The sequence below is a fragment of the Vicugna pacos genome, unplaced genomic scaffold (genome assembly GCF_048564905.1).
Source record: "Vicugna pacos unplaced genomic scaffold, VicPac4 SAC-SAT, whole genome shotgun sequence".
Classification (NCBI taxonomy): Eukaryota; Metazoa; Chordata; class Mammalia; order Artiodactyla; family Camelidae; genus Vicugna; species Vicugna pacos.
The window spans coordinates 17,896,911-17,968,999 of record NW_027328721.1 but is presented as its reverse complement, the minus strand read 5'-3'; the positions used below and the strand labels follow the sequence as shown (position 1 = coordinate 17,968,999).

Here is a 72,089-nt window from a genome sequence, read left to right as displayed (position 1 = left end):
GAAATAAATCATATCTGAATTTTGTTCCAAACCTGAGGAATAAAGCAGACATCCAGGTCCAGAAACCCCAAAGGACATCAAGTAAGAGAATTCAAAGTGAATCACATCAAGACACACTATAATCAAATTGTCAGAATTTCAAGACAAATAGAGACTGTTGAAAGCAGCAAGAGAAAATCAACTTGTTATATAAATACAGGGTAATTCCCATAAAACTACCACTTGATATTTTCAGGAGAAATTTTGGAAGCCAGAAAAGACTGGGATAACATAAGCCAAAATATTGCAAGGTAAAGAAAAACTGCCAACTAAGATTGCTACACCTGTCCACAAAAGAAAAAAAAAAAGAAAAAGAGAGAGACAGAGAAAGAATTTCTCAGACAACCATACCTAAAGGAATTTAGCAAGAACTTTCTTAAAAGCAATGTTAGAGGGAGGTCTTCAAGTTGGAAGAAAAGGATACTAAACAGCAACTCAAGAGCAGAAGACAAACTGAATCTTAATGGTAAAGTTAAATATATACAGAATAACAGAATACTCTATTACTATAATGGTGGCAACAAATTGCTACCAATACTACTATAAAAGTTAAAAGATGAAAGATTTAAAATAACTATAACTAAATTAGATTGCCAGATACATAATAGAAGTAGATGTATGTAAACTGTGATATCAGTAGCATATAATATGAATGGAGAGATAGAGGCGTCTTATGTGCAAGTGAAATTAAGTTGCTGTCAACTTAAAATAGGCTGTTATAACTAACAGGTATTGCAAACAAGCCCCTCGGTAACCAGAAAGAATATACCTGTGGTAGAGAACTAAAAAAGAGAAAAGAAATAAAAACTTATTAATACCAAAAACAATGGAACACAAAAGACATGAAAAGAAAATGAGAGAAAAACCGCAAGACAAACAGAAAACAGTTCAAAAATGACAACAGTAAGTCATTCTTGATCAAACATTATTTTAGCTGTAAATGGGCTAAACTCCCTAATAAAAAGATACATAGTGGCTGAATGGATTAAAAAGCCAAGATCCACCTATATGCTGTCTACAAGAATTCATCTTAGATTTAAGGACACACATAGGCTGAAAGTAAAGTGATGGTAAAAGATATTCCATGAAAAGCTGACCGAAACAAAGCAGGAGTGGCTATTATACTTGTCCCAGACAAATGTGATGTTTAGCCAAAAATGGGACAAAAAATGTATTATGTAATTATAAACATGTCAATTCACTAGGAAGTTATAACAATTGCAATTATTTATACACATCTAATATCAGATCATCTTAATATGTAAAGCAAACATTGACAGATCTGAAAGGAGAAATTTAATGCAATACAATAGTAAGCATTTCTATATCTGATTATCAACAGTGGATAGAACATTGAGACAGAAATCAATAAACAACCAGTGGACCTAAACAACACTTTAGACAAATGGACCTAACAGACATACACAGAACTTTTCATCCAGTTGCAGAATAATTCACACTCTTTTCAAGTGAAAACAAAACATTCTCCAGGATAGATCACATGTTATGTCACAAAAGGGACCTTACAAATTGAGGAAGATTGACATCATACCAAGAATCTTTGTTGCACCATGAAATGAAACTAGAAATCAATTACAGCACAAAATTAAAAAACTCCACAAATACGAGGAAACTAAATAACACAATCTCAAATACCACTGGGTCAAAGGCAAAATCAAGAGAACTGCTGATTATAAAATTTGAATTTGAGAAGTCATAACTCACCTCTTCTCTCTAAGACTTTTAGATAAAACTAGACTCATCACAAGGCAGATGTCTGTTATTTATGACTTATTAACTGTGACTAATGGCAAATTATACCTCTACATGGAACAGAACACCTCTCATGTGAAACATTTTCCTAAGTGCTTAGGAGTATTGATTTTCAAACTGAGGTCATGTTTAAAGTGTTCTGTATAGAAATCAGTGAATTAATTGTCAATGTCTATTACTCACTTCAATCACAGAGAATTCAGATGCCCAGCCCTGCACATGACTGAACAGGATTCATGCAGATCTTGGGGTTAGCAGGTGCAGATTCTCTAATAACTACACACATCAGATGTCCATTACCAGACGTGTGGACAAAGTCAGCATCACAAGCCTGTCGCTCCAGGGATTTCTACACTGAAAGATGGCCCTAATCTGGCCCTCCAGTGACCTGAGTTCTCCCATTTCTTTCTGTCTTCTTTCTACCTCTCAGCTTTGATGGTCATACAGCATTGCTTCTTCAGGGTCGCACTCACTCTCACTGGTCTGACAGTAACAGAATCTTCCAATAAGGTTCAGGTATTTCAGTCCTTCAAAGATTTCCACAAGATCCTATGTGCTGCTCTATCTACTGCAGTTTCTCTCATCAACATACAGCCATATTTAAGGAAAAAATAAAATTTATACATTGTTTTCCAGTGTTTAAATGTGAACGAAGTTTCCTTACAAAATGAAAACTGGGTGGATTTGTACAAGAGGGAAGATAATTATGTTATTTAAAATTGGCAGCCATTTTCAGAGGATGCAGTTACTAATCAAAACTATGACACTGAATTCAGGTCAGATCGCTGACCCCTCACTATCCTCCATGCTCCACACTCACAGGAGCCCTGCTGTTGTCCCCTGTGCCTCCTGCACCTGTGCTGTGTTCAGCTGACCTCATTCTGACACATACGCCAGCACAACTAGAGAGTGAGCCTCTGCTTCTTCAGTCTCCCTCCACTGTGTCCACTATATGACTAATGAACATCAGAAGCCAATCAGCCATGAGTGAGGCATCTTTCCCCTGTGCCGAAGGGACTGAGACAAAGACAGCCGCTCTCATATTGGTGTAATGTGAAGACTTTCAACAGCACAAATACTGGGAAGGAGAATATTCAACTTCTGGGCCACAAAACATCTCAGGGACCTAGGGAAACATAACCAGAGCCCCTTAAATCTTTTATTACTTCTTGGTTTTATAGAGAAGATTCAGGCCTGTGGAGAAGCCTGCTTACCTACTGGCAACAGAGAAAGAGGAAGGACCTGCTTCTCTGTGATTGAACTGTCAGGATCACAGCTAACCTCCATCAGTCTCTGGATTTTCATTTACAAAAAGTTCAAGCACTAAGACACAACTGAAAAAGGAGAAAGAAGCCAAGACATTTTATAGTTTTCCACAATACCCAGGCTCACCTGCCACAAATCCCCTAACCATCACCTGGCACTGTGCTCTAGGAGAAACAGAGACCATTTCTCCTCTCCCAGATTCAGAACTAATATGGCTTTACATGCGGCTGCTCATATAGAAAATATGAATTCTCTTAATTTACATACAAGTAAATAAATTCATTGAATTTTATATGTTAATGAGTCCATGCTACTTAGAGTCTTACTCAATTCCCCCAATCCTGAAACCCAGGAGGCCCTGATTAACACATGTGTATTTCACTCTCCACCTCTGTGGAAGCCTCTCTGAAATTACTCAGATTTACTACTCTTTGTTTATTCACTGATTCTCCAGTATCCAACTCAACCCTCTGGAAACCTCATTCCCTCCCTACCTACCCTGCCCCTACCCCTCAGGATACACTTATCCTCACACATCCTGCCTCTACTATGTAGGGTTTTAAGTAATGTCACTTCCTCAACAATGGCTTCTGTCCCATGTAATTGGTTACTTACCAAGGAACTTATGAATTTACTCCATAAGAGTAGTTAAATTAGTAATTAGTACTCCATGCTGAAGAGTTCAGTGACATCCAAAGCTCAAGTTTCTCAACATGTGTATCATAAATGGAACATCCCATATGTAGGTTTCACTGAATATGTCACTACTTCATGAGTCCTGTAATACAAATGGTAAATCACGATTAATAGGAAGAAAATCAAAATAAGTCTGGTTGATGTATGTCTTCTTTTTAACAAAATATTTTCCATTTAATGAGGTAAATCAAGTAAACACAGTTATGGAACATATATTATGTCTATAGATTATTTCTTTTTTTTTTTTTAACAGTCTCAAAAGTAACTTTCTCAACTTTGCACAGAAGTGTCATTGTGGATTCTGTTTTTTCTCAGTACTGTAGAAAATCTGAAACAAAAAGTTCTGCGCTTGTCTTTATTTAAAATAACTTGTAATGTATCTGCATTCTCTCAGATTATGGGTCCAAGTGTGTCCATCTATGTCTTTCTACTATGGTCTGTCTTTGTCTACATGGTGCACATGGATGCTTCAGCCTCACCCCATGTTCTAGTGTATTCTCAGTGCTGTCCTGCCTGTGAACAGTTGTAAGCTGTTCTTCTGAGGGGGAGCAAAGTCTGTAATAACCTACATTGCCATCCTGGTGACATCACCCCACAATATTTTTTATTTCATTTCTGATATCTTCTTTAACCCAATAGTTTATAAGGAGTATGCACATTAATTTTCACACATTTGTGAATTTTCTTATTTTCCTCTGTCATTAATTTTTGGTTTATACCATTATTATCAGAAATGATACTTGATATGATTTCAGTCTTCTTACATTTGCTGAGCCTTGTTTTGTGACTTTATAAAGGACCTACCTAGAGAATGTTTCTTGTGTGCTTGAGAAGAACGTCGTTCTGTTGCTACTGGGCAGAATATTGTGCATATATCTGTTAGGTCTATTTCTTTAAAGATGTAGCTCAAGTAAATATTTATTTATTTATTTTCTGTCTTTAAAAACACATAGACTGAGAGTGAAGGGACAGAAAAAGATACTTCAAACAAATAGGAAAAAAAGGGGTGAGTTACACCTAAAACAGTCAAAAATACATTAATCTAACAAAGGTCAAAAAAGGCAAAGAAGGTCATTATATAATGATAGAGGAGTCAATCCATCCAAATAAATGTAACAATTATTAATATTTATGCATCCAAAATCAGAGCAACTAAATATATGTATAGCAAAAACAAGCTAAAAGGCAGAATAAACTACACTATGATAATTGTTGAGAACTTTAACACCCCACTCTCCACAAGTGATAGATCATCCAGACAATAGTTCAATACAGGATCTGTTGATGTGAACAACACTGAAGATCAAATGGTCCTAACAGTCATATATAAAATATTCTGTCTAACAAAAGTTGAATATACATTCTTCTCAAGTGTACAAAATTTTTTTTCTAGATGAGACCACATATTATGTCATATATCAAATCTCAACAAATTCAAGACTGAAATTATACCAAATGTCTTCTCTGATCATAGTATAAAACTAGAAATCAGTAGGAGGAAGAAAACTGGAAAGCTAATGAACACATAGAAATTGATCAACACTCTCCTGACCAACTAATGTATCAAAGAATAAATTTAAGAGGAAATAACAAAGTGTCTTGAGACAGACTAAAATGGAAACAAAGCATACCAAAGCCCATGAGATATAGCAAAACCAATTCCGACAGGGTGGTCTATTACAATAAATGCCTAACTTAAGAAATAAGAAAGAGCTCAAATAAACAATCTTACTTTTCTCCTCAAGGACCTGGAAAAAGACCAAACTGAGCCAAAGTTAGCAGAAGGAAAGACATAATAAAGATTACAGCAGAAATCAATGTGATAGACAAAACAACAGTAAAATTTAGCAATATTAAGAGCTAGTTCATTAAATAAATAAACAAAATTTTGAACTTTTTGCTACACTACACAAGGAAAAGGAGAGAGGAACAAAATCAACAAATTATAAATGATAGAGAAGACATTGCATCTCTACCACAGAAATAAGAAGGATAATAAGTTACTATGAACAACTACATGCAGATAAACTAGACAACCTAGATAAATGGAAAAAAAAATTCTTAGAAACATATCTAGCAAGAGGGAATCAAGAAGAAATAGAAAATCTAAATGAACCATTTACCACTGTGGAGAATAAATCTGTAATCAAAACTCTTCAAATGAAGGAAAGCTCAAGATCAGATGGTTTCACTGGTAAATTTTACCAAATATGTAATGATTTAATGCCAATCCTCAAGTCTTTTAAAAAATAGACAAGGAAGGAAAATTCCCAAATTCATTTTACAAGGCTAGCATTGCTTTCAAACTGCCAGAGAAGAAAATTTAGGCCAATAACCCAGATGAATGTAGATTTTAAAAAATACTAGCAAATCAAATAAATGTGATGCCATCTCATTAATAGAACAAAAGAAAAAATATAATGATCAATAGACACAGGAAAACACCAAACAGCCTAGGTATAAAATGAATGTAACTCAAGGCCACGGTTCAAAACATACTCAGTAGTGGAAGTCCGAAACTTTCCCCTAATGTCAGGAACAAGGCAAAGGAGCCCACCCCCACCGCTCACTCAGAAGAGTAATGAAAGTCCTAGCTGGAGCAGTCAGGTAAGGAGGAGACAGGAAAGTCATCAAAACTGGAAAATAAGAAGTGCAAATATCTCTAGTTTAAGATAACATGATTTTATCTATAGAAAGTCCTAAAAACTTCACCAAAATCCTGTTAGAACTAATCAGCATAATCAGTAAAGTTGCAGAATAAAAATTTTAAATGCAAAAATCAGTCATATCTCTATACACTGAAAATTACCTGAGGACTAAATTCATCCAAGGAGATAAAATATCACTCTATGAAATAAACTAAAAAATACAGACAAGTGTAAAGTTATCCCTTGCCCATGAATTGGAAGAATTATATTGTTAAAATGCCCATCCTACACAAAGCCATATGTTGATTTAATTCCTATCAAAATCCAGTGGCATTTTTTAAAGTAGGAAAAAAAAATACAAAAATGTATAAGGAAACACAAAAGACCTTGTACATACAATGTTGGAGATATTGCACTCTATATCAAACTATAATATAAAGCTATAATAATCAAAATAGCATGGTACTGCCATAAAAACAATGGAATAGAAATGAGAGTCTAAATACAATCCCATGCATGTAAAGTCAACCAGTATTTGACAAGGTGGTCAGGAAGACTCAGTGGAGCAAAGACAGTCTTGTCAATAACTGGGCTTGGAGAATTTTATATTCACATGCCAAAGAATAAAATTAGACCTCTATCTAACACCACTCTGAAAATTAAATATAAAGGAAAGAAAGTCAAATATAAGACTGGAAGTCATAAAATTCCTAGAAGAAAACAGTAAAAATCTTTTTAACACAGGTCTTAAAAATTATTTTTGATGATACTTTAAGCATAAACAACAATTAAAAAAATAACAAATGAAACTACATCAAACTAAAAATCTCCTACATGAGACAATCAACAAAATGAAAAGACAGCCTATATAATGGGAAAAAAAATCTAAAAACCTTATAACTAATAAGGTGTTGATATCCAAAATACATATCACACAACTAAAAAGCATCAAAACAAATAACCCACTTAAAAGCTGTGCAAAACACCTAAAAATACATTTTTTCAAAGAAAATACATGAATTTCCAACAAATACATGAAAATGTGCTCAACATCACAAAACATTAGGGAAACTAAAATCAAACACCCAAGGAGATATCGACTCAGGATTATTAGGATGAATTTATCAAAAAGACAAGAGGCTTACTATTAAATGCTAGCAAAGGTATGGAGAAAAGGGACTGTTTGTGTACTTTTGGTTGGCTTATGAGTTGGTTTGGCCTCTATGAAAAACACTAGAGAGGTTCCTCAACATTTAACAGGACTACCATATGACCCAAAATTTCTACATATGGGAAATGTATCTAAAATAATTGAAAACATTTTGTTGAAGAGATATCTGCACCCATGTTCACAGCAACATTATTTATAATAGGCAAGAGATGATAATGACCTGCCTATCAACAAATGCTTGCATATAAAAGTTGTGCTATATTTAGACAATGGAGTATTATTCAGCAATATAAAGAAGGAAATTCTGCCATTGGTGACAATATGGATGGACGTTGAGGGCATCATGCTAAGTAAGAGAAGTCAGGCAGAGCAAGACAAATACTGTATGTCCTGATTTATATGTGAAAAAAATAAACAAAAAGTAAAATATCACATTTTTGGTTACCAAAGGTGGGCAGTGGGAAGAGGGAGAATTTGATGTAGGAAGTCCAAACATACCAACGTCCAGTTATGGGATAAACAAGTATTGAAATGTTATGTACAACATGATGAATACAGTTAACATTGCTCTGTGGTATATTTGAAAGCTGTTAAGCAAGTAGACCTTAAGTGTTCTCATTACAGGAAAATATATTTTGTTTCCTTTGTTTTCTGCATCTATATTAAAATGATGTATGTTAACTAATCTTATGTGATAATCATTTCACAATATATCAAGTCAAATCATTATAATATGCATTTGAATCTTAAACAGCACCATATTATATCTCAATAAAACCGGGGGTGGGTAATTTATAACAGTTTTACAATAATTTTCTTGAAATTAAAAGAAAATCTTGAAACAAAAGATAATGGAAACACAACTTACTAAAACTTACAAGATACCATGAAAATAGTTATGAGTTTATTACAACAAATTAGTATGACAAGAAGAAAGAATTGCAAATAAACAACTTTACTTCTCAAGGGACTAGAGCAAAAAACAAAATCCTACTAAGTTCACAAGTAGCAAAGAAATGAAATAACAAATGTGAGAGAATAAACAAAGACTGTAAATGTTAGAAAACATCAATGCTAGAGTTTGTTTTTGAAATTGTAAAATTGACAAACTGAGCTATACTAACAAAGGGTAAAACAATATGCAAATGAATCAGAAATGAGAGGCGATATTATAACTGATGCAGCAGAAATACAACAGCTTATACGAGGTGACTATCAACAAATACACACAAACAACTCGGATATGCTGGAAAAAATACACTCCTAGAAATATAAAAACTACCAAAACTGACTAATAAAAAAAACAGAAAATCTGAACAAACCAATGATGAATGAAAAGATTGTATCAGTAAAAAAATAAAAAATAAAATAAACATAAAAAGAGGCTAAGACCAGACAGTTTCTTTGGGATATTCAACCAAACATTTAAATAGAATTAATACAATCATCTCAAACTTTTTAAAAACATGAAGAGGAGGCATATTTGCAAACTCATTTGATGAGTCCAACATTACCCTGATACCAAAGGCAGAAAAGAACACTACAAGGAAGAAAAATAAAAAAACTAGCAAGTATTACTGATAAATATAGATGCAAGATTTCTCAATGACATATAAGCAAATCAAATTCAACGGTATATTGAAAAGATCATATACCATGTCAAGTGGAATTTATCCCTGAATCCAAGGACAATTCAACCTATGTAAATCAAACATGTGATGCATCACATTAATGAATGAAATACAAAAATCATATGGTAATCTCAATAGATGCAGAAAAACATGTGAAAAATTTAAACAGCCTTCCATAAACAAACAAACAATCAAACAAACAAAACCTCAACAAATTGCTATACAAAGTAAGTAATTAAACATAATAAATGTCATACTGGACAAGTTCACAGTAAACATCATACTCAATGGTGAAGTGTTTTCTGACAAAAATATAAACAAAATAATTTTGTGCAATCACCACTCATTTACCACATAATACTGGAAGTCCTGGCCAGAGCAATTAGTCAAGATAAATATATAAAAGTAATCAAAATTGAAAAGGATTAAGCAAAACTATTTGTTTGCATTTAATATGATCTTATATATAGAAAATCCTAATGATTCCATCAAAAACCTATTACAAACAATAGACAAATTCAGTCAAGTTGCAAGATACAATTTTCAACATGTGAACAGCAATGTGTTTCTATATACCAACAACAAACAATTTGAAAAATAAATTTAAAAAGCATTCATATTTAAAATGACATAAAAAATTAGGAATAAATTAAACCAAGTATGTAAAATATCCTTACACTGAAAATGACAAAACACTGATTAAAAAAAAAAAACAACTGAAAAAAAGATAAATGGAAACAATTTTCATGGTTATGAATTAGAAGTATTAAAACTGTAAGAATGTCTGTGTCACCCAAAGCTGTCTATAGATTCAATGCAATCCCTATCCAAATTCAAATGACATTTACACAGAAATACAGAAAACAAGCCTAAAACTTGTATGGAACCACAAGACACCCCTAATAACCAAATCAACCTGGTCAAAGAATTAATCTATAGATATCACAATTCCTAATTTCAAACTTTATTACAAAACTATAGTAATCAAAAATGGTAGGTAACAGTAAAAAATAGAGACCAAGTCCAATGAAGCAATCAAGTGCTCAGAAACAAACCCACTTATATAGTGCCAACAAGTACTTCACATGGAAACCAAGAAGATGTAAAGGGAAAACTATAGACTCTTCAATAAATTGTGCAGGAAAAAACTGGATAATGACCTACAGATGAATACAATTGGACCCCTTTCTTGCAGCACTCACAGAAATTAACTCAAAATGGACTGAAGGCTTAAATTTAAGACCAAAAACTGTAAAACTACTTGAAGAAAATGTAAACATAAAGCTCCTTGCTATGGTTTTGGCAAATATTTTTTGGATATGACACCAAAGTTTCAAGTAACAAAAGCAAAAACAAACAAGTGGAACTACAGAAATTTAAAAAACAAAAACAAAACAAAACAAACAAAACAAAACAAAACAAAAAAACAAAAAAAACCTCCACAGCAAAACAAATAATCAGCAAACTAAAAAGCAACTACAGAATAAAATAACATACAGGCAATTTTTTTCCATTTGTTAATCAAAAAACATTTTTTTATAAAATATATAAGTAAATCATAAAATAATAGCAATCAAATAAAACATTAAAAATAGGTTAAAGGACTTGAGTAGATTTTTTTTCAAAAAGACATATAGATGGCCAATAGGTACATGAATAAATGCTCAACATCACTAATCATCAGGGAAATGCAAATCAAAATCACAATGACACATCACATCACACCTGTTAGAATAGCCATTATAAAAAAGAAAAAAAATGTTTGCAAGAATATGAAAGAAAAGGTAAAACTTCTTTAATTTTTTGGTCAAAATGTAAACTGGTACAGTCGAATGAATATAAAAGAATTAAATTGGACCCCATCTTACACTACTCACAAAAAATATCTCACAATAAAATAGTCAAATTGTGACTTGAAATCATAAAACACCTTAAAAAAAAATCATAGAGTAAAATCCCCTCGACCTTGATCTTGTAAATAATGATTATTTGGATATGACTCCAAAGTACAGGCAAACAAAGCAAAAGCAAAAAGAAACAAGCGGGACTAAGTCAATGTAAAAACTTCTGCATAGAAAAGAATTTGAAAAAATTAAAAGGCATCATATGGAATGGGAGAATCTATTAGCAAACCATCTTTTGATAAATGGTATTTACTGAAGTATATAAATACATCATACAACTTAGCAGCCAAAAAAATAAATCTAATTAAAAATGAATAAAAGATCTGAATAGACATTTTTCCTAAGAAAACATACAAATGTGCAACACGAAAAGGTTGTCATTAATCATCAGGGAAATGCAAATCAAGACCACGAAACCATATCACAACTGTTACAATGGCGAAAGTGAAAAAAGACAAGTGAGTACAATGATTGGAAGGGATGTGAAGAAAATCCTTGTGTGTTGTTGGTAAAAATGTAAATAACCACAGACACTAGGAAAAGCAGTATGGAGTTTCTATCAAAAATTTAAAGTAGTATCCACGAGTCCCAGCACCATATTTCAAAGAGACTATCCTTTGCCCACTGAACGTGTTTTACTTCCGTCTCAAATAGTAGTTGACCTAATATACAGGGGTTTACTACTGGGTCCTCTATACTGTTAATTTAAACCATGTGTGTATTTTAATACCAATATCATGGTGTCTCATACTGTAACACTGTGATTTAGTTCTAAATCAGGAAGTGTGATGACTCCCAATTTGTTCTTTCCCAGGATTGCTCTGGTGTCTGGATCTCTGGTAGTCACATAAAACATTTTTAAGATTGATTTCCCTCCATGTGTAAAAAATGCTGTTGGAATATTGATAGAAATTGCACTGAAACTGTAAATGGCTTTGGGTATTATGGACATTTTAACATTAATTCTTCTGTTCCATTAGCCATACTTCTGGCCCAGTGTATCTTTCCACTTGTTTTGTCTTCTTCAATTTTTTCCATAGAAATCTTATAGTTTTCAAAGTACAAATTTTTCACTTCCATAGTTAAGTTTATTCTTAAGTATTTTATTGGTTTTAATGCTATTTTGAATGAGGAAACTCCAGCATCTTCAACAAATGTTGCTGGGAAGATTGGAAATCCACAAGCAGAAAAATGAAATTGGACACCTACTTTCCACCACTCACAAATATAATTTAAAATGGACTAATGACTGAAATGTAAGACCTCATACTTTAAAACTCCTACAGGAAAACTTAGAGAAGAAGATACTTAACTCTGGTTTGGGTAATAATATTGGGATATAACCCCAAACACAAGCCAGAAAAGCAAATATCAACAGATGGGACTACATCAAACTAAAAAGATCCTGCACAGCAAAAGACATAATCAGCAAAATATAAAGCCTAATACAGAGTAGGAGAGAATTTCTGCAAATCATGTATTGGATGGAGGGTTAGTATCAAAATATACGTGGACCTCATATAACACAACAGCAAAAAAAAAAAAAAAAAAAAAAAGAGTAGACAATCCAATATAAAAAATGGGCAGTGAATCTAAATTTATATTTTAACAAAGAAGACATCCAAATACACAAAAGGTACATGAAAAGATATTCAACATGACTAACAATTAGGGAAATGAAAATTGAAAGTGGAATGAAATATCCTCTCCCTCCTGTCAGAAAGGCCATCACCAAGAAGACAAGAGACAGTGCTGACCAGGATGAGGACAAAAGAAAACCCCTGTACACTGTCAGTGGGGATGTAACCTGGTTCAACCACTATGGAAAAGCTATAGAGGTTACCCAAAAGTTAAAAATAGAGCTACCATATGCTCCAGCAGTCCTCCTTCTTGGTGTGCATCTGAAAGAAGTGAAAACAGGGTATTGAAAAGATAGCTGCATTCACATGTTTATTACAACATTATTCACAATAGCCAAGATATGGAAATGACCTGAGTGTCCAAAAATGAATGAATGGATAAAGAAGAAATGGCATTTATATACAATGGAATATTATTCTGTATTATGAAAGAAGGAATTTCTGCCATTTGGGATATTACAGATTGACCTTGAGGGTATTATGCTTGGTGAGATGAAATAAACAGAGAAAAGACAAATGTAAGATATCAGATATACAAAAACAAACAAACAAACAAAAAACAAGCAAGCAAACACTTAGAAACAAATTGTAAAATGGTGGTACCTAGGTGTCAGGGTGGAGGAAATGGGGAGATGTTAAAGGGTACAAATGTGCAAGCAGAAGATAAATAAGTCATGCAGATCAAATGCACAGCACAGTGATTACAGACAACAGTGCTGTACCAGTCTCCAAAGCTCGTAAGGTACTATCTTGTGAATGTTCTTGCCACCAAAAATAAAGAAAATTATACTTGTGAGTCATGTGAGAGGTGTTAGTTAAAGCTGTGTTTGTGATCACATTGCTGTATGTAAGTGGATCAAATCAACACACTGCAGACTCTGAAAAAAGAAAAAGTAGAACTGCATGATTTCACTTACACGTGTAATCTAAAAAAGCCAAACTCACACAGAGAACAGAGTGGTGATTGTCAGGGCCTGGGAGTGGGGAAATGAGAAGATGCCCAAAGAGTACAAATGTCCATGTTTAAGATGAGTGAGTTCTGGGAAATCTCACGAACAGCATGGTGACTACAGCTAACAATGCTGTATTATTTATCTGAAAGTTACTGAGAGCAGATCTCAAAAATTCTCACCACAAATGGGAATTTTATGAGTTTATGGAAGTATCCTTATTGTGATAATAATTTCACAATACATATGTGTATCAAATCACCACATTACTTACTGGTAGGGCTGTGTCCTGGGTCACTGTCTCTCAGGACTCAGAGTTCAGTGAGTCTGTTTCACTTCATGGCTGAACATATTCAAATGGCCTGTTTATAAAATAAAAATAAAATGACTAATAATTCATTGTGACTGGCTTCAAGAATTTTTTGTTTTTTTAAATTTTGTTCCCATGCTTACATTTCACACTACTGGAACAAAATCAAATATATGCCAAAACAAATAGCACATTACAATAATGATACCAGAGTCGTGAACACAAATATTCAATGTTTCTTCCTGATGTTTTCTAATCAGAAGTGCTTTTTAAAATATTCAAACTCACTGGGTCCTAGCTGATAGCTATGTGACAAAAGTCAAATAAGCCAAAATGACAGACAATCCTGCCAGTGGTTTTAGATAATGCCATATTTTGTGCCAGAAATTAATTACCTCTTAGAAAATCACATAAAAATACTTGAAGCTCAAACTCTGGAACATTCCTCAAATTCATCAAACTCACATGTTTTTATAATGTATGTGTCCATTCAGGTGATGAGGTAGGTAAATATAAAAAGTGATCTGTTCTTCTGTGTTTAGTACAATTAAAATAACTAAAAATGATTATAAAAAGCTTCTAAGAAATTAGAAAGATCTAGAATACAGATGGAGATATGAAAATGCTTTTTATTGCTCTGTACAAGAGTAATAGACCATCAGGTACAAATGTGTCAGATGACAAGGTATCTTCATGTTAAAAACAATGCCATCACTGCAAAGGAAAGCTTTACTGATTGTACTGAAATAAAAGAAAAAAAGAATTGGAAAAGGATCATGTTGACATAAAAATGCTCATGGCCACAAATACTATAGAGGAGCAACTGTGGCAGATGTACAAAGATGTAGAAGCCATCATTCCTCCACTGAATATGATTACACCAAATTGTTACTTAATCATTTCATAAACGTAATGGGTAACATTTCTGCTTCTATAATTTAAAATATAATAACCTTTAAAATACTCTATGAGAGGTGTGGTAGTCAAATATGTGTTCTAAGAAGTACTTTAGACACACCTAAGAATAACTAATGGTCAGAAAAATCAAATGCAATCAGCTACCACCCCATGCAAATTAATGGCATTCAGCAGATATTCATATATAAAATATGTATTAGTGTACAATATATAAATAAAATCAAATATTGTATTAATATCTAATGTAAAATATCAGGAAATGTGCTGTGCCAAAATTGGAAGCGTCCTGGTGTAAACAGATTACAATTTTGTATTCAGTTTTCATAATGGGATAATACTGTGACCTGAGCAGAAATTGTAAAGAAAGTTCTCCAAGAAAAATTCCTGACCACATCAAAAGTTGCATACTTACTATAAGGTCTCTCCCCTTGTTTACTCTCAGTATCAGAAAGTGACTTGGATCTAGAATAGGAGAATAAAAAAAAACTTTAACAAGAAACAGGAAAGCACTCTGTTAAAGAAAATAAATTGAAAAAAAAAATGAAAGGGAAATTAAGATTCTACAGATACAAATACCAATTTTTATGAGAAAGAAGGTTAAAATTAAAAAAAAAGATTATAGATATTCTTATTTCACCTTTTGAACAAAGGTATAGAAAACTAAGCTAAATAACTTCATATTTTGCATTTATTAGGAGAAAATGTATTTGCAATGAAAAGCAGTCATTGTCCTGCCTTTTAAATATTCTGACGATTTAGTTTTGAATATATTTCATCTCAAATGTTCTTATGCAGTATGTACAATGGTTGGTATTTTAAAAATCGCCACTGTATTTGGAACTTATAAAAGTAATTCAAAAATTTAAAAATTATACTCTTGTAAGAAATTGGTAGTGGCCTAGGTATTATTTTTAACAAAACTGGTCACCCTGGAATGCTGCAAAATATTTTTCAATAAGCTTATATTTACATATATTTAAGACTGTCACTGTATTAATATTATGGAAACAACAGGCCAGCCAAGAAACAAGCACCACTCGGAGGGTTGTAATACTCAGATTTATTACACTGGCGGGCTCAGAGGGGCTTCTGCTCTGAAGCTCTGAGCACCTCCAAAACTTGTGCATTAGGTTTTATAGAGTTAATTGCAAGCATGGGGCTATAGCCAGTAAGGTCTGAACAGCAAAAGCAGGGAATCAGTACACTGGAGTTTATCTATTAGGAACAGATCATGTTACTTTTGGGAGCCCATGATTGGGTTAAAAAATTGTAACAAACCCCAGCCACTCGTCTCCTTAAAGAAGAGCAAATGTGCTTAGTTAACTGCCTTGCAAGCAGGCACCTGTGCATCCGCACGCCAGTCTCCTGGCCATAAAAAGCAGAGACAATGCCTTGCTTGCATAGTTGAGGATTTAGATAGCGCTCTGTTCATGGCAAAGCAACAACCCAGGCCCTCAGCTATAAACACTGGGTGTCTCTGCTGTTAGTCTTCTATGCCCAGAACAAGGAGCTGGCTGGGCTGGTCGTCTTTTCTAACATATCTATAAGGATATATCTTGTTCCCCTCTTCCCATGACTTCCCCAAAGATAAACAAAGCCTTTGTACTCACTGTGATTTCTACAATCTCAATCCCACCCTGTCTTTCCTTAAATTCCTGCATTCCGTCACACAACTGTTAGTGATTTTTCCTTTGATTGTACACAATAAATGTGGGAGCATTTGAGAGGCTCGTGGAGTTGGCTCCCGACTCCCTCTCCCTCTCTTGACTTTTTCCACAGAGTCTTGAGTAATTCATTCAGTCTCAGTGGGACTTCTGCTGGCCAGAACCCAGTTACTGGCACTTGTTGAGCTAGGACTTATGAGTTAAGTTATTAGCCCAGTAAACCAACACTTATTAAACTTCAGATTTATGAGTTAGCCCAGCAGTACTTAGATCAGTAAACTGACACTTATTACACTTAGTTTTAAGAGTTATCTTGCTAGTCCAGCCAGGCTTTTCCTTCTCATTATGAGAAAATAACAATCGTGGCAATATTTGGACTTGAAAATGAGATAAGCTAAGAAGCACATTTTAAATATAAAATATTTTAAGTACAAAATAAATAATTGTATTCCTTTAAAGACAGGAGATTAAAAGCATAATAAACTCTGACTTTGACACACTTAAAATATAAAAGTTAATATAATGTGTTTTCATACACCTCTTTCCCTGTTTCAGTAATTTCTCAGCCCCTTTCACGTTACTCCCGAGTCCCCGCCCGTGACCTGCGGTGTAAACACCTCCAACCACGCGGCGAAGGGGGGGACCCAGGCAGTGAGAATGAGGGGCGCGAACAGCCCCGTGGCCCCGATGGACGCGGACCCTCACCCCGTCCCAGCAGCTGAGGACAACAGCCGAAGCGGGTCCGCCAGCGCACCCGTCCCCTCCCTCCTGGACTGGGAACCCAACTCGGCCAGGTCCACACACACCCCCGTATGAAGCTGGCTTAGCATGCGGGGAAACCGGCATTACCTCAGACAGCGAGCGAGGAGCGTCCTCCTCCTTGCAGGAACGAGGGCCACGCGGTCCCGAAGCCGCCATGGCGCCGCCCGCTCCGCCCTGAGGAAAAGGAGCGTCGCCCCCAGGGAAGACGCCGACCACGTCTGTCGCGGAATGCGCATGCGCCCCACCACCTAAGAACTGTTGGCTTCGCGCGCCCCCTGCAGATCCTTGGGAGCAGTGTTGGATGTTCAGAACTCACTGGAGAACACATGACCCGTCCCAGCCATGATGCTAAATCACTGGGAATCTCAGTGCCCTGGTCTCTTTGTTAATGTCACTGGTGATGCTCTGATTCAGCCATGTCTGCTCTCTTGCCTGGATCATGCCTCACTCCTTGAAACCACACCTCGATCAGATGCAGAAGAGTCTCAAATCCCATATTTAGAAATGATCAGGGTTGGTCTGGAATCCAAACCCAAATCTCTCAACTCCCTGGGGTCCTCTGAGGAGTGCGGTTTTCTCAGGACTGTCTGTTCCATGTCAGGAGCAGACCAAGCCTCAGGTAGCTTAGACGGAATGTCATGCAGCCCATGCTTTGGACAGTTCTCAGTTCTGACCTGCATAATCTTGAGACCCTTTTGTAATTCCTAACACCCTGTTTTGTCATACCTGTATGATGGTTATTGATGACAAACTGAAATATTGTTCTTATAATTCAGAGGTGCTATTGTTCTTCAGATAACAGGATATTTTGAAGGGATCAATTATTTATCACTCCCCCTAATTAAATATACTTTTAAAGCTAGAAATTTTTCGGGCGGACAATCAGGTCCTCTTCTTAAACCAGTTGCTGAGGATTATCTGGTCTGAGCTCCAGATCCTGATCCTGCTGGTGACTTATGGTGATACCAGTGTGAACATGTTTCTCCTTGTGCACCGATGTGGAAAGGGGACAGCCCTGTTCCCAAATGGGACAGTATCATGCTGACGCTAAAAGCAAGCACAAAAAAGAATCACACAGAGTCCCCAGTACCAGCTCTCCCAGGTAGAAACGCCACCTCCATCACAGTGTTCCTGTGCTCCCATCAGGCCTTCCCTGCTCCCAGCAGGTCCTACATGAGCAGTGTGACAGGTGACTGCCTGTCCCAGCACAGCATGGTGGTGACGATCCCACCTTAATCTGTTTATCTTTGGAAGTTCTCACACCTCTCTGAGCTTCACTTTGCTCTTCTCACAGACAGGGTTGTATAGGCATGGACCTCACAGGGTTATGGGAGGAAGTCATGGTACATGCTCACCTGGTGTCTGGCTCTGCAGAAAGGGCTACTGGGCGTGCTGTGTGTCCTCACATTTATCCTTCTCTCTCCCCAGTGAAAATACTCTCAGCCTCATCCTTCCCTGGCCTGTGGCCTTTCTGCATTTGCAAAAGAACATGCCACAGCACTTTAACCATGATGCCCTCACAGCCTCTTCTAGACGTGGTGCACCTCCCATATTCACCCACACAGATGAATCACAGGACAAACTGAAGCTGTAGGTGGTCTTTGGGCCCACAAGAGGGGCTGCTGTCTCCTCAGAACTAAGTAGGTTCGGGGGCTGTACTGGGGAAAGACGGACAGAACCTGGAGCTCACACATCTATTAATTCCCCTGAAGAAGAAAATGAGTCACAAAGCGCTGTGGGTGGGGTCCCAGCCTCCCTGGGAATCAGAGGATTGTTGGACTGAGCTGATCCCTGTGAGGCCCATCCCCCCAACAGCCCCATCTCCCTCACCTGCTCTCTCTACATGCACTTCCATGACCTCCATAACTGGGGACCAGAGCAGGAGGAGTGGGGAGCAACCCACTCACAAAAGTGTCTTCAGCCCAGTCCTGAAGCTCCTGTGCATGGAGGATGGGGTAGGCTGTGCCCATGGCCTTGGAGAGAAGGGTGTCGGTAAGACCACACTCACAGCGGGTCCCTGTCAGGCCTACTGCATGACCAGCCCTTCCGCTACAAGGACGGCTGTCACAGGGGTGGAAGTGGGCTGAGGCCACCACCTGGGTCCAAGAGCCAAAGAAGGGACTGTGAGAGCTCAGCATGGATGAAAGGCCAGGCCTCTGACTCTAGTTCATGCAGAAACCTCCCATGCCCTTTCCAGTACCTTGGGACCCTAGCGGCATCAGTACCTGCAGCTCACCTGGCAGCCCTGCACAGTTGGCCTACACTCCACAAGCCACATGCTGCAAGCTACAGTTCCCTCCAACATGATGCACCTTCCCCACCTCTTCCAGGTCACTACGAACCTTCTAGCACCCACTGAGGCAGGGCCAGAGGGTAGGAGGTCTGCAGGCAGGGAGAGCTGTCTGAGTTGAGGTTCAGAGGCTGTGTGTCCCTTTTTAAGGCAGCAGAGCTTTCTTTTGGGGGAAGACAAAGGGAAAGTTAGTTCTGTGGGTGAACCTTTCTCTTTACCCTCCTCTTGTGCCAACCCCACAGCTGAAAATTTGCTGAAGAGCCAGAGGAAGGGTCAACTTAGGGCCTGGAGACAACCCCTCTATGTTTTTACCAACACCACTGGTGCCGCAGCCAGCGTCACTGCCACCAGCTTCTCCAGTAGTGGCACAAGCAGCATCTACCCCAGTGGGGGCGCACTCTAAGGCGGAGCAACGGGGCCCGTCCACTCGGTCTTCCATCTCCAGCCTCAAAACTGGAGACAGAGCCAGCTCCAGCCCCAGGGCCCCTCTGTCTCTGATACATGACCAGGAGGAATGGGACAAGTAAGAAGCAGTCTGAACTCACAGCCTCTCCACAAGGCTGGCGGCAGAACTGCTGACTCTCCTGGATGTGCTGGTGGGTGGGCTCTCATGGGGGTACTGGGGCAGGGCTTCCCTTTGAAATAAGCTGTCCCACCTCATCCTTTCCAGGATCCAGACTTCTGGGACCAGAATCCAAGACCGCAGCTCCACCGCTTATCAACCATGTGACCTGGGCAACTTTCTCAAACCCAAGCCTTCTCTGTCCACCTGCAGAGATGGAGGATAACAGGATGTTCCGCACAGAGTGTATGTGTATATTAAATAGGTAGAACAGAAAGAATAGTGGGTGGGGTCTGGCCCATTGGTTGCGGGAGGGGAGGTCACCCTGTGCAACCAGGTCCAAGGGTCACCTAGAAATATGCTCAGAATTTCAGCTGCTCCAGCATTTATCACATATCTGATGTGCACTTAAACACAGGGAGAGAAACAAACAGTCTGAGTGTAGCTGCCACTGGGGAACATGAATCTGGGGAGTCAGACCAGAATGTGATCAGGATGGTAGAAGATGCCCCTGGGGTTGAATAGAGTGGAGCTGCCCTCTGGAGCCTGGAGTTAGTGAGGATGGGCTTGTAGAAATTCCCCTCTCCTTTACCCATCAATGCTGGGTCCTGTGGGTACTGAGTCCCACAATCGGTGTGGTGCTAGTGCTCTCAACACAGAGAAAAGCCCAGGCTTCAGCCATGTCCTCTACTTCCTGGACTCCCACTCTGGTGACCCCAACCTGGGATGCAGAGATGAGGTATCGCTGATCATGTGATGTTCCCTCTGCTCCAGGAGGTGTTGAAGAAAGTGGTTCCCTCTCAATGTCTGGGATTCACCTAGTCCCAGAAAAACAGCCCTGGCAATGAGCACATGGCACCACCATCCATGCCACTATCACTCAGCTTAACAGTGTGGCCAACTGCATCATCACCCCTACCAGAAGGACTGAGTGTGGTGGCCCAGGAGCAAGCCTGGGTGGTGGGGCACTGGGTCAAGGCGGCCAGGGTATGGCATGGACCATCCAGTGGAGCCCGTCTCTGGAATCTTGGGAATGGCCTCTTCTCCTTTGCCTGCTTTCTGGATGGAAGTCTGCGATCCAGGCCCCTGCACAGTCCCAGGTCCATCCTGCAGGGCCGTGCTGAACTTGACTCCCAGCTCTCAGTGGGTGGATGCTTCCTACCTATCTCCTTCCTTGGGCTGAGCTAACTTCATTCCTGTGGATTTTCAACATCCTGCTGTCTTATGTATTGTGTGCCTTCTAGGTCCTCCCTGGGCTCTCTGGGTGTGTGTCTCATCCAGGGCAAATTGAGACAGTGAGGGGACTAAAGCTAGAGCAAGCAGGGCAGCAACTTCCCACCTCCAAGCCTGCTATGTTCCCTTCCCCAAGGGTTCCAGTCCTCAGGAAATTTTACTCCCTGAATGCAGTCCTCTCTGCTCTGCCTCAAATCACTCTCCGAAGGAGACATGGGGCTGTTTCTACGTGGGTGGGTGTCTCTCCACAGGAAGTTCAAAGTCAATGTGGGGTCACTTATTTGCCTGCCATCCCCACCCCCAGGCAGCTGGCACCTCCTGGGGGAAACAAATTTGACAGACAATACCTGGGTTGGGGGCCAAGTCTCTAAGCCCCCTTGGGAAATAGGCCATCATTCCTAATGCTTTAGGAATTTATTTTCTTAAACGTCCCAGGGGCTGGAGTCAAATTGGAGAATTTATAGTGTTCTCTTTATACCAACAGAGCCCTGCCCAGCTGAAACTCAAACTGATGGAATCAGATCTTCTCAGTAGAAATGGAAATGGAGGCCCCAGGTGACCAACCCCAGGGCTCCATCCCCAGCCCCACAGCACCTTCCTGCCCAAAGAATCCCAGTGAGACCCTCATCCATGCAGTCTGAACACTCCATGTTCTCAAGTAAAAGGGATTTTCCCTTTAACTCCTCATGCACACATTTTCTCTGAACTTCTCCTTCCTTCTTACCCTTCCCCTTAGGAGGGGCTTCTGGAAATGTAAAGATCCGTGTAGCAAAGCCGATTCCTGGAGCAGGGGTCTGCTCATCGAGGTAGCGTGGAGGCCTGAGGTCTGGAGGGAGGAGGGTCAAGGAGGGAAGGGGACGGGGTGGGATGTAGTTTTCAGTTTCTCACTAAAGCGTCTGAAAAATCCCCATCTTCTCTGGATCAGCAGGACGAGGGATGTGTTCTGTCCACAGAAAAGTGGAGGGGCAGGAGACCCTGGGAATGTGTTGTGTCCGTGCTGCTCCAGGAGGGGGCACTCGATGGCAGCGCTAGCAGGTCTCTGGCTCCCATTCTAGTCTCTGCGGCTGGCACGTGGCTTCTTTCAGGCTCCTGGGTGGACGGGGTGGGTAGGGGTAACTTTCTTCCCTGACCAGCCCCATCTATCCTCAGGAGCCCAGGTCCTTGCTGCCCATTCTGTCTTCACTGCACCTCCGAGGGGAGGGCGCCCTTCTCATCCCAAGGATGAGCACTGCAGGGGTCCTATGGTCTAGGTGTGCATATTGCCGCCCAGTCCTGGGTCCTAGTGGCTGGACCAGAGACAGATATGTGTTCATTCTGTGACTCCACAATGTGCCCAACTCACCATCAATGCTGGTCAGTCACGGTCAGGATTCTCACCCTGGTCCCCAGTCAGCAATGACACAGGCCCCGGGGGGCTCATGAGAAATGTCTGGGAACTAATGGGAGCTTAGTTGATCCTTCCTGAATGACTTCAGAAGCTTCATGTGAAAGAGGAAGCAAAGTGTCCTGTCCCCTTCGACCTTGTGAGTCAGAGGTGGTGCCTCAGGGGTCACGTTCCTGAGTGCATGAAGAAAGCCTGCTGTGCAGGGGATGTTCTGAGCTGTTCCCGGAGAGGGCAAGGCTTCAGCATGGCCTTGTTTTCAGCCTGGATGGCTGAGACTCCAGGGATCCTGGGGCAGGCAGGGACCTCAACCTGGCCTCCAAGGCCCATGTCCCCTCTATCCACAGCTCCACCCAGATGGGAGCCTTCACCGCTTGGGAGCCCGAAGGACACAACTCCCACCAATGGCGGAGCTGGGCTGGGGGAGGGACGCTGCCCCAGGGCCTCTGGCTGAGAAGGGGTTATGGCCTCTCCTCTGTGGGCCCCTGAGCACCGCACTGCCCCTCGGCGGGGCTCTGCCTCCTCAGCCGGGAAATGGAGAGGATGACCCCGTGGTGCCAGCCTCACAGAGCGGTGATGAGGAGAAAGGAAGGAGGGTGTGGGGCTTTCTGTTCTGCTTCAGCAGGAGGTGAGGATAAAAGTGACATGGCCCTGAGACCTCAGGAGAACCTGGCGGGTAAGTGGGCGTCCAATACTTGCCAGGTGAAGAAACAGGCTCCGGGGACTAGGCCACAGCCCCAAGTGACAAACCCAGTGCGTGCCAGCGCTGGGATTGTTCTGGAATCAAAGCATGCTGGAGGGCACATAGCACTGCTACCAGTGCCCTGGTCAGCTGTCAGGGTCTGAGGTCGGGGGGCTTGGGGAACCGGGTGAGGGGGCAGGCTCAATGGCTCTGTCCTCCACTCCGGCAAGAGCAGCCTCCAAGCCCAGCGCCCTGGGGCGGGGCCTCCAGAGCCCGGGAGAGGCTGCGGGAGGGGGTGAGTGCCCTGCATGGGAGGGGCTGCAGGGTCAGAGGAGGGCGCTACCCCCAGCTGGAAGCCCTCAAATCAAGGGAGGTGGGGCCTTCCTCCTCCAGCCCCGCCTCCCACTGCCACGTTAGCTAAGATCCTCATTCCAAGTGACTGCCAGGAGGGCCTGGAAAAGCTGATGCACGTAGACTTGGTGATGGGAGTAGCCAAGGTTCAAACACCCTGTGATTTGCTGACAGAAGTCTTGGGGGTTGATTAGGAGCCAGAGTTCTTGTAGGTCAAGGGGTGTGGAGATCGAGGAGGCTAGTAAGGGTTCCAGACTGCTCCACCTGCAAACAGTGGGGTGGACCCAGAGCTGAGGGTGAGTGGTTTTCACGGAAGGGTCTGTGGGGCCCTGAGATCAGAATCCAGGTTAATCCCCTCCCTCAGCATAAACATCACCGACCTGGTGATGCTGGACCCAGTGTGGAGGGTGATCTGGATGTAAGTCTGGGGGCTGAGCAGGGGAACCAGGGTCAAGGCCTGGGAAGAGAGAGGCCACACACCAAGGCCTGGGCTGTCAGCATTCAGCAGACCTTTTGTGAGACCCTCATGGCCAGTCCTGTGAGCTGGGGTGTCAGGCACATTTTAGGGGTGAGGAAAAGGAGGCTCCACATACAAAAGTGGTCCAAGTTCCCTGGGCTGGTGGAGCCACAGAACTGGCAAACCACAGAGCTGCAGGGTGTTTTGTTGGAGCTGGACTCAGCCTCTCCCACAGGGGCTTCCATAGGGTGAGAGTGAAATGGAGCCTCGCAAAGTCCAACATCACATAAGTGGCGGAACAGTCCCCTCCTGCCCCAGGCCTCAGCTTCCCTGTGTGTCAGCAGAGAGGGTTCTGCTACAAGCTCCCCAAGACTCAGCCCCAATGTCTTCCCTTCTTTGGTGCCAAGACATTGGTTTGGATCTAAGTCCTGATTTCTGCGCATGCCCGGCCCCCTCCTGGGGCCTGGTCACAGGGCAGCAGGAGAAGGAATGGGCATGGGGGCTGGCAATGACGGCAGGGCTCTTCCTGCTGGGCTTCGGCTGCCTGCCTTCCAGGGGTGTGAGTCTCTCCCATGTGTACATGTTAAACTTTTGTTTGATTTTCCCCTGTTAATCTCTTTCATGTCAATGTAATTCTTAGACTGGCCAGAAGAACCTAGAAGAATAGAGCAAAACTTCTTCCTCCCCAACAGTCCACAGTGAGGACGAGCTGCAACTTCTCCGGCTAATCACACCTCACTCACAGCTGCTGCAGGTGGAGATCCTGGGGCGACTGACAAAAGCCAGCAGAACGTGAGATTCTTACCAGGTCAATCTCCTGGGTCTCTGCCTGCAGAGTATTTTGTAAATGAGAAAGGTAAGAATTTTCCTCTTCTAGAATTCTATTAGCAGGAGAAAATATTTGTAGGGTTAGCTCCTTGGACTCAACAATTCTTGGTTTGAAATTCAGTGAATTACTCTTGGTTTGTGGATCTTTTCCCAACCAGACATTGTCACTATTTTTCTTTATCTCTGTCTTTTGTGTCATTTGTCATAAGGAGAACAACCACAGGTCAAATTAGACTTTCTTTTTGTCTGTTCAGTGTCTTGAGATCTTGGCCTGTTGGCCAGTGAGGAAACTCCCTGGTCTGTCCCACTCAGGAGGGGCATGCACAGTGTGAATTTGGAGACCAGCTGAACAGACTGGAACTCCAAGCCTTCTCCTGGTCAGTCTGCACCAGTTCTCAAGGGAGCTTGCCATAAGGTGTCCCAGTCCACGAGGGGTCACTGTTGTCTCAACCTTTGCTGCTTTATTACTGATAAAAGAATGTTTTTTACTTTCTCAGACTTTCTAGGTAATGAACTTTTGGATCATGGGGGCTACATCATGTTTGCCGTCAACAAGGATACCTCTTGCACCCATGGTAGGCTGGAAAGTCCCCGCTGGGTCTTTCTACAAATAGGCTATTAAGATATTATTCTTCAATGGCCAATGATGGATCCTTTGAGTTGGAAAAACTTCTAAATTGCTAATATTTTTAGAAACCTCTCATCACTGACAGCTATTTTATTAGCACTAATGGAAAGACCAAATTTAAAAGTGGATACAACGAAATATAACAGCTAACCTGTAGAACAGCTTTAGTTAAAAAAAAAAGAGTAGAAAAATAAAGTTTCGAGAGGCCTTTCTGAATTTGCAGTCTCAGCTTCCCCAAGTGGGTTTTTCAGATGATATTTAAAAACTTAGACTAATGTCAGGCACAAATTATTATTTTTTGTCATTGATATGTCTTGATTTATGCAATAACGCACTAATTATTTCACTGCTCAGGTTAAGTTTTTCTGAACCTTGACTTTCCTTTGATAAAAATGACTTTCCCTCTTCCCTGAAAAATGAGAACATATCCTGTACCCCTCAGAACCAAGGGTCCTTCCGAGTTGATACGACCCCCACAGAGAGAAAGTGAAAAGCACGCTCAGTGCCTGAGGACCACGGCTCTTTAGTTGCGCCATCGCCCACGGGCACTTTCAGGAGCTACAGTGACTGAAGGCCTCGGGACATCTAGCCTGGGAGGAGTTTCTCTAGACGCAGGAATAAGGAAAAGTCTCTTCTTCCTAAACGTGATGCTTAAATACTGTCTCTGCCTGTCAATACAGGCAAGGGCTTCCAGTGCCAAAGTGCTTTAGAAGTGATGCCTGAACTTGGCCTCCTCACCGCAAAGACTGAACTGAGGCTTGAGGGCAGAGTTTTGGATGAAGCAGAAAAGACTGCTTTATTTCTTTGCCAGGCAAAGGAGCTCACAGTGGGCTAATGCCTCCAAGACTATGGGCCTGCCAGGGAGAGAAGGAAGGGTGCTTGAATTCAAGGAGTGGCACTGGTTTCCTTAGAGATCACATTCTGGGTGACAAATTGTTGCAAAATTGTCCTTGCTTTTGCTGAAGCAGCTGTTCCTTCCACTGGGCATGTCATTATGGGCACATTGTTGACCTCTGGCTTTGGGAATCTTCTAATATTCTTGTGCTTAGAACAAAGGGTGTGCAGGAAGGGAGGCTGTGGAAAAGCGCTAGAAAAAAAGTGTGCAGTTTAAAGTCAGGCTGGTATATGTCTCTAATATCTATGCAGACTGAGACCCAGGGCCTCCTTCTACAGCACCGGCACAGGACAGGACCTACATCTCAAACAGCAAAACACAAAGAAAACACAAGAGACTACAAACAAGTGCCTGTGTGTGCAGTTGCAATGAGTTATGAACAATAAGAGACAGAAAACAGAAACCCAATTGCCATTTCTGAGGTGTCGGGGGCAAAAGCACACAGCCCACCAGGGGGCTGGGCAGACCACCCAGCCACCCCTCCTCTCCAGCCTCACCCTGGTGGGCCAGAGCAGGAAAAACACCATCTGAACCTTTGAACACTTAAGCAGTTACAAATACCAGATGGTCGCCAATGACAATACTCCCCACTGGGAATTCCTTCCATATCTATGGAAAGTGGGAAGTGGACGCCATTCTCCCCTAACTGCTTCCTAATTAACTGGGGTTTCATCTGGGTTTTTTTCTGATGGAAAAATGCACGTGTTCATGCCATTTAGTAAGGGGTCATGTTAGAGATTTTACCATAGTTTGACAAAGGTAGGATACAAAGCACATCAAAAGCTAAAAAACATATAAAACCCTGGAATAACATTGATGAGCACAAGCAATAGCTGAAATATTCCTGAAAACACAGAGCACAGCTTTTAGGAATTGAAAAGAAACTTGGAAACCAATGAGGGACGTCAGAGAGAACTTCAGGGGCATTTGTGTCAGCGCCGTCAACATTCTGAATCCAGGTTTTCACGTCATCAAGAAGGGAAGGGGCATTTCCAGATTCATCAGGGATGTGAACACAGTGCGTGGCAGGAGTAATCACACTGGTTTCTCCCTGAGAAGCCGGCAGTATGTCTAATGCCACCTGGCTCTGAAAAGCTGTCTTCCACACTAGGGGGAACTCCGTGTTCAACAGTGTAAAACTCTGCTGGCTATCACTCGGGGCTTTTGTGTGAAGTTAGCCAAGGCCTCTACATGCAGGGTCACCTTCTCCAATCCTATATTAGGGACAAAGAAGTTGAGTAGACAATCAAACCAGAACAGCGTGAGGACAAGCCCCAGCAGCAGCCCTTCTGAGAAGAGGCTGCTGGGTCATCCTTCTCCTTGGAGTAACCAGGCACAGCCCAGATCAGAGCTCAGGCCAGGTGAGCTTAAGCCACTGAGCAAGGAAGACTTGGGGCTGCACACCTACGTGTGTGAGGACTGCGGCAAGTGTAAATGTGAGGAGTGCACCCACCCAAGGCCTGCCATCAGGTTGGATCTGCAACAAGCAGTCCCTGCACTTGGCCCAGAATGTGACTGACTGGGACCTGTGTCTGCATGTGAAAGGTCTCATCTCTCATTTTTCCAATGATGATGAGGACGACTTGTGTCCCTGCTGCCAGTCTCACCACTGTACACACTGGTCGGCCACAGGTGTCATCTCCCTCTTCTTGTCCTGACCATGGTGTTACCTTTCAGCCTAGGGTTGCCCCAGATTGTGCCAGGGGTGTTACGATCTGGTGAACAATTCTTAATGACACTGTAAACATTCACATAGGTTGCTGCAAAACTCCCACTGTTTTTTCCAGACACAATGTGCTGTATCTCTGTTTACACAACACCACCTGTATCTGAGAAAACCAACTTATGCCCCACTACATGACACAGTCACAAAACACCACACCACTATGTTGCACATTGGGAAGCGTGTGAACCGATCAGCACATTTTCAGACTGTGTCTTGCCCCACAGAAGCCTTCGCTGCAAGACCCTCACTTCCCTTGGACCCCATGCACACCACACAGTCACAGTAAAACTTAACTTTTACTTTCCAGGCTTCCTGACAAACCGTTCAGTGCAAAGAATATCTATGTGAAGATCCACCACTCTGTAAAAAAGAATATTTTAAGAGGCTATTTTAAATTTGATCTTGCTGGAACTTTTTATAAGGGACCTCAAGTTAAACTTTAAAAGGCCTCCCAAGGTCAGGAAAGCCACGCCACCAGCCCTCACCTGCAGTACCTGCGGGCCCAGGTGGATTTTTCTCTTCCTGAGTTCCAAAATATCTTGAGGTTCCTGCAGCTGCCATGAAGTGGCCTTCCTCATTCACTTGGAAAGGTTGCTAGGAACCTAAGAGTTTCCTGGAGGTCTCAGGTAGAAGGAAAAGATAAATGCTTCAATTCTGTTCACAAAGGTGTAATTTAACAAATTTCTGTAAGCCATAATTAGCTTCAGGGGAAGATTATCTCATATCTGGAAAATAAAGATTAAAAGCCAGAAATATTTCAGATAAAACCAAAAATTGGAACTATATTCATCAGTTTACTCCATTTCATGTAACTAATATTTCATTAACAGTTTTATGAAATAAAAAATTTCATTAGATTTCTTTAATTTCTTACCCAGCTCAGTGGTATGATCTGAAAATCAGAAACCTGTACTTATCAAAAAGTGCTTTCCATAAACCTTTTGAAAAGGAGGCGTTTTGCAAGGGCATCAGAGTAAAAGCCTAACTGTCTATGAGTGACAGAAGGCTCAGGAAGGCATGGTTACAAACCTGATTACAATTCAGCTGACAAAGAAACTTGGTTAATGCTGTGACATACATTTTAAGACAATAACTGGAATTATGATTGATAATATTTTATCAGGACATACCAAATTTTAGGTATTCCATATAACTTCTAGAATCTTTATGCTAATAACATTCACAGGTACAATATAATGTAAGATATTTTGTCATCACTCATTCAATAATGCTTCCTATGTAATTTAACATATCAAATGAATGCAATCAGTTTGGGATCTCTTTTGGGGATGCTCCATGGGCTCTTTGAAGCATTCCAAAGTTAAATGGATGTCAAAGTAACTTAATTAATATTTGATAATTGGGAATTTTGTCAGAGTTTTAAAATACTTGGTCAGATAAGATCATAGATCATTGCAAAACAATTCTTATTTGTTTAACCAGAATGACAATAAAATATTTAAAGAGCAGCTAGGGAACAGATTGCCTAAAGACAAAGAAATTCACATACTCTGTTATCAGAAGCCACTCAACAGTTTAAGAAATCTTTCTTTCACTAACAGAGAGTAAAAACAAATGCAACCTTGCATCTGTCTACTCTTAACAAAATCCGTTTACCTAATTACATTTAATCAAGCCTTAGATTTTCTTAGAAAATCCCAACCATGTACAAAATTCTTTTCTCAGTGTGTCTTTTCCACAAACCTCCTTCAACTATCTGTATCCATATTGTTTTGTCCCTTATTTTTTTCTGTTCAGAAACAAAAAGCTCAAGGAGAAAATCATCTTTTTTCTTTTTCCTTTTAACAAAAATCATTTCCATTCCTCACACCTTTATTTATTGAAAACATACTTCCAATTTTTTCTTACACACTGAAGGGCATACATACGGCATGCGGTATTACAGTAAAATACCACCTTTCCCCTAGTCATGGGTCTGTACCTAGTGTTGAACCAAGCAATCAAAATTCTTCCCAAAGGACTGTGATGAAACAGAAATGATGTCACCCATTTTGATCTCTAAGCAAAAGACACGAAGCAGATCTCAGTCAGCAGATGGAAGCCTCAGAAACCAGAAAGACCAGAAACTGAAACTGAACTACAGAAATCCAGAATGGGTTCCAAGTCCCACTAAGCCCGTGATCACTACCCAGGTGGCAACTTCCAGATCAGGAATTCCAGTTAAGGGGTTCCACCAGATTGAGAATCCCTTTTCCAGAGTCTTACCCAGACATGGGCCCGGAGTCCTGCTGTGCACCCCTAGGGACTTACGCTAATTCTGGCTGAGGGGTCGTGACTTCTCTGATGTTGCTTTTCTTTTTCTCCACATAACTTCAGTGCAGCAGGAAGTCTAAGCTGGTGCAGGTGAGGGAAAAGGGTGTTTCCCCAAATCAATAGTGGCTTCAGCAGATGCCTGGGTGGTCCCTCCTCCATTCTGCACTCCGTTCCCATAGTCCCAACCACCAGAGACAGAAAAGTATGACCCTGATGAAAGCAATTGGAGTATATGCAAATAAATTGAAAGGCATCTCAGGTTCATTGGTTGGAAGAACTATTATTGTTAAGAAATATTTCTACTACTCAGAGTGATATGTATATTCAATGTAATGCCTGTCAAAATTACAAGGGCATTGTTCCCTAAAACAGAAACACAATTATGCAATTGAAACTTGGGTTTGAACAAATTAATAGAGCATAAAAGTGTTCAAAAATGCAATAATTGAACTTTCAACTTTGTAAGTTAAAAGAAAATAAAGATAAACACAAGTGAAATAGGTTTGACTCATTTAAAATAAAGTAAATTTTAATAAAAATTTAAACATAATTAGGAATAAAGAATTAAATGAAGAATGATTATTTTATTAATAACAATTTTAAAAAGCAAAACTTTCAGGGAAATAAAATAAAAAAGGACAATTCAGACTTCATTCTCATTCAGGATGTAAAAATTTAGAAGTTTTAACTCTATCTAACAACAAATGAAAAACTAACTAAACAAACAAAATCAATGACTCCTGTTAGAAGCCTCAGAGTACTGAGGTTACAGGGCACATTGCCACCCCCAAACTGGGGAGACAGACAGATGGACACAAAGACATTCACTGACCAGAGTAGAAATGCACAAGCAGAAACCTCCATGGACCCCAGGGAGGAAATCCGAACCGTAGCTGACAAACTGCTGGAGGCTCAGTGCTCCAGTCTGAGAGTTAAAAACTGCAGGGGCCGCAGTTCTAGGAGGGCCCCCACTTTTGTTCAGGATCCCTACCAGGTTCTCACATTGACAATTGGAGACAATGTGCCTCACTTCCAGCAGGGGAAAAAGAAAGCAACTATTTTGAAATAGGCCCACAACATTTCATTCTTCTTAATGAGGGCTGCCCTCAAGAGAAAATAAACAGACCATAAACAACTGGGGACTGAGCAGAACATAACTGCCCTGAAATACACAAGTCCAGCCCTCCCTGGAGAAACCATATAAATGTAACAAATGTAAGAAAAGCAGTAGCCAGAGAGCTAATCTTTATTCATACCAAAGAACTCACATGATAGAGAAACTTAATGTTCACAACCAATGTAAAAAAGCTCTCATTGATCATAAGAACATATTCTCATTGCTGAGCAGACAGGTCTATAATGACTCTGGGTGAGCCTTCATCCAAGCTCCAGCCCTGGGTGCACACAAGAAAATGATATATAGGAATAATCTCTAAAACACAAAAGAAGGAAAAGCATTATTTTATTTGGAGAAGAAAGCTCTTAGATTGCACAAAATAATTCTTAGTGGAGAATCAATTCAGTCAATTACACGTTGGGTTTCTATTCCTCACACAGTGACACTTGCAGGACATTGGAGGATTCTCACTGCAGGAAACACTGTCAGTGTCATAAGTGGAAGAGGGTCTTTAGTGATCACTCATTCCTCAGTCAACTTTTGTGATCTCACACTGCAGAGATGGCAATGTTTCAGTCAATGTGACAAGGCCATCAGCTGGAATCCGTGTCAGAAAACATACTGAAAAGACAGGCTACGAAGAATCCTTTAGCATACTGCTGAGCGTTGGACTTTTGCTAATGATCTATTATTTTAAATTATAAGGTAAAGACAGGATTCCAAAATGTTCTTGGAAATGCTGAAGGAAATTTTGGAAACAAGTAATAACAAGATAAATCAACTGCAATTAATTCATTCTTGCTTATATGCCTACAGTAATAGTTGTTGCTGAATTTGTCTTGACAAAACCATGGAACATTATGATGAATGAAAATGGAATATTTTTTCCTTCAATAATATATAACTAGTAATCCTTTAGTCAATCCCTATAGTTAATGAAATAAACACTATTACAAAGATATACATCAATCAGAAGATAACTTTGAATGATTCTGGAAATTGTGATGCCAAAAATAATGTCTTTAATATTAATTATATATGTATGTATGTATATAAATATATATTTAATATTTATGTGCATATACAAAAATAACAAGAATGAGAGATAATTCTGATAAAAGAAAATTGAAGTGTATTTTAAATTTTTGAGGGGGCTTCCACACCAGCCCTCACAGGCTCCCTCTTCCGCCAGCTCCCCCTGCCCCCTCCACACCCACCCATATACGGGAGCTCAGCCACCGGCCTGGGCATCTGCCTCGGGTTGCCTTGCTGCTGAACAGCACACATGTGAAATTAAAAAAAAAAAAATCACCCCAAGAAAATTCCCTCTGTGCAAGTTAAAAATGAATGAATTAATTAATATGTATGTATGTATGTATGTATATAAATCTCTCTCTCTCTCCCATGTGCTCCTTACACCCCGGGACCCGCGAGGGGGCACGGGCTCCGGCCGAGGGGCCTCTCCGGCCGGCGCGGCTCCCCCGGCCTCCCCGGGCGCACAGAGCTCAGCGCCGCAGCCACTCACAGCAGCTTCTTCCCCGAAAGCCACGGCGCGGGGGCCGCTGACCGACCGTGTGAGAGGGGACGCGGCCCACCGCCGAGGGGTGTGCGGGCTCAAGATCCAAGCCGCAGCGCCACCGCCGCCACCGCGCCCGGGGAGGCGGGTGTGGAGAACGAGCCCGAGACGGCGAAGCGCAGCGACCGCGGACGGCGCAGCCCCGTCCCCGCCGCCGCCTCCGCGCGGCGCCGCCCGCCCGCCCGGCGCGCGCCTTCAGAGCCCCGTCCGCACCGCCCTCCCCCGGGTCCCCGGGCCCCCGCCCGGATTTACGCCTTCTCCGGGGTTGCTCAGCCTAATCCATTCCCTCCCACCGAGCAGGGCTGCACAAAAATAAAAGAAAAACAGAATGGGAGGAAGGCTTTGCTTTTCTTGTTCCCTTTGGCTGGGTGGCTGTGCTGAAATTGTCAGTTCTTTTTGTCCCCACCCCAAGTTCACAGTCACCTGGGGAGCTCCCGAGGGGCTGGAGTCTGTGAGAGCGGGTTGAAAACTAGCAGAGCTCCACAAAGCCCGACCAGGGCGTCTGCACCGCCGCCCGATCCCGCGGAGGGATCATCCTCCTCCAGCCGCCTCCCTCGCTCTGCGTTTCTCTTCCAACCCCCGACCTCCTCCGCTCTCCGGCCGAGCCTGCTGCCCAGCGCCAGCTCCATCCTCCACCTGCCCCCTGGCTCCTCGGTCCCCGGCCAAACCAGCGATGAGATGTGAGGCAGGAGGGGGATTTGCGAGGGGACCTGCCTGCTTCCCACTCCCATGGCTCCCTGCCTGCTGCCTCCTCCTGCCTCCTGCTTCCCTCCTGCGTCTTTCTGACGCTCCCTAGTCGCCTCTGGTGTGCATCTGAGTGTGCTTTTTAGAAATTGCTCCTTGCTTTTGCAACCCTGAAGCCAAAGTGGGGTGATGGGGGCACCTAAAGGAGAAGCGGGATGTTAAAAAGGCAAGAGACTGTAGATTTGCAACACTGGACAACCAGCGGAGTACCCTGGCTCTTCTGATCTCTGTGCCAGGTGGAGGAACTTCCCGGTTTTAGAGCAAGACACTCATTGTTCTCAGTGCCCCCTATTTCCTCCGGGTTTAGGATCCAAGGAGTCCCAGCAAAATGTTCTCCCCCTGGGCAGTGGCAAGGTGGTATCAGGGTGGTAGTTGGGAGGATTTCTCAAGAAGAAGCAACCATTGCTCCCACCTCAGTTTTGGTAGCTGGGTGGAGTTCTGGGTTGAAAGTAAAAGTTCCCCAAATCCTGGTGGGTTTAGGTGAAGGGGATTCCAGGGTAAAGTCAGAGCTGGGAGATCCTTCTAAGTGTGCATCCCCTTCAGTATCTGCCTCCCATCCCTTGCCAGCTCCAAAAGTTTAAGTTTTAAACAGTAACAAGAATTCAGTCCTAGAGGGTGGAGACTGGCAGTAAAATTTCACAGAACTCTGAGACCGACAATGAGTCATTCCCTGACTTAACTTGTCATTGTTGTTGCTGAGAGATGAGTGGGAAAGTGGGACATAGAAGAATGTTGCAGAAGTGGGAAGGGTTCCTTTTTCAGGACCCCATAGTACAGCAAGGTGTACATACACTTGATCTTGTAACCACAAAGAATTTCCCCAAGGAGATGCATTTCATAGCTCTTCCCTGAACATGCTCACTCCTTGCTTATGATGAAATAGTCCTAAGAACAAGCTGGGAGAAAGGTGTGTTTGGCAGGGGATCAGAGGTCCCAGCACTACGGTTTCAGAGACGGAAAAGGTGAGATTGTGACCCTCAGCAAGGCCTGCCTCCCCTACCTGGGGATCCCCAGAATTCCACATGCTGCTCACATCTGTACCCCTGTGGTGTCTACCATCCCAGGAGGGCAGGACCCCGTGCTGTCAGCATCACTGCTCTACCCTGGGAACCTGGCACACAGTAGGTATTCAGTAAATCATCATTGAATGAACAGTAATACTGGGTCCAATTTCTGTGGGTGTCTGTCCCCCCAGTTCAGGGACCCCTCAGGGCCCACCTCACAACTGACATGAAAATAATAGTATCACCAGGAGCAACAACAGTTCCTCAGAATAAGTGGGCTTTTCCAAGCACTCTCCACCTGTTGCATCAGCCTCCCAGCCGGGAGGTGGGCTGTGAGGGGCAGCAGGCAGCACTGCACTCTCCACTGTAACAAGGAGAAAGCCAAGGGCCACAGAGAGGAGTGCCTTTCCAGTGTCAATGCTCACTTTCCCAACTTTTGGGAGACTGGAGGCTTTTCTGCTATATTCTGGACCTGAAGCTGCAAACCTGAGTGGACATGCCGCCCTCTCTGGAGCAAAGAACCACTAAGTGACCTGTCACTTGTCACCAAGCAGAGGGATTCATCCCAGCTCATCATGCTAACTGCAGATTGGGCTAATAGCAGGATCCTCTGGGAGACATCACACTCTTCCCCTGTGGAAATGGGTGAACAACCCACGGGTTTCCTGGAGAGGATGGTGACATGGCCTCGATCTGGCCAATCAGCATTTTCCATCCTCCCTGGCCACTGTGATTGGCTCAGGGCTGGGCACCAGCCCAATCAGGCTCCACAGAGTTCAGGCCTTGGTGCTGGAAACCTAGGGGAAGAGAAGTTCTATTTCAGTTGGGAGTTGAGGGGTGGTGATGTCATCCTGTGGCAGTTGGTGGCTGTCTTGCTCTCATAAAGGCAGAGCCATGTGAAGATGGCACCAATGCCAGAACCCAGAGGTGGGGAAGGATGACTTCTGCTGATGTCACTGAGCACCAGATAAAGCCCTGCCTGAAGCTGTCTCCCTGTGAATGTCTCAGTTAAGTAAGTCATTCTCTCCTGCCCTGTTTGCTTCTTTAAGCCACTTTGGTTTTCTGTCACTGGTTTAAAACAAACAAAAACAAAACTATTCTTTCAAGTTGGCTAAATGGAGACCCTGGAACTGCAACAGTGTGGTGACAGGCAATGATGTGGCTAATAGATTCCAGAGCCCTCTGTTCAAATAGAGGATTGTAACTGACAAGGGAGAGTAAATATGGCCTCAGTGAATGGATTTGCCTAGTGGCAACTCCCAGTTCCTGGATATTAGTGTGCACACACTCAGCCGGGTCTCAGCTCTGCTGTCACACCTGCTAACCCACACCTCTCCTCTCCCACGTGCCTAGCCTTGGGGCTGGACACCCCAGGGCACTTGGAACAGCCCAGAGTTTTGTGTTGTAATTTACACAGGCTGCCCCCACGTCTGAGGGTGAGGGTGACTGGGTTCCAGTTTACAGAGGAGAAAACAGACTAGAGGGGCTTGCTGGTGAGCTGTGGGGGTGGGACTCCAATCTACCATCTGACCTATGACTTCAGAGTGGGCAGCCTCCCCACCCTTAGCCAGGATGCTTGCTAAGCCTAGGGGCTCAGGAGTCCTGCTCCGTCCATCACTCCACCTGGAGGTGAGGGTGGGGAGCGGAGGGGTGGGCTCTTCTCTATACAACACTCACCCCTACAGGGACTCATGTGTGACACCACAGACTGTAATTCCTTTCTTATGACCTGGGCCTCCTTGGCCAGGTGTGAGAGGCGCTTTGACATGTGGGCACTGCAATTCATGGGTGCACATGTGAGCAGGTACACCTATGACTGAGGGAACAGCACCCCAAATTAAAGCCCCCCATGCTCAGATGATTACATTCTGGAAGTGAGGGGTGCCCAGGGGTCAGGGGGCCAATTCTCAACTTGGGGGCAAATTGTTGTCATCCAGGGGGATGATATTTTAAATTAAATTACACATTTGCAATCCAATAGTCAAGCCCCTTTCTCAGCAGCTTTGTAGCCTCTCAGCTTTTACTCCTCTCTGTGACCACGTTCTTAGCTTCAAATTGAGTCCCATTATGGACATAAATATATCCCTTTCATGTGTCACCTTCAGAGTAAGAGACCACCGCAAACTCCCTTCCCTTCCCCTTGTCAACACCTCCACACAGGAAGTGAGGCTCTTTTGAAGCATTTGTGCTGATGTGTGAGCTAAAGATTTAGAATGACCAGGCTAGGAGGGGCCTGCCCCACATGTCAAGGGGGGTGGGCGGGTAGCTGGTGATGATTCACCTATAAAACCTCAGCTGGTATCAGGCAGTGACAACAGAGTGGCAGCCAAGGGCTGAGCAGGTGCAGAATAAGCAGATTAAATGTGTTTACGCAGCCACCTCTGGGATGGCGGCCCCGGAGCATGACTACAAGTGTGGAAGGTAGAGGGTCCCCAGAGCCTGTACCCCTAACTTCTAAAAATCAGGGTTAAGGTGTAGCTTCGAAATCAGAAAACTGGGGTTCAAAGCTTCCACCATCACTTGCTCAATTATTCAAAGCAAATGAGCTTCAGTTTTCTCATATGTAAAATTGGAACATTGAAGCCTCTCCCTCTGTATATATCACATTTTCTTTATCCATTCATCTGTCGATGGACACAGGTTGTTTCCATATCTTGGTTATTGAAAATAATGCTGCAGCGAACATGAGGGCACTATTCTCTCTTTAAAATAGTGATTACATTTCCTTTGGCTATATTCCCAGTAGTGGAATTGCTGGACCATATGGGAGTTCTATTTTTGAATTTTTGAGGAAACTCCATACTGTCTTCCACAGTGATGGCACAGTTTACATTCCCACCAACAGCGCATGAGTTTCCCTTTTCTCCACAACCCAGCCAGCACTTGTCATCTCTTGTATTTTGATGACAGCCATCCTGACAGGTGGGAGGGGATATCGCACTGTGGTTTTGATTTGCATTCCCTTGATGATGAGTGATGTTGAGCACCTTTTCATGTACCTGTTGGACATCTGTGTGTTTTCTTTACAAAAATGTATTCAGTTCCTCTGCCCACTTTTTAAATCAGATTGCTTGTTTTTGCTGTTGAACTGTTAGAATTCCTTATATGTTTTGGGTGTTAACCCCTTATCAGATATATGGTCTGAAAGTACTTTCTCCTAGTCTGTCTGTTACCCTGACCTCAGCTTTCTGGAGTCAGACCCGCTACCTTTGCGCCACGAGGTCAGCCGCGACCTCTGCTTTCTGGATGACCGGGGTCCAGGCACTCGGGAATCATCACTTCTCACACGTGTTTCCAATAGTGGGTGGGTGGGGGCTGTGTTCTGATAAAACTGCAGAGCTGTGGGTCACCATCCCCTCTTCTAGGAGTTGGGCTCTCAGGAGTGCAGTGTGGGCAGGGATGTTTCCCTGAAGTCATGCGTCTGATAGTCACGTGGTCTGGAGCTTACATCTTCTAGCCCGGTTGTGATGGGGCAATTTGCAAAGGGAGGACCTTGCAGCTAAAACACTGAGCAGGTGCTTGTGTGCCTTGTTGGAAGGACCTGGAAACCAAGTTGTGTGGAACAGGGACTTCCCCAGGTCACAAGGCTCAGTTCAGACTTCTGGGTTGCAGAGGTCTGCTCTGAGCCACTGTCACTGAGGAGGGAAGGGCCTCAGGCAGGAGGGAGGAGCTTCAGGATTGCACTTGCCCTGATTGTCAAGGGTCAGCTCTGGTGACATGTAGCACATAGCTTAGCTTTGGACCTGTAAGAGGAGAGATTCTTGGGGGAGGGCTGGCTTTTTCCTCTGATTGAGGGCCTACTGTGTGCCAAGCACAGCAGTCCTCTGAGTCAGTGCTGGAAAGCCAGGCACAGAGAGGTAGTGGAAAGCCTCCAGGCCACACGGTGGTAAGGGCAGCACTGGGGTCTAATGCAGACCTGACGCCCAGCCCACACTCTCTCCTTTCCCAGGACCGTGGTGATCCCACTTGTTGGGATCCCCTGATAGGGTATGGGCCCTGGGACATTCCCTGCTAACATGTCAAGAGCCTTAAGAGGGAGGTCGGGGTAATTCCTGAGTCCATGATGCCCAGAGGCTGCTCTCAGCGAGGGGCCCAGCACACACTGGGCCGAATCCTAGCTCTGTCCTGAGTCACTATCCTCCCTGCCTCAGTTCTGCCCACACAGGGCTGGAACAAGCAGACACTTTACAAGTTTTTAAGGAACCTCCAGGATACTGGAAGCAGCACCCGCCCACAGGGAGGGCCGTGGGGTCAGCTGCACTTGTCTCCTTGTCTTTTTCTCGCCTCTTTGCTGGATGAGGAGAAGTCCTAGCAGGGCCCTGGCTTGTCCCAATTCTCATCCCCTCTCATGGCCCAGCAGGGGGTGGTGTCCAGGCTGGACTCTGTCCTCTGCTCCTTCTGGGCACCCTCAGGCCCTGCACCTTGGCTGCCTGGACACTGTCTTCCAGGGGCCTCTGTGTGCTTCACCACGCACCTGGCATTCCTCAATTCTGGGCTAATCCAGTGCCTTCTGGCCCTGGGCCTCACACCGACTCCGTGCTGAGTGGAAGTGCACTGATGGACATGCTGGGCCTCCTGGACTGTCTGGGGGAGCCCGATAACCCCGTCTTGCTCATGGCCCAGAGAGACCAAAGTGGTGAGAGGGTGTGTCTCCATTCATGTGGATTTGCTCAGAGATTCTTAACAATATGAGGGACAAAAGGATGACATGAACACAGAAGAGCTGGGTGGAGGGGATGTCAGCAGAGCATGAGGTGGAGGCGAGCCCGGGCTGGTCTCATAACCCCCTCAGCCTTGACTTTCTCATCTTTAAAGTGGGACAGACTATTGTGAGGTGAGCGGGATCCTGACCCATGGCCACTGTCCTACACGCCTAAGAAAGAGAAGCTCACTGACTCCTCATGGAAATTTGTGGGGCAGGGACAGCCGTTGTCACCCATTCCTGCAGAAGAAGTAACTGAGGCACAGAGAGGACAGGTGAGGTGACCACCCCAGGTTACAGAGCCCAGGCCATCTGGTTCCAGTGTCCAGGCTCATGATCGGTGCCCACTCTGGGTGTCCCCCCTCCCTTCACCCTCCACTGGGACCCACGGCCGCAGCCTCATCTCAGTGTGATTGTTCATGGGGAGCAGGGAGGGGGCACTGAAGGCCCGTTTCTCTGAGCACTGCTTTCCCAGGAGGATCAAGGGGTTGGTTTTATTCACTGCTGGACACCCAGGCCTGGGCCCAGGCCAGCCACCCTGCAAGGCCTGAATCAATGATTATTGAGTAAATACATGAACATCTGCATGTAGCTGCATAGTGCCCCATTTCCTCATGTTCACAGCACACCTGGCTGCACGGCTGACACTTCTTGTCATCAGGCCTCTGCCAGGGACAGTCAAGGGGATCAGAGCTGCTCAGCTGGGGACAGGGAGCCTCAGGGGCCCTGTGGCTGTCCCAAGCCTCTCCTGGGCTGTCCCATGACAATCCACAGGGAGGCCCAGCCAGCTTCCAGGAGCAGCAATGAGGGCCTCACCCCAGGGGTGTGGAGTAGGTGTTGAGTGACTCTGCATCTGACGGGGCCCTGGGGGTCAGGCTGCTTTCAACATCCATTCCAGGCCTACACCCCTGCTGGCAGCATGGAGCTGGTCATAAAGGACACAGGCCATGGGGCCAAGGTTATAGCAGGTCCCTGTTCCCTCTCTGTGCCTCAGTGTCTTCATCTGTAATGGAGAACTAGTAACAGGGCCATGGAAGGGCTCACTGAGATCCTGCTCTGTGGCCTTGGGTAGACACTGCCCTCCTTGTACCTCAGTGTCCTTGTCTGTAACACAGAACTAGTAGCATTTTTCTTAGCCCCTTTGGCACATTTTTCTGAGTCACTTTCCATATTGGGCCCAGGGCTCTCACAGAGCTCACAGATTGGAGAGGTAATCAGAGTGATGCCCCAGCTCTGGTGGTGCCAGGGGAGGCCAGAGGGGCTGCAGGAGGGACTTGGAATCCAGAAGAACTTCATGGAGGAGGTGAGGTCTGAGCTGTGTCTCCAAGGATAAGCTGTCATCTAGCCGGAACCCACGTACATGATAAATGAGAGTGTGAATGAATGAATGAACATCCCTCTAACAGAGAGTGAGGGGGGCAGCCCCCCAGGCCAAGGCAGGAAACGCAGGGCACCCTGGGGGAACAGAGGGACAGGCTGCAGTGTGATGCCAGCCTCATCATTTATGGACAACTTGCCACCACTATAACCTGTGCTCTGGTGAATTTGGAGTCCTTGTCTGTCCTCTGCTCCAGGGTCCTGCTGTTCATTCCCAACTCTGCCCACTTGTCAAAATCTGTGTCCTCAAGTGAACATGGACCCGCCTCATTGAGGATTGTGAACAGGGTGTTTGTGTGCAGCCCGAGGCTGAATCGGGGAGGAGAGGATGATGGGGTTTCCCCAGAGCGGGATCATGGGCCGGGAGGCATCAGAGGGATGAGGAAGGCCGAGCCTCAGGACTAAAGGATCCCACTGGTGGTGGCCTCTTTCATGAGGGGACTTCACAGGGAGGAGGAAGTCATGGGGCAAGGGCAGAGCCCAGTTTGGGGTTCGCTGACCTGGAACAACTCAGCACAGAGTTGTCCAGAGGAGCTGGAGGTAGGGGACAAAGGTGCCACTGAGGTCAGGGTCAGAGCCTGAGACCCAGATGAGTGGGGCAATGGTGCAGGAGAAGGGGCTTGAGGATGTCAAGATGTTCACTCACTGGGACCTCAGGACGTAGATCTTCGTGTTCACTTCACAGCTGCCTGGTGCCTAACAGAGCTGGGCTTAGGGAGGTCACTCAGACACGTGCTGACAACCCAGGTTCTCCTGTTTCCATACTAAGTCCCTGGTGTGGAGACAGCTGGCACTCTCTTGAGGCATACAGACCCACCCCTGGGCTCTCTGTATGCCTGGAGCCTAGTGGCAAATTACCTCCCACTCCCCACTGCACGACCCTTTGCACACCTTCGTTTCTACAAGATATAAAACATCTTGTCTTAATGTGTGTTTACTCTATGAAAACTCATTGCCTCAGGAACACAGGCCTCACATCCTGCCCTTATCAAAGTGGTAAATCCTGTTGTTCAGGGAAGCCCCTGACAGATCTCACAACCAACCAGGTACCTGTGCATGAATTGATCATGCAGCCCCCTCCTCCTTGTGTGCACAGCACCCCCCAATAACAGACCCCACACTCCTACCCTTGGTGCTCATGCAGACACCTCTTGTCTGTGGGGCCCGATGTGGCCTATAGCAGTGTCCCTATTAAACTTTCCTAAACCCTTCTCAGACCCTGGTAGTTCTTTACCAACCCAAGTAACTAGCTCGCCATTGTGCCCAAAACACCTGAGGCAGAATTGGCTAAATTTTACAGATTAATGATGCAGGTTATTTAGCTAGAAAGGTGAGATTAATGCTTACAAATAAAAAACAACATACATACTCAAGGTGGGACAAAGAATCCACAAGGACATCTAAGACCCTCCACGTGCATCCCACTGTGGCCTCAGGGCCTTTGCACTGGCTGCTCTTTCAGCCAGGAACTCTCTCCCTCTGCTTCTAAAACACCTCCAGGTGTCTGCTCAAATGTCTTCCCTGACCTTATTTTTCTCCATGTAACTTATCACCGCCGGACATTGTGTGTATTTTACTTATTTTTCTCTGTGTCCCCCACCAGGCTGTCTGCTGCATGAGAATGGAGACCTGCCTGCTTCACTCCCTGCTGTGCCTGGTATCTGGAACCCGCCCAGCACACAGTAGGACCACAGTGAATGTGTGTCGGGTGTATGAACGCTGTAGGCCACAGACAAGAATCTCCCCAGCAACGATAGTAAGAGTCATTAATTCACTACTTGCTGAGCCCTACTGTGTGCTGGGCACTGACCTGGGTGGGAGGCACACAGTGGGTGAGACACACAGTGAGCACACACAGTGTGTGAGGAGGGACACGTGCTCTGGAGAGCACACAGAGTTCAGATAAGTCAGAAGTTCAGGGTGGAGGAGGAGAGGGCCGGGTTGGGGGGCCAGTGGTGGCAGGGGAGACAGAGAGGTAGGGCCCAGGTCGTGCAGGGCTTGATGGCTCCTGTGAGGGCTTTCCCTCTGGGCAGCGGAACCACGGCTGGGTGCGGAGCAGTGGCCGAGTCCTGAATGCTATGCAGGAAAAGAAGTGGGTGTCTGCTGGGGAGATGTGCGTGGAGGAGGCTGTCCCTGTAGACTGTGCAGGCAGGGAAGGCTCCTCCTCTGAGGTGACATCTGAGGGGAGCCCTTGTATGGACCGTGTTTCTACCTTCTGCAGACTGGATGCCTTCATCTGCCCTGCAGGCCTAGGCGGGACACACCCTGTTCTCAGTCACCTGGACTTGGCCTCCTGCCTCCCTTGTGGGCCCTCTCACCCCAGGAGGAATCCTTCTTCAAGGTCTAACCCCCCACCTTTTCCACTGGACTTGGACTCACACTGAGCCACTGTCCACCTGCCCAGCTCACCCAGAGTCAAGTCCAGACACTTGGGGTCGCCATTCAACCCTAGAACCCATGAAGTTACTCAACTGGCCAGTCCTCAGCCTGCTCACCTGCCTCGCCTTTCCCTCCTGCAGAAACCCTGTGACAGCCCCTGTTCACAGCGCCCTGCCCCTCCGCTCCTGGCCCCGGGATTCCCCCCGTGGTGTGGCCCCACGTTGGGTGCCGGCCCACCGCCAGTCCGGTGAGTAGAAACTGCCTTTTCAATGGCAGTTGTCTCCTGATCTCTTGACCTTCCTGAACCACAGATTTTCTACTAAAATAATCTATTTCAAACCAGCCTGTGAGACTCTTTGCAGACACTTATAGTAAACAAATGAAGAACAAAAGACCTGTATAATTTTTACATCGTCAACAAGTTTAATATTTTAATATAAATTAGAATTCCTTTCCCCCATAATATCATAGGCTCCTTGAGGGTGGAGGAGACATAAACATTATGTGGACAGGACCTGCAAGGTCCTAAATATCTGTCTTCCCAAACTGAGGGCTCAGGCCCAGGCTTAACCATGTCCTGCCTTCACACTGTGAGTGGAGTTTCATTGGTTTTCAAATTAAGCTTTTACACCTAGCTTAGTAGAGAAGTTGTCAGTTTCAAACTAATCTTTCCAGTAATAACCAAGTTACATCACTTGTGAGCCTCCCTGTTCCCTGAGTAAATCAGTTAGATCCACAAATGTCAGCAGGGAAGGAGTCAGTACAGCGTATTTACACACACACTGCGTCTTTGGGAGACAGTGGGGCTGCACTCTGGAAGATGTCAGCTTCTGACTCATTTAGTTGGGAGCATCCATCTTCACATGTTGGATTTCCAGAGAAGTGTCCAGAGGGGAGAGTGGACTGGAGCCGGGCTTGGCTGTCACCCACGGAAGGGAGGACTGGAAACCTCAGGCATCTGTGGTCCTGGGAGCAGCTTGCCCCGGGGGAACCGCTAGCAGTGTCCCTTCCTAGACTGCTGTCCTGCTTAGAGGCAGGCCCAGCTGCTGTAACAGAGAAACAGGGAGACGTGGCCCTGGGTCAGAAGTGCCAGTTCTGTAGGGTAGGTGCATCTGCGAACACAGGTGCAGCAGGACGACCATGGTTAATGACACTGCATCGTGTCAGGGACACTCATCAAGAGAGTAGCCTTGAGATGCCCCCACCACACAAAGTGAGAAATGGGTGAGGAGGTGGGTGTGTTAATTAGCTTGCCAGTAGTAATCTTTTCACTATGTATATACACACCGAAATTTCATCATGTACTCCTTAAATTCATAGTATTCTTGTAAAAAAAAAAAAAAAAAGACGAGGTCTGGGATGTGAGTGGCCAGCATCTGGACCGTCTCTGACTTCCACAAGACAGAAATGACACACCTGCCAGGCTCAGACCCGACCTGCAAAGGGTGGCAGCTTTTGCTTCGTTGTTCTTGGAAACCAGCCGGCAGGCTGGGCGGAAACCCGGCAGCCACACGGAGGCGGAGGCCCGGCCACCGGCCGCGCTGCGCCCGGGATGGCGGCCCCTGTGGGCAAGGCCTCCGCTGAGGTCCCGGCGGCGGAGAGGAGCCGCCCCCGGGCCTGCCCGCCCCGTGTAGCCCGGCGGGGGTAAATGAAGATTGCTTTAAACTGCTGCGTTTAGGGGCGGCTGGTTTCAGGACAGCAGGTTCCTGAATGCCGCCCCGCCCTCGCCCCCGCCTGCTCCGGGTCCTCAGACTCCCCTCACCTTTTCAGACTGGGGTTTGTGCCCCGCAGAGCCACAGGTTGAGATCACCCCATGTGACAGGGTTTGGGGGTACAGAGGTTGAGTGAGGTCCTGAGGGTGGCCACACCCTGTTGGTCTGGTGTCCTTACAGGAGAGAGAGCCCCCAGAGCTGGCTCCCCGCCCCATGTGGACACAGCGAGGAGGCAGCCAGCTGGCGGCCAGGAGGATTGTCATCACCAGAAAGTGACCTCGCTGGACTTTGCTGGGCCTCCCCCCACCGGAACTGTAGGAAGATGAACTTCTGCTGTCCAGCCTCCTGGGTGGTGACCCTGGGTCGTGGCGGCTTTTCCAGCCTTGGCAGCTCTGCACACACTCCCTCCTGCCTGATGCTTTGTGCAGCTCCCGCCCAGCGACTGTGCTTCTAACTTGGGGAGGGATAGGAGGGGCATCGGCCAGGCCCCCCTCCTTATTCCCCCCTCTCGAAGCACCTGCTCTTCCCCACAGCACGGCTCAGGCAGTAGTGTGGCTTAGATGTCCCCGTACAATGCTGCTCCCATCCTCCCAGGTAGGTACGGGGCCTGGCACACCCACCTGCTCAATTTTTAGGAAAGATGCTCTTCTTGGCCAGGAAAGTGAAGGCCCCCTCTGACCCAGAAATCCTGCTTCCAGTGTAAATGCCAGTGGAACGTGGGAGCCGGCCTAGCAGTGAGTCCCGGGCCCTGAGCAAGAACAGGCCCAGCATGCCTCATCAGGAGCACAGACGAGCGTGGCCCATCCACACAGCGGACACTCACCAGCCACGGCCTCAGAGTGCGTCGCCCAGATGGCCAGTCCCCAAAGAGGGAAGTAGAACAGAAAAGCCCAGTGCTGCGGCTGAGAGGTGCCTGTCGGGGAGTCAGAAGAGGAGGCAGAACAGACACAGGACTGTCACTGAAGTCAGGGCACTGGACCCCTGGGAGAGGTTTGTTTTCTTTTACTGACTTGAGCAGTGAGGACAGTGGATCTTCAAACTATTAACAACACACACACACACACCCCTATATAGATGAGTATTTTATGTCTCCTGTGAGTTTATCAATAATTTTTAATGAAAAGAAACCACAATTTTTCAACAAAGTGCCATTATTATTTTTAGAAGGGGGGACAGAGCCCCCGGTTTGCTCCTCAAAAACCCAGGCCTATTGCCACATTTGGATGAGCCTGGATGTCTGGCAGCACCCAGCCACCACCTCAGGCTCACCAGCAGCAAATGAGTGAACAGCCGGTGGTTCCCAGTTGTCTGAGTGCAAACCCCTTGACCAGAAGGACCCGACTCCCTCCCAGCACTTCTAGGTGGGCACCAGTGCTCGCCGACACAGCCATACCACCAGGACACTGGCAGATGTCAGGGACCTGAGTGGCCAATAGAACCCTGTGCTCCTCCTGCCCCAGGGTAGTGACCAGGTCAGCCCAGTCCCATCAGCCAGACTCTCCAAAACAAAAGCCAGCACAGGCCGTTGAGGAAGGGTGGCCTGGAGCAGTCAGAGAGCTCTTCCTCTTTGTTTTCCTTCTCCATTTTATCACAGATATGACAGAAAAAGTAGACAGTGCGTGTGTGTGTATTTCTTAACTCCATCTTGACCTTGCACCCCGGAGGAAGCCAGTGGCCCTGTCCTGTGAGCTGCCCTGTCCTGTGAGCTGCCCTGTCCTGCCTTGTGAGCTGCCCTGTCCTTCCCTGTGAGTTGCCCTGCCCTGCCCTGTCCTGTCCTGTGAGCTGCCCTGCCCTGCCTTGCCCTGTCCTGCCCTATCCTGTCCTGTGAGCTGCCCTGTCCTGCCCTGTCCTGTCCTGTGAGCTGTCCTGTCCTGCCCTGTCCTGTCCTGTGAGCTGTCCTGTCCTGCCGAGTGAGCTGCCCTGTGAGGGGCCCATGTGTGAGAAACGCACACCTCCTTCACCGTCTGTGACTCCCCAGCCCCTTGGATGGTGCGGCCCCAGCTGATGTCTTGACTGCAACCTCATGAGGGACCCTGAGTCAGAACCACCCAGCTCTGTCTGCTTCTGTCCTCCAGGAACCAAGACAATAAATATTTGCTGCCAGGAGCTGTGATGCAGCGAGGGACCAGAAACACACGACGCCTCCTCCCCGCCTCTCCATCCCTCGGGGCTGTGGAGGTGAACTTATCTTCGTCTGTTTACCACCTCTGTCTTCCTCTGTGAGGACACGGGGTCTGTCACGGGCACTGCAGTTCCCTGGAGCTAAGGCTGACAGGGCCTCCGGGCTCAGAGACTGAAGCACAGTAAGGCAGCAATGCCAGAGGCCCCATCACTGTGGAAAGCCCCGTGTGTGAGAGGCCAGGACACACCAGGGAACAAGAATGGACCCTGAGCAGACCTTCCTGGTTCCTGCCCAACCCCACCCCTGACTGCTTGCCAAGCCACCTCAGAATGTCACTCCACCTCTAGGAGCCTCGATTTCCTCCTCAGCGGACTGGGGGTGACAGGAAGATTGAGCCCCAAGAATGTGGAAGGTGTAAAGGTGGACCCCTGGGCTGGAGAGGCTGATCAATAAAGCCGCTTCTCCCAGCACCTGCCTGAAGGTGCACTGTGAGGCTGTGAGCCCCCTCCCTGGGCGGCGCTTACAGGCAGACCTGGGTGCCCGGAGGGAAGGGCGCCTTCCCTAGTGGGTGAGGCAGCTCCGAGTGCAGGGTCTCAGCGCAGGGCCTGGCCCCGAGCGCTCCAGGATTCGTGTGTTGTGTGAGCCCACCTCACATGCTGACAGCACGGTCACATATAAGCCAAGGACGGCACGTTAGGAGGACACCCGTGAAACCCATGGTGCATCCTTGCTGGTCCTAGGACAGAAGGAGCAATGCAGGACACAGAGATGGGGTAGGCAGGACTCAGGCAGAAGATGCCTGTGTGTGCACGTGTCCGTGGCATCACCATGGACTGGGCAGCAGGCAGCGGGAGCAGTTCAGAACCCTCTGGTTTCCTGCTCGGGAGGACAAGAACTAGGAACAGGATGACTTTCCAAACTGGTGTGAATGTGTGTGAGGTCATGGAAGTAGTCTCACACCTGTTAGCTCATGTCCAGGGGTCTGACCACATCAGGAGCCAGGATGAGGCTTCACATGTGCTCACGCTGAGGCCAGAGGTGCCTTAGTCTGAGCTGCCCCAGACCCACATGGAGATGAGGCTTCTGGCACAAGGAGTTTATGTGGGAGATGGAGGCAAGGGTGTAGGGAAGAGGGAAGAGGAAGGAAGGTGCCTCAGTATGGCTGTTAACACACCTGCCACCACTGTGCAGCCCCCCTGCGGGATCCTCCCACTGCAGGATCCCCCGCTGCAGGAACTGCTGCTGTGGGATTCCCCCTACACCCCCACTGTAGGCAGTGGGAAATGGCCCATCAGGAAGTCTGGGAGCCGCTGCAGAGAGGTGGCTGGTGTCCTGGCTGAGTCAGCTTCCAGGGGAGGGTAAGCCTCTACACTTCCTCTGCCAGTTCATGCACGAGGAGGCCAGAGACTGGGGCTCTGAGAGCCAGCACTCCCTGGAATGAGAGAACCTCCTGCCATCCTTATCATAAGACCATGGATACCTGAGACACCATGTGGACTTCAGAAGGTCAAGGTTACTTGTGGTGGTTTGTCACCTTTGTCTCACTTCTGTGGGGGATTCTGCAGACTGATTCATTCAACATGTGTGCCACTCCCACCTTCTATGCCTTGTGTATGTTAGTCTCTGGGAAGCCTGAAAGCTACATTTCCCAGTCCCCGGGCAGCTAGGGCTCTGCAGGCGGCCTCGGCTCCTCTGGACAGATGGCTGATGGCTGCTCAAGCTGTGAAGGTGGGAGCGAGCAACACAGGGCGGTGTAGGGAAGCAGCTCCTGGCTGGCAGGGAACGAGGGCTCTGGTTCTCCTACAGCAGCAGCCACAGTGGCTGGGCCTGAGCATCACAGACAGTGGGTTTCCATGGCAACAGTCACGGGTAGGGTTACCTGATTGTCCAGGCGGGTTGTCCCTGGCTATGGAGCATCCACTCATGTTCCCTTGTAGTACTGGAATCTCAGTCTTAACACCCAGAAATAAGTCCACCTCTGCTCAGACCACAAAAAGTGGATTCAGCCATCTATAACTAATCACTGTGACTGATACAAATTCAGACTCTGAAATGACCTCCATTGTTTTTCCTGTGTGGAAGACATACAGAAAACTGAATAAAAACAAGTTAAAATCATCTGTAATCCCATCACCTGGAGGTAATCACTGTAATATTTTTGCAAGTTTCCTATTTTTTATATAGTCAAAAGGACAGTTTGTATTATTCTCTGCCAGCTCTGCTCACTTAATGTCACTTACTGTGGATTATAAATGTGTCCCAATGGCTTTGTCCATGAGGTCTTCAGATCCCTAGACTGTAACAGATTTCATTCACTTCTTTCAATCAATGTATCAAGCTATAATTGACACAGAAGAAGCTGGACATGTTTAATGTATATGACATAGTGACACTGGAGATAACTGTACGTGTGTGAAGCCAACACCAGTCTGTGCCATAAGCACATCCATCAAGTCCAAGTCTCCTCCAACTTCTTCACTTGGTATTGTGATGAGAACCCTTAACAGAAGGCCTACCCTCTTAGCCAAGATTTAAGTACACAATATGGCATTATTAACTACAGGTGCCATGCCCTGCAAAACTCTAGAACTGATTCATCCTGCCTAACTGAAACTTTGAACATTTGACCATCACCTTCTTGTTCCTCCTCTCCACAGGCCCTGGCAACCACCCTTCTGCTCTTGTCTATGGGTTTGACTATTTTAGATTCCTCATATAAGTGGTATCATGGAGAATTTGTCCTTCTGTGTCTGGCTTACTTCACTGAGCATAATGTCTTCCAGGTTCATTCATGGTGTTGCAAATGGGAGGATTTCCTTCTATTTTTAAGGCTGAATACTATTCCATTTTGTGTATATACCAGCTTTTCTTTACCCATTGATCAGTCAATGCACGTTCAGGCAGCTTCCATGTTCCGGCTGCTGTGAGCACTGCTGCAGTGAGCAGGGAGTGCAGGCATCTCTCTGGGGGCCTGACTGCAATTCCCTGTGTGCATACACAGAAGTGGGATTGCTGGATCAATTGGAAGCTCTGTTTCTAATTTTTTGGTCTAATTTTGGTGTCAGGGTAATGCTGGCTTCATAAAATGAGTTTAGAAGTGTTCTTTCTTCCATTTTTTTGGAAGAGTTTAAGAAGGATTGATATTAATTTCTTTTTAAATGGTATATTTGCCTGTAAAGGCAACAGATTCTGAGATTTTTTTTGTTGGAAGATGTTTGACTACTGATACAATCTTTTTATTTATTCTTGTTCTGTTCAAACTTTCAGTTTATTCTTGATTCCATCTTGGTAGCTTGTATGCTTCTAGGAACTTATCCACTTCTAAGTTGTCCACTTTATTGGTGTTTTAGTGTTCAAAATAGTTTCTAATACTTAAAAAAAAAAGCAACTTCTGTGGCATCTGCTGTAACATCTTCTCTTTCATTTATTATTTATTTATTTGAGTCTTCTCTGTTTCTCTTAATCTTGCTAAGGGCTTGTCAATTTTGCTTTCTCTTTTCAAAAACAAACTCAGTTTTGTCTATTTTTCTACTGTTTTCCTATTTTCTAATTTTATTTATTTGTGCTATGAATTTTATTATTTCTTCCCTTCTGTTAACTTTGGGCTTAGTTTGTTCTTTTTCTACTTCTTTGAGGTAAAAATTTAAGTTAATTTAGCCTTTCTCTTTTGTGATGTAGGTGTTTATTGGTATTTCTTGGTACTGCTTTTGTTACATCTTATAAATTTTGGTATGTAGTATTTTCATTTCCATTTGTCTCAAAGTATTTTCTAATTACTCCTTGAGTTTCTACTTTGATCCAATGTCACCCAAGAATGTGTTGTTTACTTATGTATTTATTTATTTAAATTTTATTGAGTTACAGTCAGTTTTCAATGTTGTGCCAAATTCTGGTGTATAAATTTTTCAGTCATACATGAATATACATATATTCATTTTTATATTTTTTCACCATGAGCTATTACAAGACCTTGCATATATTTCCGTGTACTATACAGTATAAACTTGTTTAGCTATTCTATATATACCTGTCAGTATCTACAAATTTCAAACTCCCAGACTGTCCCTTCGTACCCCCTTCTCCCATGGCAACCACAAGTTTATATTCTATGTCTATGAGTCTGTTTTATATTTATGTCCATTCTCCTCCTTCTCCTTCTTCTCCTTCTCCTTGTCCTTTTCCTTCTCTTCCTCCTTCTTCTTTTTTAGATTCCACATATGAGTGATATAATATGGTATTTTTCTTTTTCTTGCTTCCTTCACTTAGAATGACATTCTCAGAGACATCCATGTTGCTGCAAATGGTGTTATGTTGTCATTTTTACAGCTGAATAGTCTTCCATTGTATAAATATACCACAACATTTTTATCCAGTCATCTGTTGTTGGACATTTAGGTTGTTTCCATGTCTTGGCTATTGTAAATATTTCTGCTATGAACATTGGGGAGCTGGTGTCTTTTTGAATTAGGGTTTCTTCTGGATATATGTCCAGGAGTGGGCTTACTGGGTCATATGGTAAATCTATTCCTAATCTTTGGAGGAACCTCTATACTGTTTTCCACAATGGCTGCACCAAACTGCATTCCCACCAACAGTGCAGGAGGGCTCCCTTTTCTCCACAGCCTCTCCTGCATTTATTATTTGTGGACTTTTGAGTGATGACCGTTATGACTGGTGTGAGCTGATACCTCTTCCAAGGGTGTGCTGTTTATGGGGAGGGTATAGCTCAGTGGTAGGGCATGTGCTTAGCTACTCGGGGCCCTGGGTTCAATCTCCAGTATCTCCATTTAAAACTTAAATAAATGTATAAACAATTACACCCCCACCCAAGTTTTTTTTAAAGGAATTTTTTAATAAAGATTATGTCCTTTAATTTCCATGTATTTTTAATTTTCCCATTTTCTTCCTTTTATTGATTTGTAGTATCATTCCATTGTGATCAGAAAAGACATTTGGGATGACTTCAGTTTTCTTAGATTTGTTAAGACTTGGTCCATTGGTAACAGTGGTGGTCATCTCTTTTTCCCTTATTGATTTTTTGTCTGGATGTTCCACCCATTACTGAAAGTGGAGTACTGAAGTCTCCTACTATTATTGTGTGGCTATTTCTCCCTTTAGATCTACAGACATCTGCTTTATGTAATTAGGATCTCTGGTGTTGGGTGCATACATATATATTTTTATATTTAAGAACATTTAGCAAAATTTTAAAGGTTATTTTCCATTTTCAGTTACTAACAATTACTGACTATATGCCCCATGTTGTACAGTACCCCCTTGAGTCTAACAACCAGGAGTTTGTACCCCCACTTTCCCATCCCAAAGTTGCCCCTCCCCTGACTGGTAATCATTCATTTATTCTCTATTTCTGTGAGTCTACATTTTCATTATATTCACTAGTTTTTTAGATTCCATATATATGATATCATACAGCATTTGTCTTTGTCTGACTGATTTCACTTAGCCTAATGCCCTCCACGTCCATCTATGTTGCTGCAAACGGCAAAATTTCAGTATATTCTTTATAGATGAGTAGTATTCCTTTACCACATCTTCTTTATCCATTCATCTGTTGATGGACATTTAAGTTTCTTCCATATCTTGGCAATTATAAATCATACTACTGTGAATATTGGGATGTATGTAGCTTTTCAAATTAGCTGTTTTTTTCCCCAGATATGTACCCAAGAATGAAATGGGTGAACATATATCTATAATTGCTATATCTTCCTTTTGAATAAACCCTTCAATCTTTATATAATTATCTTCTTTAACTCATGTAGCATTTTTAAACTTTTAAAGTCTACTTTGTCTCCTGTAAGTATAGGCACACTTGCTCTCTTTTGGTTACCGTTTGCATGGAATATCTTTCTCTATCCCTTTACATTCAACCTTTGGGTGTTCTTAAGGCTAAATTTTACATAGCATGCAGTTGTAGCTTCTTGTTGTATCCATTCAGTCACTCATTTTCTTTTGATTAGTGAGTTTAACCCATTTAAATTTAAATTAATTATTTACTAATTATTGTAGTTATAGTTATTCTTAGTATCTTTTTCTTTTCAGTTATCAATCAGGGTTAGAAGTGATTTGTGCACTATCATTAGAGTATTTCACTGCTCTGTATTTGTCTGTATATTTACCTTTACCAGTAAAATGTATACTTCCTTTTGCTTTTGTGTTGTTGCTTATTGTCCTTTCCTTTCAACTTGACAACCCCCCTGTAGCACTTCTTGTACAGCAGGTCTAGTGTTAACAAACTCTCTCAATTTCTGTTTGTCCAGGAAAGTCTATCTCTCCTTCATTTCACAGAAAACTCTTGCTATGTGTAGCATTTTTTGTTGGCATATTTTTCCCCCAGTATTTTTAATATATTATCCCACTCTCTCCTGGCCTTCAAGGATTCTGCTAAAAATTCTGCTGGTAGTCTTAGTGGAGTTCCACTGTATTTGATAAGACTTTTTCTTTTATTTTTCTGTTCTCAAATTTCTCATTTTAAAGTTTTGACAAGTTTAAGGTGTCTCAGTGTAGAATTCTTTTAGTTTCAACCTATTTGGGATCTTTTGGGCTTTATAAATATAGATGTCCTATTCCTTTCCCAAATTTTGGGGAAATTTAGCCATAATTTCTTTAAATAAGCTTTCTTCTCCTTTCTCTTCTTCTTCTGGAACTCTCATTATCATTTTTCTTGACTGTGTCCTATAAGTCCTGTAGGCTTTGTTCACTCTTTTTCACTCCTTTTCACTTTTGCTACTGTGAATAGAGCATTTCAAACAACCTGTCTTCATGTCTAATGATTCTTCTGCTTGGTCAAGCCTGCTGTTGAAGCTCTCTATTAAACCTTTCAGTGCAGTCACTGTATTCTTTGCTCCAGAAATTATGTTCTGGTTGTTATCATCATCATCATCATCATTATTATTAATTATATGATTTGTTGAACTTCTCATTATGAACATCTATTACTTTTCTGATTTTGTCTACCTGTCTGCATTCTCTTATAGCTCAATGAGCTTCTTTAAGATGATTACTTGGAATTCTTTGTCAGACAATTCATAGATCTACATTTTGGGAAGTCAGTTACTGGGATTTTGTTTTGTTTCTTTGGTGATACCATGTTTCCCTGATTCTGTGTGACCCTTATAACCTGTGTTGATGCCTGCACACTTGAAGAAGTAATCACCCATTCCAGGCTTTATGTGCTGGCTTTGAAGGGAAAGAACTTCACCAGAAAACTCAGCTAGAAATTCTGGTGATCTATCAACTTCTTCTATAGATATGCCCACTCTAATCCTCCAACTCCCTTCTTGGGGAGCTCATCTTAGAACTTTGTGCCTCTCCTGATCCTACAGAACTGTGTAAGGTTCTGAGAGCTGTTTGCTCCTTTTCCCTAGGGCAGTGCCCTGCTAGGCCAGGGCACTATATGCAAGCAGCACTCTCCTCTCTCCCTTCTGAAGGCTATGTCTTAGAATTGTGTGCCATTTCCCTATTCTACAGAGCTAAGTCGAGTCCCAGGGGTCACCTGCCTCTTTCCATATGGCAGTACACTGATAGGCCAAGACAATAGGTTCAATCCCACTTATGGCCCTCCCTTCTGAAGGCACAGTCTCAGGGTTGTTCACCTGCTTCTGATCCTGCAGAGTCAAGCTGGCTGCTGAGAATGGCGCTGGCTGCCGAGGCGTGTGTGTCATCTCTGGGGCACACTATCTGTGGAAAACTGCAGCTCTTGGGGGTGTGTATCTGTTTCTATGAGCTTCCACCCTTTTCTTTTCTTTTTTTTTCTGTTCACAGACAACCCGACCATAATGATTTCTTCAATGTTCTGGGTGCATCAACATAAGCATAGCTTTTAGACATTGTCCCAAAAGACTGGGGAGCCAGATCCTCACTTTCTCTTTATCCTGCAGAAGTCATGGGCTGGAGGATCATTCTTGGCTCTGAATTCTGTCAGCTTAGGGGGGATGTGACACAAGTAAAATGGCACTGCTCTTTCTATCCTTTTAGTGTGGCTGACCTTAAATTTTATGATCTACTGGGAGCTGGAACCTCCCAACTGGACTCCAGAGCTCTCACAAAGGTATTTTTGTCTGTAGAAGTTTGTCAGATTATTGTTTCTATGGGTGAATGAGGGCTGGGGCCTCCTATTCTGCCATCTTACTGATATCATTCACCCTCTCACACTGTAATACTCTGGCCTTAGAATAAAATTTAAATTTCACTCATAACCTACCTACAAGGCCTGAGGGTTCTAGCCATACTCACTTCTCCAGTGCCCTCAGCTTCCAGCTTCTTCCTGGCTTATCCTGCTCCAGCCACACATTTTCCATTATCTCCCTGACACAGCCAAGCTCTTAAACCCCAGCGTCTTGGTAATTCCTGTTCCCTTTGCCTGGAAGATCTTTTCCTGGCTGTTCATTTAGCTGGATCCCTGCATCTTTTGGATTTCTCTTTAAATGCTAGTTCCTGGGACAGTCTCTCCCTGTTTCTCCATCTAAGTAATGGTACCCAAACTCACTTGTGATTCTCTACCACATCAACCTATTCTTCCTTCTGTATACTTGTCACAATCTGACATCTCATTGGTTTCACTTGCTTATTGTCTGTCTTCACCAATAGAATGTCAGCTGCAAGAGGGAAGACACTGTCTGCCTTGTTTCTCACTATATTTCCTGCCTATTGCCTGCAAATGACTTTTAAAACAATTTTGCAAACAGTAACATAACAATCAATATATAAGATGCCACATTTTATCTCACCCTTTCCTGTTTGTGGGTATGCAGTAGTTTCTGTTTATAAATACTGCAATGAACATCTCCATTCATAACATTCTCTGTACCTGCTTCTGGTGCTTTTGCTCAGTTACAGTCTCAGAAATAGAAATATTGGCTCCATTAAAGAGTATGAGTATGTTTAAGGCTCCTTCACACACATGGTCACACTGCACTCCAGAAAGTCTGACTGAAGACCTAAGTCCCACCATCCCTGAATGAGAGCTTAGAGCCAAGAGATGAGTCTTTAGATGAACAACTCTCATGAATCAACTGGAGATCTGAATAAAATTCAGATTCTGCTGTAGGAGATCTGGGGTGGGGATTGAGATGCTGCATTTCTAACAATCTCCCCACAGAATACCCCAGAGGCCCTCATCCTGCCTGATCTTTCCTGGCAGTGTCTGGGCTCCATGCTGACACACCCCTGGGCACCAGTGCCTCTGCCCAGACCTCAGCCTCCCAGGCCTGCAGCCTCAGAAGGAAAGCCTGTGCTTCAACAAACCAGAAAGCAAGGAGCACAAATGACATTTCACTGTTTAACAGACTAGCACCAACCCAATGCTTAGATACCACTGTTCCCAGGGCTGCCAAACCTCACTAATATGAAGAGTGTATTTACAGGAAAACACAGTGCACAGGGAACGGACCCCAAATTTGTAGAGCTTGAAGCAGGATCTTGACAAGCTTTCCAGAAGCCAGTCTAACTCTATGACTTTTAGTAAATGAGAGTTTTTCACTTTTTAAAAATGGCTTTATTGAGATACAATTCACATATTCCCCCATATCAGGCATATAACTCAATGAATTTATGTATATTCACACTTCCTTCTTTGATGCAATAAAGTTATTATTTCAAGTTTCATCCTGCCAACCCTGCTGTGTTTGATCCAAGCAGTCTCCACAAGACTCAAACACTGATGAGGACGCCGGTGGCCAGAACTGCATTAGGTTGGTCAAGAAACCTGCTTTGAGGGCCCTGGTCTTCACAAGTCATGAGCTCCCATCAAGGATCCCATGAAAAAGCAGTTCTTTAACCACAGTGTGAAAGAGCCCAGGAAAAAGGAGGAAACCCCTGATGCCCAATGTTTACTCATGCTGGTGTTTTGGTATCCGGAGACCCCAGCAAGCAGAGCCAGAAGAGCAGCCTCCTCAGCTCCATGTCCTGGTCCCCTAGGGGGCCCTGTGGTCAACAGGCAGGAGGAGGGGTGGGAAAGGAGGGGAGAGCTCAGGAGGGATGGGGAAGGGTTGGAGTTGGAACTGGGGATGGGATTGGGGGAGTGTGACAGGAAGGGGGTTGGGTACTTGGGAGGAGAAGAAGGGGGTCACAGAAAGGATCAGGCTCAACCAAGCCCTTGAGGGAGGAAGGAGGGTTCAGACAGGTCAGTAGGTCAGCAGGTAAGCAGGTCAGGAGAACAAACAACAGGTCAATCAGACTCTCAGGAACAGTGGGAGGGGATGAGACTCTGTCTTCCTCTGAGTCTTCTCTGGTTTGGACGATGCCATAGCAACGCAGAAGCTTTATACCCTCTCTCGACCAATCACCTGCCTTTGCCCCTGGTTCCTCACAGTGGACATTCAGGGTGACCTCACTTTTAGAACACGCCCCACTACCTGATGATCCGCCACACATCATCCAACCCTGGGTCCTCTCTGGAAACTTTCCCAACCTTATGCTTTCTGGTCCTTCTCAACCCAGGTCCCCTGCCCCACCACTTCTGGGTGCTCCCTCCTTCTTTTCCAGATTCCCAGGGTTTCCCATGGGCAGTGGCTGGAAAACATGTAAGGCAAAGAATGACAGAAGTGCAAAAGGAATCAACTACAAAAGTGGAGTGGGAGGCCTTCACTCCCCCTCACTCAGCACTTCACACAAAAGGCAGACAGAATAGCCACGAGATGGAAAAGAACTTAACAAACCATCTTAATCACATCGCCACACCCATATGGCTATCCTTCTCTGTAATACACCTGCAGATGACATTAATTTTAGGTACATATGCTATACGCATAAAAATCAAACCTATTATTTTGGCCCAAATTGTCACACCTCTCTACAGTTCACTTGGGTGTTTCATGTGTACACCCAGGTCTAAAGAGGCAGAAATTACCTTGGTGGAGCCGAAGCAGAGTTATGCTTTGGGGCAGTATTGACTGCGAGGGGGCCTGGGAAGTCCCTCTGGGGCAGTGGGAAGATTTGGTATCTAGATATGGGGGTGGTTGTGTTCATTCAATCAATAAGTGCTGAGCACATGGGGCCTGCCTGTCACAAGGGTCAGAGAGTCCCTCATATCTGTCCCTGTGAAGTGACCAACTACTGATGGTGAGGAATGGATGAGGTGCCAGGAGTGGCCGCGGGAGCCCAGTGAGAGGGCCCTGCACTAATCCAGGCTTTGTGCCCCCACCCTGCCCTATTAGCTGCCCCAGGAGCCCCGATTCCAGGCAAATTCTGAGGGGGACTGAGGGCAGCAGTACCCTCCTAAGTCTCAGGAGCTCCCACAATCTGCCCATAGTGTTCTTAGTGAGAAATTGGCAAGGCAGGGGTCAGTGGTTTGGGACTCCCTGCTGCTCACAAAGAGGAGTTGGGTGGAAATATCTGGCTCCTTTGAGGTCCCTCAATTCAATCCCCAGTAGCCCCTCTAGCCTGCAGGTCTGTGCCTCCTTCCAGGTGGGGGAGGTGGCCAGCCCTGCAGCTGCTCTGGGGTCCGGGTTGGGCCACGAACAGGTCAAGGTGTGACTGTGCTGCCCAGGAAGAGGCGCGAACAGCTGTGCTGCAGTAAATACCGCCGTGAGCAGCCTCTGTAACTGGACTCCATCCACTGTGAGCATGGCCTTGGCCAAAACTTGGCAGTGAGGGTGGGAGGGCTGGGAGAGGTGGGGCCCTGTGGCCCTGGACAGGGCTGGACTGGAGCCCAGGGCCTGAGGGCCTGAGGGAAGAGACAGACAGGGAGACAGGCAGGGACAGAGATAGTGTGTGAGTGATTGAGAGACGTGGGGGTCAAGTCCTAGAAAGTGACAGGAGGTGACAGGGGAACTGAGTAGGGAGAACCAGAGACAAGAGGAGGCTAGAAGGAAAGAGAGCCAGCCCAGAGTCCGTGGTGGGGGACAATGGGCCAGGGTGGTGCGACTCTGGGAAGGGGCCCAGAGTGGAGGGGGCAGAAAAGGCAGGAATCCAGGCCTCACAGTCCCTCCCACTCTAAGGCTCTGACCTCCCTGGAACTGAGCTCCCCAGGGGTCATTGTACTTGGAAGGATTGGTACCTCCCATTTTCCTTGGGATTGCTGGTTCCAGCCTCTGTGTCTGTCCCTGTTGGGGTTGACTTTCAGGAAGATTGGCTGCCCTTTGGGAGGAAACTCCAGAGACTTCCCTGTGGGGAGTTGACCCTGAATCCTCACAGACCCAGTGGGGCTGCACTTCCATCCACACTGCTGGGCCTTCCTGGATCCACAGCTGGGCTTCAGGCACTCTGCTGGCCCCAGGACCCCCATCCTGGAGGGACTGAGTCCCATCCAGAGTAAGCAGGCTTCAGGGATACTGGAGCTCTTCCCACTATCAACAAAAATTCCTTCCAACACTCAGGAGTCGGGACCCCCTATAAATTACCAATTAACATCAGGTCAAAGGTATTGAAATATCACACTGGGCAATATAATGTGCCAATTGACCAAATTCAGAGTGCAGTGTTGCGATTACACTACACTCTCAATAACCCATTTTGTGGATGAGAAGACAGAGGGGATGTGAATCACCATAGGGTCTCAGGGGTGGTGAGTGCTGTAACTTTACCTCGAACCAAAGTCTAACTTGGAAAGAGATTCCACCTGGAGCCCATTCTGTCACCTGCTCCCTGAGGTTCTGAGGAAGACCATTGCCTTTGTCTTGGGAAACTCCTCTTGCAATAACATTAAGTCATACACCAGTCAGGACAAACAGGGTGAGGATGTGTTCATGAGTGATCCTGACTCCTAAAAGTCAGCTTGGTCTCAGGAAATGGATCTTCTATTATCATTGTTAGGCACCAAGGTAAATAAGAGTAAAAACATAAAATCCATCATATATGTAAGTATTTTTTATTCAAAATATAAATTACTTTGTGAATTATAAATGGATGCATTGCTTTGGTCCATGACAAACAGGACATTACATACATCCATTACAATGAATTATTGTCACGGGTGGGAATGTGGTGAAAAGAGCAGGGTCATTTTTATTAGGGAAGGAGGTCCTACAGCTCTCAGTACAAGGTCGGTAAGATTACAATGCTTCTCCCCACCACCAAACTCTCAACACACACACATAGAGGCAAATACACATAAGTCCTAAAATGACACATAGATCCTAGCTTCTGATCAGAAAAATGATAAAAATATGCGCACACACCACCTAACAACATACTGACCACACACACAGTTCCCATGAAACTTCTTAATATTTCAGTTCTGAGCCTCTGAATTTTCCATCCTTTGTACTCACCATCATCTAATAGGAAGAAATCATTAACAATACTGCAAGTCTGATTCATTACAGTTCCTCTAGGAATTTATTTTATATTATTGCAAGCCTCAGAAGAATATGAAATTTACAATTTCAGGTGGAGTTTTTGGCTTAGTAGCTTTCATAGCTAAAAGCTTTCACTGACTACACAAAATTGTTGGTTCTACTTTTCTCTGTGATTTCTACACCAATTAAAATTTCACTTTACATCTAATCATTTTTGATTTCAATCAGCTTCCTGATATTACATTTTTGTAGATAAAATGATTTTTCCTGTAGGTCACTATCTATTGATGATCATTTTTTTCTTTTAGTATTAAATTTTACAACTGACTTCCAGCCTATTGCTTGTCATATAACTGGAGAAAGATTAATAAAGCTCATAGAGACATCATTTACCAATACACAACTAGACTTACAAGTTGTACTTATCACAGTATGACTTCCTCTGCTGAATGTGTATACAGAAAAATCAAGTTAATAACAATGTGGATTTGATCCTATAGGGTCATCAAACCACCCTTATCTATTTATTTATTCTTAGTAGTCACTACTTTTCTATTATTTGACCTAGAAATTGCCCTCCTCTTACTCCTACTCTGAGCATCTCAAAAGAATAACAAAAGCTAAATTTTTCATGGCACAAACTCTAATCTTATTACTAGTAGCCATAAGGTTTTCCTATGAATGGATTAAAAAGGATTAGAATGAATGTATATGATAACTAGTTTAAACAAAAACATTATTTTGACTCATAAAATTATAATTAACTTCATAATTATCAAATGGTATTAGTCAATATTACTACCATTTTAGCATTTACACTACCCTATATGGATAATAATATATAAGTCACATGTAATACCCTCATTACTGTGCTTAGATGGCATATCAGCATTATTCATTATAGCAACTGCCATCATTCTAAACACCCATTTTTCATTAGCTACCATAATACCTATTCTTAGTACTCATCGCCTGTGAGTCTGCACTAGGATTATCATTAATAGCCATGATATCCAATGCTTATGGTACTGATTATGTACAAAATCTTAACCTTTTTCAGTGCTAAAACTCATTATTCCAAACATTATATTAATACCATTAACGTAATTATCAAAATTATATCCTCTGAATTAATACTACATCTTATGGCCTATTAACCAGACTTATCAGCTCATTCTTCCTCAATCAACTGAATGATAATAGCCTTCACTTTTCACTAACCTTCCTATCTATAAGTCCCTCCACTTGCATCAACAACTTGTCTTCATCTACCAATACACAGGGCCAGCCAATTTCATCTATCCAAAGGATCATTAACACCCCACTATATTATCACAGTGCTAATCTTATTACAAATATCCTTAAATTTTCACCACTTCACAATTGATTACATTCTATAGTTTACTCAAAACAACTGTAGTCAAAACCCTAATTATTTATTACCCACTGAGAAAATCAGACAAAATGTTTCGATTCAGGACTTTATTTCTTATTGTATATAATACTTGGATCACTTGCTCTTGTCATTTCACTAATTTTGATCCAGAATCTTACAGGTTCATTACATTCTCTAATAATTCAATACTAAACTCAAACAGCATCAACTTTTTTAACTTTTTTATTGAGTTATAGTCCTTTTACAATGTTGTCTCAAATTCCATTGTAGAGCACAATTTTTCAGTTATACATGAACATACATACATTCATTGTCACATTCTCTTTTGCTATGAGCCACCACAAGATCCTGTATATATTTCCCTGTGTTACACAGTACAATCTTGTTTATCTATCCTACGTGTTGAAATCCCAGTCTGTCCTTTCCCACCCCTGCCCCCTTGGCAACCACAAGTTTGCATTCTATGTCTATGAGGTATTTTTTGTTTGTTTGTTTTGTATTTATTTTTTATTTTTTAGATTGCACATATGAGCAATCTCATATGGTATTTTCCTTTCTCTTTCTGGCTTACTTCACTTAGAATGACATTCTCCAGGAACATCCATGTTGCTGTAAATGGTGTTATGTTGTCGGTGTTTATGACTGAATAGCATTCCATTGTATAAATATACCACCTCTTCTTTATCCAGTCATCTCTTGATGGACATTTAGGTTGTTTCCATGTCTTGGCTATTGTAAATAGGCAGCTATGAACATTGGCTTGCAGGTGTCATTTTGAAGTAGGGCTCCTTCTGGATATATGCCCAGGAGAGTGATTTCTGGGTCATATGGTAAGTCTATTCCTAGTCTTCTGAGGAATCTCCATACTGTTTTCCACAATGGCTGCACCAAACTGCATTCCCACCAGCAGTGTAGGAGGGTTCCCTTTTCTCCACAACCTCCCAGCATTCGTCATTTGTGGACTTTTGAATGATGGCCATTCTGACTGGTGTGAAGTGATACCTTATTGTATTTTAGATTTGCATTTCTCTGATAATTAGTGATATTGAGCATTTATAAATGTGCCTGATGATCATTAGCATCCATTTCTTAATGTAGAATTTCCCTATGACTGACATGTATAAGAGCATTATGGTAAATGCACCCCTTTAGGACCTACACCTTTGATTACCAAAAGCATAATTCAAATTTTTGTTCCAGGATCCCGAGTACCTGCAGTTATATTACTCACACCAGGCAGCTGGGGTATTATAATATTATAATATTAAATTCCTTAGAAAATTCGATGGCATATCCTGTAATTATACTATCTCTATAAGCAATAATTATAACGAGCTCCATCTGTCCATGCCAAACAGACTTAAACAGACCACATGGTCCTCCATCAGCCACGCAGCGCTCGGAACTGCAGGCACTCTCACCCAGACAGCATGATGCTGTAGCGGTGCTCGAGCCCTACCAGTCCCCCACGCCTGTGCTATGGTCTAAACCATGGATCAGGTGCCCCAGGCATGAGGTTCAGCACTGGGATGATGTGCCCGCTTGGCCTGGTTGAAAACCAGTGGATTTACTGTAGCACTGTAAGAAACTGAGACCCTGCTCTTGAAGAGCCTGTGCAGAGGGTTGCTGATGCCCCATCACAGCAGGGAAACAGCAGGCTGAACACTGCCTGGGGCTCTGGCAGCTTCCACGGATGCCTCAAGTGGGGCCCCCCAGACTATACAGGCTCCTGCTCCAGCCTTCCATGTTCTGCTGCTGCTCCCCACTCAGGTGGTAGCTTCCATTGTCAATAAGAGTGCACAGAGTGTGAGAAAATGGTGCTGGCCTGGATGTGGCCCTACCTCTGAAAAGACTGTAGGCAGTCACTGCTAGCTAGTGTCCCTGCACACACTCTGGAAGGAGCAATACAAGCATCAGGGCAGAGGCTGCCATCATGAGAACTCACTTTCTCATGCACAACTGAGAGGGGTTGAGGCCAGCTCAGTGGTCTGGCCCCAATCTCTCTGGCCCTGACCTACCCTCTAGCCAAGGTGTACACACTGGGGAAAAGGTAAAACCAGTACAGAAGTGCCACTGCAAGCCCTCAGTCCTCAGCCACATTCCAAACCAAAGCAGAGACTGCCCTCACACCCAGGAGAACCCAACTCCCACAGAGATCCTGTTCCAGCCCAACAGGACCCTGTGCCACCCCTGATAGGGCTGTTAACAGTCATGGAGCAGAGGAGAAGCCCCTGCTTGAACCTGGAACTGGCTCCAATCCCTCTAACTCCAGCTGTACCCCCCCATTACTCTGGCAGCCAGCACATCCTGGGGGAAGATGGCAGCCAACTATCAGTTAAGATGCAATTCTTCCCACAGATCCGCTGGGCACAGAAGACTGCATAGGAATGCTCTCACACAAGGACACACCTTGAATTCTGGGACAGGTAACTGTTTCACCTAACTTCACAGAGATATAGAAAGTTAAAGTGAAAAGACAGGAATATGTTTTAAGTGAAATAATAAGAAAATAGCCATAATGAAAAGAGATAAATAATTTATTTGACAAAGAGGTCAAAGCAATAGTAATAAGAATGATAACTGCACTGGGAAAAAGAACAGATGAACACAGGGAGAATTTTTAAAAAGAACTAGAAAATATACAAAAAGAACCAGTCAGAGCAGAAGTGTAGGTAACATGGAAAATTAGTCAGTACAGATGCTACATTAGCAATCTGGATGATAGAATAATAAAAAACACCCAATTAGAAGAGCAAGAAGAAAAAATACATTAAATGAGTTTAAGGGACTTCTGAGACAGCATCAAACATATTAACATTCATATTATAGGGGTCCCTGAAAGAGAAGAGAAAGGGTGAGAAAACATTGGATAAAATTATAGCTGAAAGCTTCCCTAATCCGAAAAAGGAAACAGAGATCCAGGCGCAGGAAACACAGAGTCACAAATGGTATCAGCTCAAACAGACCCACATCAAGACAAATCATTATTCAAAAAGCAAAATTTAAAGATAATGACAGAATTGTAAAAATCAGCAAAAAAGAATGACTTCTTTGTTCTTTTTCCTAACAGATAAAATGTTATAGATTTTGCAAAGAATGACAAAAGTTTTGGTTTGTTTGAATGAATGAATGAATGAATAACAGAATTCTAAATGTAGGAAGAGAAAAGGAAAGCATCACATGAAAGGAAATTCCTCATAAACTATCAGCTGTTTTTCAGCAGAGTCATTGCAGGCCAGAAGGGAAAGCCATGATTACATGCTATTGTAAACATTTAGCAACATTAGTAAGTACTCAAAGAGAAAAGTCTGCCACCTAAGGCTACTCTAGTCAGAAAAGTTATTAATCACAATTGAAAGAGAGTTAAAGAGCTTCTCAAATGAGCAAAAACTAAGAATTCATCAATCCTAAATTAACCTTACAAAGAGTATTAAAAGATCTTTTTATGTGAAAAAGAAAAATCTGTAAAAAGAAATAAGAACTTGTTGAGGGGAAGGTAGTGCTCAGCTGTAGAGAGTGTGCCTAGAATGCATGAGGTAATGGGTTCAATCGCACTAAAATAAGTAAATAAAACTACCCACCTCCCAAGAAAATTACCAAGGAAAAGAAGAACTTCTGGGAAGGGGGAAATCCCAGTTTAAAGGCAAAAATGCAACAATGGCTGTGTCAACAACTTAAATAAGCTACTACAAAGATTAAAAAACAAAAATTATAAAAACAACTATAATTACAATAAACACTTACAAGAGGTATAGGAAGATGTAAAAAATAAAATCAAAAACAAAACAAAAAAGGGGGAGAGGGAATAAAACTTTAAGCGACCTTAAATGACAATCACTTGAAAACAGTCAGATATTGTAACAGAACAACGTATATGAAACTCATGAAAACCATAAATTAAAAACCTACATTAGATATGCAAAAACAGGTGAGAGAAACACAAATATAACAATAACGGAAATCATCTAACCATAAGGTTATTTTCTGAAAGAAGAAGAAAAATACAGAAATGAACCAAAAATAAAAACATTTGGCAAGGTAGCAGGATAGAGATTAAGATACACAAATCGGCTGCGTTTCTTTACATTAACAATAAAACAGTAGGAAAAGAAAGTAAAGAAACAATCTCTTTTAAAATCATATCCAAAACAACAAAATACTTAGGAATAAATCTCACAAAGCAGGTGAAACACTTATACATGGAGAACTACAAAATGTTGATTAAAGATAACTTAAAATGGAAAGATATCCCATACTCTTGGATTGGAAGAATTAATATTGTTAAAATGATCATACTGCCCAAAGCAATCTACAGATTTAATGTGATCCCTGTGAAATTGCCCAGGACAATTTTCACAAAATTAGGGCAAATAATCCTAAAATGTATATGGAATTGCAAAAGACCCAGAATTACCAAAAGATTGCTGAAGAAAAAGAACAAAGCTGGAGAAATAACCTTCCCAGACTTCAGACAGTACTACAGAGCTACAGTAATCAAAACAGCAGGGTACTGGTACAAGAACAGACATATGGATCAATGGAACAGAATATCAAGCCCAGAAGTAAACCCACAATCTTTTGGTCAATTAATCTTTAAAAAGTAGGTAAGAACATTCTATGGAATAAAGACGGTCTCTTCAGCAAACATTGCAGGGAAAATTGGACAGCTGCATGTAAATCAATGAAGTTAGAATACTCCCTGACACCTTACATAAAAATAAATTCAAATGGTCTAAAGAGTTAACCATATGATAAGACACTATAGACCACTTAGAAGAAAATGTAGGCAAAACATTATCTGACATATACCTCAACAATGTTCTCCTAGGGCAGTCTATGCAACGAATAGAAATAAAAGCAAAAATAAACAAATGGGACCTAATTGAATTTATAAGATTTTGCACAGCAAAGGAAAGTATAAGCAAAACAAAGACAATTTATGGAATGGGAGAAAATGTTTGCAAAAAATGAGACTGAAAAGGGCTTAATTTGCAGAACATATAAACAGCTCACACAACTGAATTAAAAAAACAAACAAACAAAACTAGCCAATCCAAAAATGGCAGAACTAAATAAACAATTCTTCAGTGAAGACATACAAATGGCTAATAGGCACATTAAAAAAAATGTTCAATATCGCTAAATATCAGAGAAATGCTAATCAAAACTACAATGAGGTATCATCTCACACCAGACAGAATGGCCATCATTCAAAAGTCCAGAAACGATAAATGCTGGGGAGGCTGTGGAGAAAAGGAACCCTCCTACACCGCTGGTGGGAACGCAGCTTGCTGCAGCCATTGTGGAAAGCAATATGGAGATTCCTCAAAAGACTGAAAATAGACTTGTCAATGGCTTTTGATCTCAGGTCAGGCTGACAAGCTCCCAAAGACCTGGGCCTCGCCCATTATTCCGCCCCAGGTCGCCTGCGCCCTGGAGGGTCCGGAGCGCCACCACTCGCCAGGCAGGCCCACCTGCGCAGGGCGGCTCTGGCCTGAGGCCCAGTCGGAGGTGCTCCGGGCCCGGCCGGCGCCCTCCCACCTCCCGGGGCTGCACCCGCTTTCCCAGACCCGCGTACCAGCGGCAGTGAAGGTGCGGGGTTCAGTGACTACTAATGTTGGGGGGACTACGCACCACGCAGTAGGGCGGCGGCCCGGACCCGCCTCTGGGTCCTAACAAGCAGCGCGGCCCCGGCCTCACCACCGCACCCCAACCTGCGCGCCCCCACCAGCGCCCCCTTACCTGCCCGGCAGCGGCAGCAGCGGAGGCGACGGCAGGCGGCGGCCCAGACCCCAGGCCGTCCCCCTCCTCTGGGGCCTGGCCCAGGGGCGCCCGGCTCCAGCCCAGCCCCCACGCGCTCTGGGCGGGCTCCGGCGTCCGCGCGCGCCCCTCCTCCACCCGCCCGCAGCGTGGACGCTCGGGCTGCAGCTCCTGCAGTACAGGTTGTGGTGTGGGAGGCCAGGCAGGGCCCCATTCCCAATGCTTCCTCTCCCATCACTGACAGGGTCCCGGCATCCATCCAGAACAACCACAGGCCCAGGGCCAGGCTACACCCCCAGCCCCACTTCTCCTTCTCACCGCCCCCCATCATTGACACCTACTCCCAGCCAAACTAGGTCCCCAAAAAGACCCCCAAGGTGAAGCTTCTCCTCACACTGAGATCCCCGCTCCCACTTTCTGCCCCACCACGTCCAATCTATGGATCCTGAACTCCAAACTGACCCTTCATACCTTACCCCAGGTCCCCCATCCCAAGATGGTTCCCTCACCCCAAAATTGAAGCCTCAACCCTCAGCTGGGTCACTTCCATTCTGAGCGGCCCCTCACCACTCAGCCTGTCCCCGCACTGTATGATTCTCCTCACTCTGAGTGCACCCCTAACCCGAGATGACACCCTCATTCTTCACCCAATGGGGTGGGGCATTACAGGCTCCAATCATCATGGCGACAGACACCAGTCAGAGCTCTGGCGTAGTGTGTGGGCAAACAGCCCTGTATCTGAGGCTTTGGGGTTTGGTGGGTGAGAATGGAGGTGGTTCCAATTCCCACCCAGGAACCCTGCCCCCCATGCCCTGTGCTTTCTCTAAGCCAGAGGCTCAGGGAGATCCTAGGCTGCATGCCAGGGTGTTCCTGGGCTGTTCACCACCCACCAGTAGTCCTTGGTTGGGTGATGGCACAGATGGTGATCCAGACCCCTATGGCAGAGGTGCTGGGCACATGAACATGCTAGAGGGAGGATGCAGCCAAGCCTGGCAATGGACAGCATGTGGTTGTCTGCATGATCTGGGCTCAGCCCAGGTGGGTTCAGAGATGTGTTCATTCATGCGGCAGAAAAGGGAAGAGGAACCAGAGCTTTGAAAGTGTACTTGTTAGGAGACAAGGTTCAAGAGAAAAATGTGAAGCTGTTTTGGCTAGGCCATCTTGGAACCCGGTGCAATGCTGGTCGCTTGTATCTGGGGAGCCTGATTATTGATGGGCAAGTGAGAAGTTCCCCGCACCCTACATGGTATAGTTTACAGGCAATTGAAGATACTTTGACAAGTAATTTTAATCACCAATAATTGTTATTTTCTCTGCTGGAGAGCAGTTCCATCCACAGTCATGGTGAGTCTGGCAGGGTTCTTGCCGAATCCCTGCCAGGGGCAGAGGAGGACCCGCCCAGAAACATCCTCTTATCTCTCAGCAAAGGCACTGTAATAGAAAAGAAGAAATCTGACTCTATGCTAGATCTGTTCCTTTGGCTTTAATCCTGTGCCCTGTTTTCTAGGCTTAGCCTTGCTAGCTCGGCACCTTTTGTAAAAGAATGTTGCCTTTAGCCTGAAATATACAAGGCAGCCTATTCCCAAGACTCTGACCTTTAAGGATATTCACACTTTTGCACTCATATAAAGATGACAAGTTGCAGAATAGAAAATAATGGGTTTTTTTTTGGAGGATTTACAGGGGCACAATGACATGAATCATGTGGAGAGCTGCAAGAACAAAGGATTCCAAGAACAAATAATTCCTACACCAAGAAGTTTGCAACAACCAATCACACCCCTACCCCTTTCAAGTATAAAAGGTGCCTGAATTCTGGTTGGGGAAGAAGGTTCTCCAGGACATTAGTCTGTCATCTTCTTAGTCTGCCAGTTTTCCAAATAAAGTCGCTATTCCTTGCTCCAACACCTCATCTACTGATTTATTGGTTTGTCGTGTGGTGAGCAGAATGAGGTTGGATTCTGTAACAGCACCTCACACCTTCCCAGTACAAGATGACTTTTGTGTCCTGTCTCAGAAAAGAGCCAAACAAAAGAACAGTAAGATACTCAACTCTACTGTACTCAGAGAAATGCAAATGAACGTGAAATGCTATTTTCGCACCTATCAAACTGGTAAACATTTGCAAAGATGTTCCCAGTGTTGGGAACCCTGCTGGGAAGCCTTCGAAGTCTGCCAGTGGTGGTGGTGGTACACCTTGGAAAGCATCCATTGTTAGTATCTATCAAAATTCAATGTGCAAACACTCCAGCCAGCAAATTAAGGTCTACAGAGAAACTTTTTATTCCATATATTTCAGTATTGCTTATGTTTTCACACAAAATATATATTACCTAAGGAATTTTAAAATACATTTTATAAAAAGAATCCTTAACTTTAGGATTCTGTAAACAGTTTCTTATGCTTTGTAAATTTACTATTCTGGAAAACAACAACAACAACAAAAATCAAATGTACTTTCTGTTTTTTTCCAGAAGTAATTATCAGCAAAACTTGAAAATGTAGAGACTCTGAGTTTGTCTTTTGGAGAGGCCTGCAAGAGCCCCAAGGACAGACTCTGGTTACAGGGTTAGGGTTAGGGCCTGGGAGGGGCCAAGGAGATGGGTGGGATAAGCCTAATTTTAAATGTCACCTTGAAAACAAGACTGTGTCAAGAAGCCCAGAAGTCCCTACCTTCCATTCTCAATGAATCACGATGAAGGGGGAATAATAAAATGGTCGCACTTAGGTTAACAGACTTCTTATTCTGATGGTTGCCCTTAGAATGCTTAATGAACCTGACCGACCAGTTGCTACCCACAACTCCAGGCCCAGTGTTAAAACTACAGCCATTGATCTTACTGTTTCTATTTTATTCCAGTAATCGAAAGTCATAAACATGCTTGGTCTCTGTGTCCTTCTCCAGGGAGAAAGTCAAAGGACTGTAACCTTACAAAGAAGGCCACACCTTGAGTGCTAATGAGATAAAGTGATCTAACCACTATCCTCTATAGAATTGGTCCCCTGGAGGCATCATGACGCCATTCTGAGTCTTCTGATGAGAACATGATTCTGTCAGTTGTTATGAACGCTTCGTTGTTTAAGCTATGGCTATATAATTATCCTGCCCCATTGCAAAGGTGGGTGCACAGTTTTGAAGGGATTAGCCTGCTGTGAGTTTCCTTTGCCTGGATGAGTAATAAAGCTGCCTCCTTTCTTGTAAGCTCCAAGACCCGGTCTCTGTGTTATTTGGCTCATTAGGGACGGGAGCTGATCTTTCAGCAACACTGAGGATCATGAGATGAACATACAGACAATCACCAGGACCTTTGGAACCACCTGGCACCAATATTAAAAACTGATGTAAAACCACAGAACGTCTACTAAAGAACACAACCAGTGGTATGGTGGGGTGTGGGGGTTGCATGAAGGGGCGTGGCATGAAACAGTGCACGTTTCACAGGCGCACAGGTCCACCATGAAAGAAAAAATATTAAAAAGAAAACAAAAACACTACCCAGTAGATATTAAAGTCCTCCTTCTTCATGGGGATACTGAAGAATGTTAAAAATGTATATATGCATACCTTTTCAAAGCAGGTCAAATAAGCTCAGACTTCTGGGCTGGGGAGGCTTCAGGAATGGAAATCCTGAGTGTCCACATGGCAATGGCTGGAGCAGGTACTGCCAACACAGGATGAGCCTGTACCCCAGGGACCAGAGGTACTGTCAAAATAAACCCACTGCAAGTACAAACATTGATGAGTCAAAAACCACAAAGTTGAGGTTACAAAACAAAGCCAGGATCCAAACACAGCCTCCTCAATATCACTACAAACAAAACGAGGGAAACCAACTCAGAACACTTCAACAAATAATGTGGATCCCTTGATTCTCCCAAACACGGCACAGGGGGCCTGTGCCCAGATCACTGGCTTCCTTTAGGTCTGCATATCCACAATCCTGTGCTTTGAACATCTCCTATAATTTAAACTGTAACCCCTTGCATATCCAGGCCATCTTATCTGGATAAAAGCTAAATTCCAGAATATTTAAACAACATTTTGCATTATTTCTAGAATACAGCAGAGAAGGCCAACAACGTAAAGCACAGTGCCAGAGGCAATGGGTGGGGGCAGGTGACTGTCCCAGAGCTTCAGGCATTCTGGACTTCCAAGCAGTTTTCAGGAGTTCTAGGGATGTGACCTTAGTCATTCACTCATATATGAGTTTTATAAAATTAACACATGTTGTTGTCAAAGTCCATAAGAGGTGCACCTTTCA

At 44.2% G+C, this 72,089-nt stretch overlaps 4 long non-coding RNA genes and 1 pseudogene across 4 annotated transcripts in view; 1 reads left to right on the top strand and 4 right to left on the bottom strand.

Annotated features, from left to right (window-relative positions):
- Positions 1–3,820, bottom strand: part of LOC140692116 (uncharacterized) — a 22,214-nt gene extending 18,394 nt beyond the window's left edge. The window contains exon 1 of the long non-coding RNA XR_012067670.1: positions 3,694–3,820. This is a non-coding gene — a long non-coding RNA (uncharacterized lncRNA). The remainder of the gene's footprint in view (positions 1–3,693) is intronic.
- Positions 3,821–12,893: 9,073 nt separating this feature from the next.
- LOC140692143 (uncharacterized) lies at positions 12,894–17,596 on the bottom strand. Its single transcript, XR_012067707.1, has 4 exons — positions 17,460–17,596; positions 15,359–15,408; positions 13,993–14,080; positions 12,894–13,029 (listed from the first exon to the last, which is right to left on the bottom strand). It is a non-coding gene; the product is annotated as an uncharacterized lncRNA (long non-coding RNA).
- Positions 17,597–23,483: 5,887 nt separating this feature from the next.
- LOC140692173 (protein sprouty homolog 2-like) lies at positions 23,484–28,880 on the top strand (annotated as a pseudogene).
- A 15,098-nt stretch (positions 28,881–43,978) lies between these two features.
- Positions 43,979–67,921, bottom strand: LOC140692182 (uncharacterized). The gene is made up of 3 exons (XR_012067767.1): positions 67,810–67,921; positions 46,114–46,203; positions 43,979–44,624 (listed from the first exon to the last, which is right to left on the bottom strand). It is a non-coding gene; the product is annotated as an uncharacterized lncRNA (long non-coding RNA).
- Positions 67,922–69,097: 1,176 nt separating this feature from the next.
- LOC140692186 (uncharacterized) lies at positions 69,098–71,753 on the bottom strand. Its single transcript, XR_012067771.1, has 2 exons — positions 71,393–71,753; positions 69,098–69,258 (listed from the first exon to the last, which is right to left on the bottom strand). It is a non-coding gene; the product is annotated as an uncharacterized lncRNA (long non-coding RNA).
- Between the last annotated feature and the right edge of the window lie 336 nt (positions 71,754–72,089).